The sequence below is a fragment of the Trachypithecus francoisi genome, unplaced genomic scaffold (genome assembly GCF_009764315.1).
Source record: "Trachypithecus francoisi isolate TF-2019V2 unplaced genomic scaffold, Tfra_2.0 Lachesis_group11, whole genome shotgun sequence".
Classification (NCBI taxonomy): Eukaryota; Metazoa; Chordata; class Mammalia; order Primates; family Cercopithecidae; genus Trachypithecus; species Trachypithecus francoisi.
The window spans coordinates 124,412,899-124,484,987 of NW_022681456.1; the positions used below are offsets into that span (position 1 = coordinate 124,412,899).

Here is a 72,089-nt window from a genome sequence, read left to right on the forward strand (position 1 = left end):
ACAGATATTCAGCTCTCTCTCCTTGCCTCCTCCCTACTCCCGCTCTCTCTCTCTCTCTCTCTCTCTCTCTCTCTCTCTCTCTCGCGCTCTCTCTCCCTGCAACTTTCTCCTCTATGAGGCTATTTCCTGTGAATTCTAGCCACCTTAGTCTCCCAGATTCTCAGCTGCTTCTCCCCAACTCTGATACTCCTCTGATCATTCTCTGGGTTTCCTACTCCACGGTAGCTTGGAAACTACCTCAAGGCAGTAAACTCAGCTTAGTTTCTCATCGCTCATGGATCACAATCCTTGAGATCCAGGCAACAACCATTCTTGTTGCCTCATTTTCAGTGTCTTGAAAATCACTGCTACACATGTTTGGTTTGGCTTTTAGTTGTTTCAGGTGGGATGGTAAACACACTTCCTGTTTCTTCATTTTGAATAAAAGCAAAAATGTCCTGTTCACCCAGCTTTTTAATTTTGCACCAATCTATTTCTTCCATTTTTCTACTATATCTTTTCAATTAGGCTCTTATTCTACTAGGTTTTTGCTATAATATTCACTTTCACTGCATTTAGTCTTGCTCTTATTTCCATTTTTACCCTGGCCACCAATCATCCTCAAAGTTGCTAGCAAGATGAGATATGTAAAAGACAAAGCACTTTAATATTCATGTTTCAAACTATTCAATGTCATTACTTGCCTGCAGTGTAAAGTTATAATTCTTTAACTTGGTATATAAAACTCCTCTTCATGTAGTCCTTGTTTACCTCAGCAATAATAACAACATTATCAACAACAACAACAACAAAAAGGTAATATTGAGCCTACCATCTGGCAGGGACTGGTAGATGTCTTTTTGAAAAAAAGGCAGTTCCTATCCTGGTATCTTAAGACTAGCAAGTAAGATAAACAATAAATATAAAAACATAATCGACAGTCCTCATAAGTACAGGGTATCTTGAGTGTTTATTTTCTGGGGTCATTCAGGTTTGGAGTTATTTCTCCTAGTGAAGGGATGTTTAACTGAGAAATAAAGAGTTATCTTAGAGAAAGGTACTGTTAGGGAGGCAGTAAACACAGAAGGAACAATATGTATGACATACTATGAGGCAGGGAGAAATTTGGCATGCCCAAGAAATGGAAGAAAGCAGGATGCCTTTGTTGACTGAGTTCTAGTGAATGTCTCTTTGGAAGGCTGGAGATGCTACTTTAATTCCCCATTTCAGGCCCATCACTAACACCTGACAATATGTATGCCATGATAAACTATTAGTAGTTATTTCGAGCTGATATGTTTTTATATATAAATATTCATTTGTATGTGCTATTTCTTATGCCTTAAACTCCTTTATCATTTGTCCCTTTGGCAATGTATTTCTCATCTTTTAGGACACAATTTAAGCCTTTCCTCAGAGAAAAGAGTTTTCTGACTGTTCATTCCTTTCTCTCAATAGATAGGACTACTTCATCCATTATTTTTACCCCCACACTTTAACTTTATGTTCATTGTTATTATCATATGTTTTTCTCTTACTTGAATCTGAGTTATATAGAGCTAAAACCATGTTTTGCTAATTTTTGTTTCACCATTTGTAATATCAGTAATAGTCATGGCTAATTCTCTTGGTGTACTTCATCCCATTAGAAAAGAAATGACAAATGCTGTGTCTCAACAACTTACACAAAATTACTCATTAGACACATTTGATTATGGAAATAAAATTAAAAGTGGATATAATAAAACATTAATTATTTAATTGTTTTACCTGTTTTGCTTTAGTTTTTTTACATAATTTTTCTACATGACAGTACCTTTTTGTGTCTCATATATTTGTCCAGAATGAAGTTCAAAAATGTAAAATATTTAATTCAGCAACAGCAGCATATGAGTTAGTATTTCCTCTAATTTTTCGAAATCTGTGGGAAGTGTTTCCCAATTTCCTTTGGTTGTTTCATGTCCCATATTGAAGAAAACATGAGTACGAAATTGAACCTCAGCTCTTTCAATGACTTCTCTTTTTGGGTTGACTCCGCCTCCATATGTAGCCTTTTCATTTTCATGAGAGTGAAGTGATTTTTAGAATTCTTAGTCCTTTTCTTTAGAAGAACATTTCTACGGAACAATACAAGAAGATTTAAGAATCATTGAAGTTATAAAACTTTGGAATGAACAAACTCAGAATGGTGCCACTTGAAGACTCTGGATCTGCTGGTAAAAGCTTCTCATTTATTCTACATTTCCCCTTTAATGGGGTATATTATTATGACAGTCAATGGATGTGATTTAAAAGTGATTGGCATGAGAAGAGTAAGGAGTGGAAAAAGGACATAGGCTTATATGGCAGCATCTTTGATCTGCCATAGATTCAAAATTGAAGATGTGATATAGGAATCAGAGTTGGCATTAATTTTGTAAAACTGCTGAGGTGAAATTAAGTCAGGAACTAAAGTTAACTGAAATGTATTGAGTATGAAAAAATAGTTGTTAGAAAAGATGGAATACGCAGAAATGAATATGGATAGAGAGTTAATTACATAAAGAAGATTATCTACTCTGATAAGTGAGTTATCTATTTCGAGAGTTATTTGGACATGTTAAAATCATTTAGCATTTTTAGTTTTAAATTAGTGTTGGGTTAGAGTAATAAGAAGATATGAGAGTAATAACAGCATTAAAGAGTGTATTATATGATAATGATACAGGTAAAGATGACAAGATTTAATATTTGAGCTTTTCAGATATGAATATCATCACTTTATTCCATCAAAGTATTGTTCAGCTAGCTACTATTTGGCAAGCATCAAGCCAGGTACTGGTGAAATTATGGTGAACATGATAGATATAATTCATTTACTCATGGAACTTATCCTCTATCAGTGTGGCTCAGGTAGTCTTGAAGATGGGGGCATCCGTAATTGAATATCGAGGTGGTTAGGGAATAGAGAAATCTCAGGATACCTTCCCTGTGCCTGCTGGGAGAATTGTCTACTATAAATTTCATTGATGTTGTTCTCATTTTCCAGGTTTTAAGGGTTGCCCTTGCAATTCTCATTTCCACCACCAACCTTCTTCTAGTCCCTCACCTCTAGGTTGCCTATAAACATGAACATTTTCAAAGCTATTTCACTGAAACTATATGAGCCTGGGTATGAATGTTTCCTGCCGGCCTTGCAATTTAAAAGGAAGGGTTTTCTGTCTTGGTTTGACCTGCTTTGTTAATTCACCTCTGAAACCGTCTATCTTCTCCAAAGTCTCTTTTTGGGAAGATGCTACTTTTGCCCTCTTCTTTTTCACAGACGCCAGAAGACATTTTGTCAACTTGAGTCCCTTCACTATTGCTGTGATCTTACTTCTCAGTGCCTGTTTTGTCACCGGTTCTCTTGGTGAGTACTCTGTCAAATTTACTTACAGGCTTCGCCCATTCTGACAAGAACAGTTAAAAGGCAAACAATTTTTCCAAAGGCTGAGTAGCATCTAAAAACTAGGTGACATGCTCCGTGTATTCAAAGGATCAGATATTATTAAAAGCACACAATAAAAATCTAACCACGCGACACCAAAATATTAGCATGGTTCCTCACCAAATAAAATAAACTCACAGCAGAAAAATGAATTTTACTTAAAGATTAGAAATAATGTTGAGCTAAAAAATAGGAAAGAATACAAAGGAGGAGAAACTTCAGAATCATTAGAACAAAAGTGAATTTCGGAAACACATTAGTAAATTCAAATGCCAAAATTTATCTAAAAATGTATTGAGAGATGCCTGGTTGTTGGGACCACTGGATTCCTAAATAAAGCTAAAATAATGCCAAGGAGGCAACTGAGATCATCTATCATCTAGGGGTGGGAAGAGAGTACAAAGAGATTTATTTTTTGGTAGAAAATAGCAGGAAAATATATCCATCTTAATTTTTATTTAAGTAGATAAGTTTCAGTCTAGTGTTTTTAAGATTTATGCTATTTTACATATTTGTATGAAATAAGGGTTAAATTTCTTACAACTAGTCTTTTCATCTTCATAAATTCTCTATTAGCCTTCTTTCTATCGACCTTACGATTTTGGAGAAATGTAAAAAGTTCATCCCCATAACATTTTGTAGCATCGTATTTAACTCGAAAACGCTTCATTGGAAATTATATAAATTGCCACTATTAAGACTCTCCAACCATAAAATAAAGCTATTAAACACTATTGTGTTACTTGCCTTTACTGGTTATATAGCACTGCTTAATTTGAAACCAGTGATACTGATACTTATATTTGAATGACTGTGAAGTAACATTCTTCTATTTTACCATGTATAGAACTAGGATGGTTCTCGAATCTGAGTTTGAAGGATCAATAATTTATGTAAAAAATAATTTTTTACCTGCTTTTTGCGACCTTGGCCAATGACTGTCTTAATCCATTGTTGCAGGAGGAACAGACAAGGAGCTGAGGCTAGTGGATGGTGAAAACAAGTGTAGTGGGAGAGTGGAAGTGAAAGTCCAGGAGGAGTGGGGAACGGTGTGTAATAATGGCTGGAGCATGGAAGCGGTCTCTGTGATTTGTAACCAGCTGGGATGTCCAACTGCTATCAAAGCCACTGGATGGGCTAATTCCAGTGCAGGTTCTGGACGCATTTGGATGGATCATGTTTCTTGTCGTGGGAATGAGTCAGCTCTTTGGGACTGCAAACATGATGGATGGGGAAAGCATAGTAACTGTACTCACCAACAAGATGCTGGAGTGACCTGCTCAGGTAAGACTTGCATTAGTCAAAGCCTCAACACAAAATCCTTGGTGGGGAAGAAATATGCAGATGGATTAAAACCTAGAATAAGCCACTTTCCTGTAAGCAATCTAGTTCTTGTATAAAAGTACTCAATCCATTGCTAGAAAACCACAAAACACAAGGTCATTTTTTTTTTAAATAAAAATAATTCTGAACACTGTGATTAATGAGGAAGTGACTGGCTTCAATTTTATACGTGATCTTAGCCAAAAAGCCAAAAAGTGGTGGCTTAAATTTTATATTCAGTAAGCTTAATGTAACCTACTATTCCTATATCATAAAAATATCATGACATCTAAGTTATTTCCTTGTTCTGTTTCCCAGTGACTTGTTTTGATGTATTGACCCACAAATTATTACCCTTTTGTCCATTAACTGATAATCAACTTAGTGAACAAAAATCAACTATTTCTAGCTTTAATACATCATTTCTTGTTGTAGGAAGGATTCTTTGAAACCATACTTGCTTGATCCAGTGTGTAGTGCTATTCATTTCATTTACGTTGTGGTTTTAATTTACAAAACATCTTCATATGTTTTATTGCAATTGGCCCCACAATAACTGAGAAAGCCATGTGTCAAGACTTTCTCCTGGCAAATTCCAAGGGCACATTTCTGACCCAATTCAGATTCCTGGGCTCCCATTTCTCCAGCCTGGAGTGCGATGGTACGATCTTGGCTCACTGCAACCTCCACCTCCCAGGTTCAAGCGATTCTCCTGCCTTAGCCTCCTGAGTAGCTGGGATTATAGGCACCTGCCACCACACCTGGCTAATTTTTATATTTTTAGCAGAGATGGGGTTTCACCATTTTGGCCTGGCTGGTCTTGAACTCCTGACCTCAGGTGATCTGCCTGCCTTGGCTTCCCAAAATGCTGGAATTACAGGCGTGAGCCACCATGATTGGCCTGTTTCATTAATTTTTTATGCAACCCTCTCACCTCCCAGCCTCTCTCTCTCCCAGAAGACTGACTATAGAAAGGATTTATCTCTGTCCAGGCATTGTGACGTGATAAGAGAAACACACAGTAGCATCTAGAAAAATGCTGAAATAAATTTTCCATAGCTAATATCCTATGATTTTGTGCAAGTTGTCAAATCTCTTTAAACTTCAGTCTCTGAGGACTCAATGATATAATACATGTAAAACTACTGGCATACTGTTTGGTACATAACAGGTGCTGAAGATCCTCATGGTTCTCTTGGTGACTCAGTTCTCTTTCTTCTTTCTCCTCTTCCTCTTCCGTCTCCTCCTTCTTTCCTCTTATTTTTAATCACTATGGGAGGTGTGAAATGGAGAATAACAAAAGTAACTTCTACTGCAAAGTTTAAAATTATCATAAATTTTAGCAGGCTCTTATCATAATTATTGCTGTCTATAGAATGAGCTGTTTAGCTAAAACATCAGTGTAGTACTTTTAGCTCTTATTTTCTGTTGTTTTATAACTACCAGTGGAGTTAATCAATTTGCTTTTTGAAATTTATACACCTAAAGCTTTAACTGGAGTCAAATTTAAATACGTTGAGTCGAATTTATCTATTTCTATATAAAAAGAGTATTTACATCTATCCTAGTAATGGAAGGAAACAAAACAAAACAGAAAGTTTAAAAACTTTAATCTGTAAATATTTTCCTTTGCAAGTAGATACAGATAAAAATCCTAATTGCTTCCTAGATTTTAACATACTAAAATTCTCCACTCTGTGGAGCTGGGCAACATCTAAAATCAGGCACCATTTTAAGGACAACATCAAATCCCAAGTGTCCAGAGGAAACTTATTTTCTAAAATCACTTCTAAATGAATGTAACTTCTGAACTCTGGTCTTTTCTCTGCTCCAGATGGATCCAATTTGGAAATGAGGCTGACGAATGGAGGGAATATGTGTTCTGGAAGAATAGAGATCAAATTCCAAGGACAGTGGGGAACAGTGTGTGATGATAACTTCAACATCGATCATGCATCTGTGGTTTGTAAACAACTTGAATGTGGAAGTGCTGTCAGTTTCTCTGGTTCAGCTAATTTTGGAGAAGGCTCTGGACCAATCTGGTTTGATGATCTTATATGCAACGGAAATGAGTCAGCTCTCTGGAACTGCAAACATCAAGGATGGGGAAAGCATAACTGTGATCATGCTGAGGATGCTGGAGTGATTTGCTCAAGTAAGGACTGATCTTGGCTCATTCTATTCTCCAGGAGAGGACAAAAGAAAGGGGTAATAAATCTTAAAAGCCTGAACTCTTAAGAACATAATGAAGTCTGTTTCTTTTGTCACCACATTTTAACCTAACTTCAGGTTTCATTCTGATACCTGTGGACTTTTTACCTTAACTGAAATTAGGAGAAATAGGTTAGGGAAGAAGGGTGTATAGTGAAACTGAGATCCAGGTCATAAGAAAAGAAGACAGTGTTTAGGAAAAGCCCATAAAGAAAGGGAGAGACCGAAAAGAAAAAGAGGGGAAAAAGGAAGGAAGGAAGGGCTTTACTAGGAAATTTTGCACTATGAAGTTTTAAGACGAAACCACTCCAGTTATCATCTAATCCACAAAAGCCTCCTCATTAGCCTTATTAACCCACTCCTTCCCAAATCATTTTTCAAATTCACAGAAGCAAATCACTTTTTAAAAATCAATATTGGTTTCCCATTAAAATTTTATTTATACTAGATATGCATTGTATCTGTCTAGAGACTTTCACGTTGATACTCAGACTGGGGGCAGGTACAATGGTTTGTGTGTGCAGAGAACCACTCTTCGTTTTTCTGTTGAATTCTTAGTATAAAAGGAGATTGAGTGTGTCTTGAACCCCAGAGAACACTTAGAAAATAAGAGTAAAAAATCCCTATCTTCACCAGGTCTCTTTCTCTTTCTCTCTTTCTCTCTCTCTGTGCAAATAAATGAACTTCCATTCAAACTCATTCAAAACGAAGAGAATACTGGCTCACAAAACTGGGAAATTCAGAGGGTATAGTTAGCCTCATGCATGGTTGGATTCAGGTTCTTGAACAATGTCATCTGGGTTCTCTCTCTTTCTGCATGTCTTGAACAGGCTTTTTCTTGTTGAAAAATGTGATCAGCTGTAGCCTGAACCACAATGAATGGAACTCCTACAAGAAAGATAGGTTTTGTTAGCTAAAGAATGTGAAGAATTTGGAGTAGAAAAATCACAGACTATACCTTCCATTCTCTTTTACCCATCAAAATTTCTCTAGGCCCCCAGTTAGCACATGCTGAGGAATCACAATAAATAATATCGTGAGAATGAAAATGGAAACTGCCAGCGGAAAAAACCAGTTTAATTTATTACAGAATATTCTTCAGAATCAACGTCTATTCTTTGAAGAATATTGATTTGGGGAAGGTGAAAATTGTAGTACTGAAGCCTCCTTTCTCTTTGCTCTGCTTTTAAACTAAGGAAGTGGACACAACAGGTTCAGGTATACAACACAGCCTAGGTAGTATCAATGGAGAATGCAGTCAGAGGCAAAAGGGATTGCTAAGTATGGAGGCAAACTGAAGGATGTGGGTGCCAGTTAAACACATGCGAATATATATTAACCAGAAAAAGTAAACAGTTCTAACAAGAACTCTGTGGTGGTCAAATAGTAGGTCCTAGATGAAATTCAGTCACTGGATCTCCTGTTAGAAACACTTCCTGTAGTATATGCTATCTATACTGAGATGTCCATCTTCTTGCCTGATCCACTCCTCCTTCCATCTTGAATGATTTCCAGTGCTAGTATAGTACATCACAGTTTTCTCTGTCTCCACTTACATCTCTCCCGTTTTCCTTAACTCATCTTAGGTACAGCTATTTATAGTCTCATGTTCTTACTTCCTTATCGCAGACCTGTTGTGTATCTCTGTTACAGAGGGAGCAGATCTGAGCCTGAGACTGGTAGATGGAGTCACTGAATGTTCAGGAAGATTAGAAGTGAGATTCCAAGGAGAATGGGGGACAATATGTGATGACGGCTGGGACAGTCATGATGCTGCTGTGGCATGCAAGCAACTGGGATGTCCAACTGCTATCACCGCCATTGGTCGAGTTAACGCCAGTGAGGGATTTGGACACATCTGGCTTGACAGTGTTTCTTGCCAGGGACATGAACCTGCGGTCTGGCAATGTAAACACCATGAATGGGGAAAGCATTATTGCAATCACAATGAAGATGCTGGCGTAACATGTTCTGGTACGTTAAAACCCAAACCAAAACACTAAACAAAAAGAAAAGCAGAAAGAGAAAGTCCTGTGCTCCTTAGGAGTAGGAATAGATGTAAGAAGTAGAAATGCCTAGTTCCTTGCTGGGAATTCCTTTATACTTGTAATCTTTGACATGTTCTTTATTCAACTAGTTTGGAGAGTTGTCTGACGTCATTCTCTGTAATAATTACTCAGACTACTGTTATGGAGCACACTTCAAACTCAGAATCTACCTGGAGCTCAGAGAGACAAAATTTCATAGGAATCTCTGTAAAATTTTAAATTTACTTGTTTTTTTTAACTTTAAGTTCTGGGATACATGTGTTTAATGTGCAAGTTTGTTACATGGGTATACATGTGCCATGGTGGTCTGCTTCACGTATCAACCTGTCATCTAGGTTTTAACCCCCCGTGCATTAGGTACTTGTCCTAATGCTCTCCCTCCCCTTTCCCCCCACCCCCTGACAGGCCCCAGTGTGTGATGTTCCTTTTCCTGTGTCCATGTGTTCTCATTGTTCAATTCCCAGTTATGAGTGAGAACATGAGGTGCTTGGTTTTCTGTTCTTGTGTTAGTTTGCTGAGGATGATGGTTTGTAGCTTCATCCGTGTCCCTTCAAGGGACATAACCTCATTCTTTTTTATGGCTGTGTAGTATTCCATGGTGTATGTGTACCACATGTTCTTTATCCAGTCTATTATTGATGGGCATTTGGGTTGGTTCCAAGTCTTTGCTATTGTGAATAGTGCTGCAATAAACATACATGTGCATGTGTCTTTATAGTAGAAAGATTTATAATCCTTTGGGTGTATACCCAGTAATGGGATCGCTGGGTCAAATGGTATTTCTAGTTCTAGATCCTTAAGGAATCACCACACTGTCTTCCATAATGGTTGAACTAATTTACACTCCCACCAAACAGTGTAAAAGCATTCCTATTTCTCCACATCCTTGCCAACATCTGTTTCCAGACTTTTTAATGATCGCGATTCTAACTGTGATGAGATGGTATCTCATTGTGGTTTTGATTTGCATTTCTCTAATGACCAGTGATGATGAGCTATTTTTCATGTTTGTTGTCCACATAAATGCCTTCTTTTCAGAAGTATCTGTTCATATCCTTCACCCACTTTTTGAGAAATCTCTTTTAAAGCAGAATTGCTTTGCTCGTATCTTTCTGCCACTGACAATTTTTATCAACCCTTGAAACTGCAGTCCCATTTCTAACAAAAATTTGTGGTCTATCTTATTGTTTCTTAAAAGCTATAATTTCCAGTGTATCAGTATCAGAGAAGAAAAAAGACAAAAAAAAATCCTCTGGAAGCTAACCTCCATATGTATCGATGGTTTAAGTTTATGTTTCTTTTGCAGATGGATCAGATCTGGAGCTAAGACTTAGAGGTGGAGGCAGCCGCTGTGCTGGGACAGTTGAGGTGGAGATTCAGAGACTGTTAGGGAAGGTGTGTGACAGAGGCTGGGGACTGAAAGAAGCTGATGTGGTTTGCAGGCAGCTGGGATGTGGATCTGCACTCAAAACATCCTATCAAGTATACTCCAAAATCCAGGCAACAAACACGTGGCTGTTTCTAAGTAGCTGTAACGGAAATGAAACTTCTCTTTGGGACTGCAAGAACTGGCAATGGGGTGGACTTACCTGTGATCACTATGAAGAAGCCAAAATTACCTGCTCAGGTATGACTTTCAATCAACTTGTTAAGAAGAAGGGTGTAAATTTCCAGTACTGCCTTTGACATTGAAAAGAAACATTGGTCCTTATGACTAGATCATTCTCAAGAAACCAGAAAATATCTATACAAATTCCACTGGGAGAGACAGATAAGTTTACAATTCACATTGCACTTTAGATAGAAGTGTTTAGGTTTTGCTCACTTTGGTTTTTGAGTAATTTTTAAATCAATAGAGGTATAAGAGATTAAGGAGGATTAAAATTTAAAAAAGAGAATTCAATATTTCTTTCACAGGATGTCACCAAAAGATTTAAAAATAACCATGTTGGATAAACTGACACAACCTTCAGCTCCCTCTATTGTACTGTGAAAGAATTGTCTTTTTTTTGAAAACCTGTGGATATTTCACTGCAACCTCTTTAAAAAGCTCAAAAATGAGTTGTAAACGGGTTGGGTTTGTGGATAATCTTTAGTATTTTATGCTAATTATATTTATACAAATGCTAACTTTGTTGAAAAGTGATGCTTTTAAAATAATTCTAAAGTAAATGTAACTTTTACTCTGCAATGGAAAGACTTTAGAAAACACAGTGTACAAGAAAACCATTAAACATGTAGAGACCTCACAGAATGGAAACTTGTACGTGTTGCACGTCCTGTAACCAACAGTATGACTCCAGATACCTCCCAACCTAGGCATGCAGCGAGGGACATTTCCCTGATGTAACAAATGGTGCTTACTTCTAGTTAAGTGGAAATTATCCTCCAATTGAAAAAAAGGCAATCATTTAAGATGTAAATTTGAATTGCTATATTACTTTTTAAAAAATGTTCTTGACCTGGCAATATAATCACATGGTTTAAACTTCAAAAGAAAAAAGTGTAAACTCTTCCCCCACTACTATCCAATTCTTTTCCTCACAGACAACTTATGTGGTTGGAATATTTATATATTATTTGAGATATTTCAGGTAAATACAAGAAAATACAAACAAATCTATATATAGCTATCATTTGCTTTCATTATCCAAAGGGTGACATGTTGTATAAATTGTTTTGTACCTTAAGTATTCACTTAGTAAAATGTCTTGATCAAATTTCACATCAGTATTTAAAGAGCTGTCTGAAATTACTTCCATATCTATAACATTTCTTATCATTTATTACTGTGTGTATTCATTTATTCTTTTAATTTCTTTTATCTGACAAGATTAGCCATTTTCTTAGCTAAATTTTTTGGAAAATCATTATTTGGATTTTAAAAAATTAATGTTACCTTTATTTGCTTTTGAATTCATTAAAATTTACTTTTTTTTCTAATAATTCTCTTCAGATTTCCTAAAGTTTGATTTCTTTTTGGCCCCTAACTTCTTGAGTTGAGTCTTAAGTTTTATTTCTTCTGTTTTACTAATATAAATATTTTAGGTTATAGGTTTTTCTTCTAAATTTATAATGGTTTGTATATTTTCTTATTAATTGTATTTTACATTGATTAGCATTAAGTTCTGCTGTATGTAAAAGAGAAACAAATAATAGTGGCTAAAGAAAGACAGTGTTTACTTTTTCTCATTTAAAATTAGTCAAATAGGTAAGCAGTTTAAGGCTGTTTTGGTGTCTCTGTTGTCACCAAGAAACATCCAGAATAGATTTGCTGAAGTGATTATCAAATGCTACTGGACAGGAAGGATGAGCCATCCTGCAGCTCAGAGAGTTCCTTGGAAAGCCAATCTAGTAGATGACATGCTGGCCTCTGAGAAGGTGTCTTCTGTCCACTCTCCTTCATGGGCCCCAGTGTTGCTCTCAGGGTAGTTCTTCCTGGCACATTATTCTTCACAGTTACATCCAAGTTTGGTTTGGAGAGTATCTCTATCTAAGGACAGCACACCTTTCACAGTCCACTTTCTGCTAATATTGGTTTAGGGACCTTTGGATTACTTTAAAGATTGGCTAATTAAGGGCTGATGTCAGCTACTCTCAAATTCAACAAAAAAGTTCTTTACAAGGTTACTAAGCTTCTAGTCTACTTGCTTTATAACCCAATGCCATCTGAAAGTAACTATAGTCCAAGAGCATATAAATACACTTTGATCTATGCTATGACCAGCCTTTCTCTTTAATTATTGACCACTGCCTTAAGGCCATTTGAAACTGTGGGTTTGGGAGGAAGGACAAGACCTAAATTCCGTCTTTGCCAGTGGACTCATTGCCTTTGTATCTGGAGCATCAGTTTTATCTTCTGATAAGGCTATAGTTTACCACCATCTCAATTTGGGGGACAGGATACTTAGAGTTTTATCTTCAATTTTTCAATTCCAAATTATGGGACTCTTGATTAACTATGTACAATACCTGCAGGCAGACCATACCACCTTATAAAATTGATATTCCTCCTCCCATTTCCGCTTGCATTCTAACTACTGTAGTCTGAATTCATCTTTCTTGTAAATGCTAAAAGTGGCAAGAAGAATCCACGTCATGCAAATATTCTGATTTTTTTGTAGTTTTGTTTCTTGTACTTTGCCCAATAAATTCTGCATTTTTTAAGCATCAGTGAGCACACGGTTTTCTTTTCAAAGTGAGGTTTGCCCAAATATTTTACCATGTGTAAGACTCATTAGCTTTTTAGCCTCTCATACCTGAGTCATTAATCCATTCTGCCCATCAACTCCATTCAATCACATCACACCCATATTTTAGGTTGCATTACTAGAATCCCTTACTTATGGTAACATGTTCTAAATTATTCAGGATTCTATTGAGATGTGTATAATAGAAATCATAAATAATATAAATTTGCAACTTAAGATGGGCTCAGTACTTTACAGAGCTGTATTTTTGTTTGCTATTTGCCATGTGCACTTTTTATTTCCTTTTGCAAACTCCTTTGTTATATTTCTGTAGGTTTTGGAAGTTCTTCTACTTATGTTGGGGGCCTTGGTTTTTAGCTTTTTACATGTTTTGATAGTAATATAGTTTATACTTTTGTTTCTTGATTTACTTGATACTTTCAATGATGACATACTGATACTGTCTCTGTCAATGATGACATGCTGTCTCTTTCAATAATGGACATGCTGTCTCTGTGCCTGCCAAATACAAGCTACGAATCTGATAATCTGTTTAAATTCTTTAACTTTTATATAGCACAGGGCTACATAGCTGAAAAGAACCAGAAGAATTCAACTAAGCAGGAGAATTGGAAACAATTTAAGATAAATTGTTGACAGAAAAAGGTCTAGGAAATTTTGGTCATAAAATTACTTTGAATCTCAGACATTTTGTTTGTGATGTCTGTGTATGTACTAGAGAGGACATCTGACCTTAAGAAACAGTTCATTTGAGCTATGCTGTATTTCAACTTAGGATTGAGAAATAATTCTGAGATTATGATGATCTCCATACTTCTTCAGAGTCTGAAAAGCATTAAATGTTGAAAATACATTAATGCTTCTTTAAATCATAATTGTATATTTTATTTATCACTAAACAAAAGGAAGTAATTCTAGTTAATTATATCTCTAATTATGTTAAAGCTCTTTGTAGATCTATTCATCTTTCTAGAGAAAGAAAGGAAAACAGATTCAGTCACCAATGCCAGGGGAACAGTTGTTGAGAATGGCACTAAATCCAGGTGCAAAAATTTACTTAATTGCTTTTATGTAAATACACAGTCAGAGATTTAGCAGAAAAAAATCAATTAAAGGAATAAATTTCCAATATTCTAACCATGTCTAAAGAGTAATGATACAAGCAAAGCAACCCATAGGATAGATTAACATGTTACTAGCAGATTCACGAAATAAAGGCTGAGGATGGAGTCTCCAAGTCACTTTCTGAGTAGGAGAATTTGTCCTCTGCCCTGACTCAAATATGTTAGGACAAAGAAAACAAGAGGATATTTATAGAACAGACTTTTTTTTCAATTGCTTAATGAGTTTTCACAATGGAAAACAAAATACTTGTTTTTTTGTTTGTTTCTTTTTAACTGGTTTTCTTTTGATTTATTTTGTTCAAGATGGATCCAAACAAAAGAGTAAGAAGTTACAACAAACCAGAATTTGACTTGATCTAGGAAATTACTTTTACTTAAAGATTTAGGGCTGTCCAAAAGGGGTTGGGGTCATATGAATACTAGTTAATGATATCTTAGAGAAATTTCATCCTTGAATAAAGATTCAAAAAGAAGAAATGAAAGACCATCCCACTCAAGGGTGGGATGTGTTGTAGAGGTGTTGTTTGCTTTAAACTCTGATCTATGTTTAGAAAATAACATGTTTTTCATCTCAAATTTGGATAGGAATTTGCTTTGTGCAGATTTAATGGATAATTGGTGAAATTTTGACATGCTGAGGTATTCTATATTGCTGTAGTACAGAATATGGTCATATTCAAAACATTTTCTAAGACATTTCAGTATCAGGTGAAAGGTTTATGAGAGATGAAAGTAAATCAGAGTATGTAGATTGGCATGGGCTGACGGTGTATCTATATCATGGTGATAGTAACATCAACAGATTACAAAAATTGTTGATATTCGATAGCAGATATCTATAAAGGACTTAAGACCTTTAGAAGGCCTCATTTTCAACTGAATTTTCTTTATTTTTTTTTTTATACTTTAAGTTCTAGGTACATATGCACAATGTGCAGGTTTGTTACATATGTATACAAGTGCCATGTTGGTGTGCTGCACCCATTAACTCGTCATTTACATTAGGTATATCTCCTAATACTATCCTTCACCCCTCCCCCCACCCCACGACAGGCCCCAGTGTGTGATGTTCCTCTTCCTGTGTCCAAGTGTTCTCATTGTTCAATTCCCACCTATGAGTGAGAACATGCAGTGTTTGGTTTTCTCTTCTTGCGATAGTTTGCTGAGAATGATGGTTTCCAGCTGAATCCATGTCCCTACAAAGGACATGAACTCATCCTTTTTTATGGCTGCATGGTACTCCGTGGTGTATATGTCACATTTTCTTAATCCAGTCTGTCATTGATGGACATTTGGGTTGGTTCCAAGTCTTTGCTGTTGAGAATAGTGCCGCAATAAACATACGTGTGCATGTGTCTTTATAGCAACATGATTTATAATCCTTTGGGTATATACCCAGTAATGGGATGGCTGGGTCAAATGGTATTTCTAGTTCTAGATCCTTGAGGAATCACCACACTGTCTTCCACAATGGTTGAACTGTTTACAGTCCCACTAAGAGTGTAAAAATGTTCCTGTTTCTCCATATCCTCTCCAGCACCTGTTGTTTCCTGACTTTTTAATGATCACCATTCTAACTGGTGTGAGATGGTATCTCATTGTGGTTTTGATTTGCATTTCTTTGATGGCTAGTGATGATGAGCATTTTTTCATGTGTCTGTTGGCTGCATAAATGTCTTCTTTTGAGAAGTGTCTGTTCATATCCTTTGCCCACTTTTTGATAGGCTTATTTCTTGTAAATTTGTTTGAGTTCTTTGTAGGTTCTGGATATTAGCCCTTTGTCAGAGGAGTAGATTGCAAAAATTTTCTCCCATTCTGTAGGTTGACTGTTCACTCTGATGATAGTTTCTTTTGCTGTGCAGAAGCTCTTTAGTTTAATTAGATCCCATTTGTCAATTTTGGCTTTTGTTGCCATTGCTTTTAGTGTTTTAGACATGAAGTCCTTGCCCATGCCTATGTCCTGAATGGTATTGCCTAGGTTTTCTTTTAGAGTTTTTATGGTTTTAGGTCTAACATTTACGTCTCTAATCCATTTAGAATTAATTTTTGTATAAGGTGTAAGGAAGGGATCCATTTCAGCTTTCTACTTATGGCTAGCCAGTTTTCCTAGCACCATTTATTAAATAGGGAATCCTTTCTCCATTTCTTGTTTTTGTCAGGTTTGTCAAAGATCAGATGGTTGTAGATGTGTGGTAGTATTTCGGAGGGCTCTGCACTGTTCCATTGGTCTATATCTCTGTTTCAGTACCAGTACCATGCTGTTTTGGTTACTGTAGCCCTCTAGTATAGTTTGAAGTCAGTAGTGCGCTGCCTCCAGCTTTGTTCTTTTGGCTTAGGATTGTCTTGGCAATGCGGACTCTTTTTTGGTTCCATATGAAGTTTAAAGTAGTTTTTTCCAATTCTGTGAAGGAAAGTCTTTGGTAGCTTAATGGGGATGGCATTGAATCTATAAATTACCTTGGGGAGTATGGCCAATTTCACGATATTGATTCTTCCTATCGATGAGCATGGAATGATCTTCCATTTGTTTGTGTCTTCTTTTATTTCATTGAGCAGTGGTTTGTAGTTCTCCTTGAAGAGGTCGTTCACATTCCTTGTGAGTTGGATTCCTAGGTATTTTATTCTCTTTGAAGCAATTGTGAATGGGAGTTCACTCATGATTTGTCTCTCTGTTTGTCTGTTATTGGTGTATAGGAATGCTTGTGATTTTTGCACATTCATTTTGTATCCTGAGACTTCGCTGAAGTTGCTTATGAGCTTAAGGAGATTTTGGGCTGAGATGATGGGGTTTTCTAAATATACAATCATGTCATCTGCAAACAGGGACAATTTGACTTCCTCTTTTCCTAATTGAATACCCTTTATTTCTTTCTTTTGCTTGATTGCTGTGGCCAGAACTTCCAAAACTATGTTGAATAGGAGTGGTGAGAGAGGGCATCCCTGTCTTGTGCCAGTTTTCAAGGGGAATGCTTCCAGTTCCTTTATTTCTTTTAAAGAATGAGTTAAAATAAATAGTTTGTATTTCTTAAGTACTTTATATTGCGTCTGAGTATTTTCAAAGAAACTCACTTATGTTGATGGTTGTGTTTCTTAACTTGACAAAGAGCATCTTCATAATATAAATTCCATTTATTATTTCTGATGTGTCTTTTCTTTATATTTTAAATTTCAGCTACAGTAAGTTACTTATAATTCTTCAGTGACACCATGCTGTTTAATGAGTATATTCCTTAAAGGTTGTTTCACACACTCTGTATTTGGCAAACTCCTCATCTTTTTTCAAGATCCAGTTTAGATCTATGGTATTCTCTCCTATATAGTCTAAAACAGAGCGGATGACTCCTTTATTTGTTAGTTTTATGTCTAATACATATTTCTGTTTTTGGATTCGTCACTATTAAAATATGTATATCTTGTAGTGAACTGTGTTCGTGGAGGAGAAGGCTGTTAGTGAGAAATTGAATAGCTTTGAAAAGAAGTAGCTTTTTCCTAGGTACGTAAGGTAGGGAAATACATTTTAAGTAGAGAGAAAAGTTTCTACAGAAGCACAGAAGTATGAAAATTATGGCATGCCCAAGCATCTTTAGGCTGGAGCATCAAATTTGGTTGATAAAATAATAGATATTAAAGCTTTTAAGGTAACAGCATACTATTTTAAAGTGTACTAAAGAAATAGTGTTTATCACCTCTCCTTAATTTTAATAGCTGGATGAAATTAGGGAATCTGTGAAAGCTGTTTGTGCTGCAGTTTGCTCAGAAGAAAAATGGGAGTGGTAACAGGGCCTACCTCACAGGAATTACACAGTGAGCTATAAGTACATGTTAGCTAATATGATGATGATTATTATTTTTAGTATTATCTATCTTCACTGACAGACTGAACTCTGTGGCAGCCTTTTTAACCCACCCATCATCAGATGCCTAAAATAGTCCGACAACATTATAGGTTACATTGATACTTTTGGATTAATTACTGCATGCCTGATTATTACAGAAATCATAAGAAAGTATGTAAGGGATCATTGCATAAATTTTAAGGAAACATTAAGTTAGCTAAAGAAAAAACATCACATGAAAATATTTGAAATTTATTAATATATTTATAATCATGGCATAAATTTCTTGGAAAAAAGACTTAGAAGCAAGGAAGCAATTTAGGAAGCTATTGTAGAGGTCTGCATGACAGATGATGACAAATCACTTTACGGCAATAGCAATAAATATGCAGAAGAAGAAATATGCTGGAGGACTAAGAGATATGGTGGTTTTCTACATGTGTAATATTTCATGAGGGTCAGCACTTTAGGCTCTGGAATATACTGCCTGGCTTCAAATTCTGTTCTCTTACTAATTCTGTAGTAATTTGTTGTGTTACCTTAGCAAATTACTACATCTCACCTCTCTATGTTTCAGATTCCTTGTCTGTAAAATCAGAATGATATTAACAATTGTCTCCTAAGGCAATCTTAAGGATTAAATGAAATAATGTTTGTTAAATGCTTATTGGAATGCCATATATAATATAATAGATGCTTACTTAATATTCACTGCTATCATTATTACCATTATTTGTGGTGAGATAAAGTGGTGGTTCAATTTTAGGTGATTCTAATTTGGTCTGCATATCATTAATTAAATAAAGCATATAGTGGGCTTGTCATACAATAATTCATTCAACTTTGAATACTTTAAGTTCCACATGTCTAAGCAGATACGTTTGTGGATCTAAAATTAAAGAAAAAAGTATGGATGAAAATATATTTATTGGCAGTTGAGACATGTCCATTGAGCAGATGAGAAGGTTACGGACAGAACTTTGACTCAAGGAATACATGAAATGTTTTGATAAAGCAGTATCAGAAAGAATGGAGGAGAAAATGGTACAAAGAAGGGTCACGTATACCAAACGTAACAGACGTCAAAAGGAAGAAGTCTGATGTTCATTTTGAAAATAAGAAGTATATTGAAAAGCTTTACATAGAACAATTCAAAAAGGTTGAGCAGACCCCAGATTGCAGTGCATACAGGAATGAGTGCAAGACTAAGAGATAGCGATAGTAGATACACATTGTTTGTGGTCTCTGATGTTATTATGAATAAAGTAAGCAAAATGTTGGAAGAACAGAGTTATCATCGCCTCTGGGGATGGTTGGCTGCACAAGGTCAAGTCCCAGAATTCTCTCAGATGGATGAGTTCAGCTAGGAATAGGGAGGTCTAGAATTATCCATACCCAACTCAAGGCAGAAAAGCCAAGACAAACAAGTGTAGGAAATCACTGAGCACCCTCGTCTCCATTTCCCACTCCACACCACCTTCCTCACCCTCATCATGAATGGAAACCTGGGAATCATATTACCTCTCACTGAAATAATATTTATTTTTCAGCCCACAGGGAACCCAGACTGGTTGGAGGAGACATTCCCTGTTCTGGACGCGTTGAAGTGAAGCATGGTGACACATGGGGCTCCGTCTGTGATTCGGACTTCTCTCTGGAAGCTGCCAGTGTTCTATGCGGGGAATTACAGTGTGGCACAGTCGTCTCTATCCTGGGGGGAGCTCACTTTGGAGAGGGAAATGGACAGATCTGGGCTGAAGAATTCCAGTGTGAGGGACATGAGTCCCATCTTTCACTCTGCCCAGTAGCACCACGCCCAGAAGGAACTTGTAGCCACAGCAGGGATGTTGGAGTAGTCTGCTCAAGTAAGACCCAGAAAACATCCTTAATTGGTTCTCATACTGTGAAAGGGACAGGGTTAGGGAATCATAGCTTTTTCTAAAGCCCTGTCTCCTTCCAGGATACACAGAAATTCGCTTGGTGAATGGCAAGACCCCATGTGAGGGCAGAGTGGAGCTCAAAACGCTTGATGCCTGGGGATCCCTCTGCAACTCTCACTGGGACATAGAAGATGCCCACGTTCTTTGCCAGCAGCTTAAATGTGGAGTTGCCCTTTCTACCCCAGGAGGAGCACATTTTGGAAAAGGAAATGGTCAGGTCTGGAGGCATATGTTTCACTGCACTGGGACTGAGCAGCACATGGGAGATTGTCCTGTAACTGCTCTGGGTGCTTCACTATGTCCTTCAGGGCAAGTGGCCTCTGTAATTTGCTCAGGTAAGAGGATGAGGGGCAGCCAGTGATGAGTCTTAAGAGAAGGTGTACATAGGGTTGAAGAACAAAAGTGAAATGCAATGATCCATTTTGGAGGATCATGAAAAGAATGAATACTAATTCATGCTTCAGAGTATTGACCTCATTTGTCTTTCAGAGGGTGAGCAAACCTGATTTTGATGGACTTCATAGTTACCCAATGCTTACTATGTGCCAAGCCCATCTCAAAGCACCTGATTTATTCCAAACCTGTTGACCATCCACCTTCCCCTCTATCTCTAAGCTATGTTTGTCCTCAACTCATCCATATAACATTTCGTCTGACTCCCCTAACCTTTTGTATCTTGTATGACTGAGTACTTTGGTGTTTGCAGGAAACCAGTCCCAAACACTGTCCTCGTGCAATTCATCATCTCTGGGCCCAACAAGGCCTACCATTCCAGAAGAAAGTGCTGTGGCCTGCATAGGTGAGACTCTGTGACAAATCTATGAAAATATTAATAACAAGCGGAATGCTCGTTATTAATATTTTCATTTCTCTTTGCAGAGAGTGGTCAACTTCGCCTGGTAAATGGAGGAGGTCGCTGTGCTGGGAGAGTAGAGATCTATCATGAGGGCTCCTGGGGCACCATCTGTGATGACAGCTGGGACCTGAGTGATGCCCACGTGGTGTGCAGACAGCTGGGCTGTGGAGAGGCCATTAATGCCACTGGTTCTGCTCATTTTGGAGAAGGAACAGGGCCCATCTGGCTGGATGAGATGAAATGCAATGGAAAAGAATCCCGCATTTGGCAGTGCCATTCACATGGCTGGGGGCAGCAAAACTGCAGGCACAAGGAGGATGCAGGAGTTATCTGCTCAGGTAAATTATGCATATTACCTCTGGTCACAATTACATAGAGAAAGGACTGAGAGAGGGTAGTGAGGGGTATTAATCTTAAAGATTTTCCTGAAAAGTAGATCTAAAAGGAACTATTGTGGGAGTCAGGACAACAGAAGTCTGGGTTTGATGTGCTGGTGGTACTTCATGAGCAAGGTAGTGTAACATTGTAAAGAGAAAAGACCAGAAATGGTCTTGTATATCATGAAAATGACAACAAAGTTCATAATGAAGGTTTTCAATAAATATATTTTGGGCTGGATATTAGATAGTGATCCAATGGCAACTCTTGTAAACAAGTAGATTTAAAGGGATAAGAAGAAATACGTATGTTGCATCATTCTACAGGAAAAAAGATAATTATCATGCCCAAGCAATTTTTCATGGCAGATAAATAAGACTTACTTGTCATAGAAACAAAAATTAGCGTGAGGTTACTGCCCTTGCTTTGTATACACGGTGAGTTTTAGAAAGCATTCTGAAGTTTTAAAATGTACTATGTCATAATATATTGGGGGAAGCAGAACTATGATTCAGTAACAAGGAAATGAAAAACTCTGTATCCCAGAAGTGATTTATTCCTATTTTAATGACATAAATCTGGTAGAAGACATGCATAGCAAAACTGTGAAGTGTCAGCAAATGAACTATGTCATTTTGAGAGATGTACACAAAACATTGATTTTAGTGCCTGAGTGTCTAACAATTTTAACTATCAAAGACAGCTGCAAAAAAAAAAAAAAAGAATATTTTTGAGAAAAAATCCAAACTATGTAATTGAAAAAGGCTGAGCCTTTGAGTTCTGGAAAGTCCATTAGAATCATTGAGGGCAATCTGAAGAGGTCTCTGAGTCCAAAACCTAAGACTAAAAAAACTGTAATGCATTTATAGAATAAATAAAATATTTTAATAATATCTATGAAATCATCCAGAAGCTACTAATGAATTATTAGTAACTGACATATTGTACTATTGTACCTATTTTTAAAGCCATTCTTACATCAAGGTAAAGGGAAGGAGTCTTTGAATCTTCAGAAAAGATGCAAAACTACTAATTCTATGTTTCATTGCAGAGTTCATGTCTCTGAGACTGACCAGTGAAGCCAGCAGAGAGGCCTGTGCAGGGCGTCTAGAAGTTTTTTACAACGGAGCTTGGGGCAGTGTTGGCAGGAGTAGCATGTCTGAAACCACTGTGGGTGTGGTGTGCAGGCAGCTGGGCTGTGCAGACAAAGGAAAAATCAACCCTGCATCTTCCGACAAGGCCATGTCCATTCCCATGTGGGTGGACAATGTTCAGTGTCCAAAAGGACCTGACACGCTGTGGCAGTGCCCATCATCTCCGTGGGAGAAGAGACTGGCCAGGCCCTCGGAGGAGACCTGGATCACATGTGACAGTGAGTATCCATTGACCCATATGAAAATTCCATTCTGCAGTCCCACTATCATCTTTTGATAAGGGACATTGGATTTTATTTTCCTATTCTCACACTGGCTTAAGTTGTTAGATTGAATTAAGCAAGAATGAGTAACTTGTGGGTAATATCTATCCTACCTGGATGATGTAATTGGTTTTATTTAATTTGGCCTGTAGATATTCAGGATCAGCTTTTATTATTCTAAAGGATATCATACTCCCCATGGTTGGCTTGAAAGATTTATTCAGTTGCTTTCTCTGAGGAGGAGAGAATATGTGATTTAATATTTGACTGTTGAATGATTTACCTTACCTTCCCATTTTTCTTTCAAATATTATCTTGTTACACTAATATAAGGAGAAAAGCAGTCGGAAATCAGAAAGATCAATTCTGAGGTATTTCCACATTCTACAGGTTGTTTTTTTTTTTTTTTGAGACTGAGTTTGGCTCTTGTTCCCCAGGCTGGAGTGCAATGGTGCGATCTTGGCTCACTGCAACCTCTGCCTTCCAGGTTCAAGCAATTCTCCTGCCTCAGCCTCCCGAGTAGCTGGCTGGGATTACAGGCATGAGCCTCCATGCCCAGCTAATTTTGTATTTTTAGTTGAGCCGGGTTTCCCCAAGTTGGTCAGGCTGGTCTCGAACTTCTGACCTCAGGTGATCTGCCTGCCTTGGCCTCCCAAAGTGCTGGGATTACAGGCATGAACGACTGTGCCCGGCCTCTACATCTTCTTAAACTGTGAGATTTCTGTCAACCTGCCCATTTCCCAAGATCTTGCCTATTTGAAAGAACTTGACATCACATATTTATAATGTTAACTTTAATCATTTAACATTTGCTGGGTCACATTATGTATATTATGTGCAGGATGAAATATACCTAGTTGGCTGTAATGACAAGTCCTCTTATAAAGGATAAATTTTGTAAAAATGTAAATTTTAAAACGCACATTCAGTAAAATTTTAAATAGTTTTTTTTTTTTAAGTTTCAAATCTCTCTTTTCACCTATGAACTCTTGGAAACTTTTAGAAGTCTTAGAAATACACTACATGTCTCTGATTTTTCAGACAAGATAAGACTACAAGAAGGACCCACTTCCTGTTCTGGACGTGTGGAGATCTGGCATGGAGGTTCCTGGGGGACAGTGTGTGATGACTCCTGGGACTTGAACGATGCTCAGGTGGTATGTCAACAACTTGGCTGTGGTCCAGCTTTGAAAGCATTCAAAGAAGCAGAGTTTGGTCAGGGGACTGGACCCATATGGCTCAATGAAGTGAAGTGCAAAGGGAATGAGTCTTCCTTGTGGGATTGTCCTGCCAGACGCTGGGGCCACAGTGAGTGTGGACACAAGGAAGACGCTGCAGTGAATTGCACAGGTGAGTGCCAGAAGCCTGGATTGAGCTTGGAATCTCTGGCAGCAAAGAGGGGTTGGGCAGTGACATGTGTTGTGTAAAAACCGGACTTATCAACACAGGGATCTGGTGGGGATTGTCGTTAGAGAATCATAATGTCTCTACTGAAAGAATGATGAAAACAGTTGTTGTACGCTGGCCTTCACCAAGGAGACACATACAACCTATATCCCCTGTGCAGAGAAAGAAAGAATAGAGGACTCTAGTTTTAGGTGGGAAAGAGTCATTTACTTGGTTGAGAGGTACTAAGGGATCAGACAAGGAAATCAAAATGTTTGTTCTATATATCACACAAAGAATTAAGCCTCTCTCTCTCTTTTCTCCCACAGATATTTCAGCACACAAAACCCCACAAAAAGCCACAACAGGTATATCATGGAGTTTATGACGATAAGACCAATTATCTGCATACATAGAATTTTTCTTGTTTAGAAATTTTAGGTAGAAGTTCTGAGGATTTGATATTTACCTCAGGGATCCTGTATTTGACCTAAGAGAGAGTCAGTAACTAGGGACCTTGGTCTTTTCGATAAGACATGATCATATCTCTTGATACTTACTTTTACTTAGGTCACGCATCCCGTCAGTCATCCCTTATTGCAGTCGGAATCCTTGGAGTTGTTCTCTTGGCCATTTTCGTCGCGTTATTCTTGACTCAAAAGCAAAGACAGAGACAGCGGCTTGCAGGTTTGAGCCAAATTAGGGTTTATCTAGTATGTCTGCAGAATAAGGGGGTTGTTGGGAAGAAAAAAAAATTAGACTCAAGTCTAATGGCCAGATAGACGGAATCTAAAAGAGATTTAAGCAGTTTCTCAAAATAGAGGGAAGGGCCAGGACGGTGGCTCACACCTGTAATCCCTGCACTTTAGGAGGCTGAGGCAGGAGGATCGCTTGAGTTCAGGAGTTCAAGACCAGCCTGGGCAACAGAGAGAGCTCCAATTTCTACATATTTTTTTCTTTTTTAAAATAGAGGGAATAAGATTTCAGAGGAGAAAAGGGGCTTTAGGTTGCATTGATGATTCCTGTGTTCTATCTACATGCTTAATTGCAGCATTATAGAATTGAAAGTTCGGAATGAGTATGATAGACATTATTTAGGATGACTTTTTTACTTAAACATTTATTTTCTCTTACTATAATCAGTCTCCTTATTACAAATTTTACTGTTCTGTTGAGCAATGTATTAGGCTCTGAAGATACAGACATGGACAATAAATCTTGGTGGAACTTCAAGTCCAGTGGAAGAGATATATATGTAAACAAATATACTACAATGTAGCCATTGTACATTGATAGGAAAAAGGAACAAAAGTGGCATAGAGAAGGGCGTAATTAACTGAAAGGGGAAGGGGATTACTGGAGGCTTCAAAGAGGCTTGGGGGACATATTTCAAACATAGGGGCTCAGAGAATTGGGTGAGAAACATTCTAGAGAAGAGTATATACAAGTGTAGAGAAGCCTAAAGGATGAAGCATTTCATGTTTTTTTCTGAGGGGCAGGGGGAGAAAAAGTTGAGTTCAAGGAGAGAGGCTGCTAAGTCAGAAGAAGAGAAAAGGCACAAATTATGAAGTTCCTATGTTTCACATGAGATTCGTAGTCATTAAAGAGTATTATGTAGGGGAGTGAAATGGTCAAGATATCTTTTAGGAAGATCTTTTGGCAACAGGATCTATGAAGATTAAAGGAGGACCACATGACTGACAGGAATGGCATTTTGTAACACTTGAGGTGAAAAATGAAAAGTACTATAACTATAGTAAGAATGGAGGGGAGAAGAAAGACTTAAAGATACTTAAGAAAAGCTCCAGTGAGTTATGGAAGACTGCTTACCCAAATTATGGTCCTTGGGTAAAAATAGTGGGTTTTTACATTAATACAATGGCAGTGGGGAAGATTTAGCCTCATGCCTATTTCCTTTGAGTGTGGGGCGTTATAAGGGAAGAGCTTGGAAGTAGAATGGGATAGAAACAATAGCATGGATAAGGACGAGGTATGTTTGCAGCGCTGGGAAAAAGCACACATACAGGAAGGGAAGTTTTATTATGATAGCTGATCCCTAACCTAGGATCTCTGTTTTCAGTTTCCTCAAGAGGAGAGAACTTAGTCCACCAAATTCAATACCGGGAGATGAATTCTTGCCTGAATGCAGATGATCTGGACCTAATGAATTCCTCAGGTCTGTGGGGTTCTTGGCGGGTCTATTGCCCAGGGGTTCAAATCAGGGGCTGCAATTGAGGCAGACATTTTACTTTGATAAACAGCTAAAAAATTCTAAAAATGTAATAGGAAGCTTAGATGCATATAATGGACAAGAATGACTGAAAATTATTCCTGGAGAACATCAAAATTGCAATCATAGGGAGGCCTTTAGCTTAAGAGATCTGTGATTATTCCTGATAGAGGTAGGAAAAGAACCATGCAGCGGAATATTATGACTTGGACCTCATTTTATTATAACAGAAATTAATCTTATGAAAGACTGTCATAAGTGTTCACAGTTTAACTTTTTTCTTTAAATAAATTTTGTTGTGTATATTTAAGGCATACAACATGATTTTATGGGATATATATAGATAGTAAAAAGCTTACTAAAGCAAAGCAAATTAACACATCCATCATCTGACATAGTAACCCTTTTTTGTGTTGTTCTTGTGGCAAGAGCAGCTAAAACCTACTCACTTAACATGAATCCTATATACGGTACAATTTTATTACCTGTAATCCTATTGTTGTAAATTAGACCTCTAGACTCGTTCATCCTACATAGCTGCTACTTTGTATCTTCTGACCTACGTATGTCTTTCTCAGTTTCTTCCATTCCATTTCCATTTCCTGTCACTTTTTTTCTCTACCTTGATATTTATCATATTTTTCCCTGAAAGTCGAAAACCTTAAACTTTTCCTATCTTTATTGCATGAGAAGCCATCAAAATCCACAGGACTAGCCTTATTTCTCATCACATCATGCCGTTGTGTCCTTGAACTTCTGTTTAGCACCAGTGCACTAATTGTGCCTCTGGGGCAGGATAACTTTACTGGGTTGGAAGAAATATCCCAAAAACCATTGTCTTTATCCATGAAGGGTCCCTGACCTTCTGAGAGGGGCCTGCCTCACTTCTTCAATCCAAAGAATTACGCATCTGCCACTGTGTCAGGGAATATATTTAAGGTATAAGAAACATGTACTGTGTCAGGAAACATATTTAAGGAATAGAAAAGACTTTCTCTGCCCCGTGAATCACCCATGCTTGCCTTCCTAGTTATGGGTAGTGTTTTCAATTGCTCAGAGAGCCTCACAGTTACGTCAGGAGAGGTCTAGTTTATTTCCCAGTAATTATTTTCTTCCTTTCAGAAAATTCCAATGAGTCAGCTGATTTCAATGCTGCTGAACTAATTTCTGTGTCTAAATTTCTTCCTATTTCTGGAACGGAAAAGCAGGCCATTCTGAGGCACACTGAAAAGGAAAATGGGAATTTATAACCCAGTGAGGTGAGTGATGAGAATTTATTAGTCATTGTTCAAAACAGCTACATTCCTTTTGAGGACTGAGAACTCTTCTGGCATTAGAAAGAAAGAATGTAGGCCGGGCGCGGTGGCTCAAGCCTGTAATCCCAGCACTTTGGGAGGCCGAGACGGGCGGATCACAAGGTCAGGAGATCGAGACCACCCTGGCTAATACGGTGAAACCCCGTCTGTACTAAAAAATACAAAAAACTAGCTGGGCGACGAGGCGGGCGCCTGTAGTCCCAGCTACTCGGGAGGCTGAGGCAGGAGAATGGCATGAACCCGGGAGGCGGAGCTTGCAGTGAGCTGAGATCCGGCCACCGCACTCCAGCCTGGGCGACAGAGCCAGACTCCGTCTCAAAAAAAAAAAAAAAAAAAAAGAAAGAAAGAATGTAATATACATATTTTATATGCTTATGTGGATATGTTTGTGTATATATATATCTATATTGAGAATATGTAAAAGCTTATAAATATGACTGATTCATCTCTTAATTATACACATACATAATAGTAAGAAATAATAACAACACATCCATGGAGCTAAGGAGAAACTGAGTAAACAAATATAAATTAATTTTTTTTTTTTTTTTTTTTTTTTTTTGAGACGGAGTCTCGCTCTGCCGCCCAGGCTAGAGTGCAGTGGCCGGATCTCGGCTCACTGCAAGCTCTACCTCCCGGTTTACGCCATTCTCCTGCCTCAGTCTCCCGAGTAGCTGGGACTACAGGCGCCCGCCACCTCGCCCGGCTAGTTTTTTGTATTTTTTTAGTAGAGACGGGGTTTCACCCTGTTAGCCAGGATGGTCTCGATCTCCTGACCTCGTGATCCGCCCGTCTCGGCCTCCCAAAGTGCTGGGATTACAGGCTTGAGCCACCGCGCCCGGCCAAATTAATCTTTTGAAGACATTACACGTATCATTTCAGGAAAAAGATAAGACATATTATACATCTGCATTGTATAATACATGCTATGGTAAAGACTGTACAAGACACTACAAGAATACAGAAAGTTTGCCTAAGAAACTTTGGGGTTGTTGTAAGGTGATGTGATATTGAAGGTAAACTTTAAAAATGACTGAAAAACAGACAGTTCCAAAGAAAGTTCACAATATGTGCAAACTAGAGGCAGAAAAAAGAACCATGCCTTTACGGAACTATTAGAAGTTTCTTATTCAAAAACATATATTGAACATATTTATGGTAACAAGTAGTACCTCGAGCACTGAAGATACAGAGATAAAAGATACTATTGGCAAAGACATGATTGTTTAATAAAAGATGTCATAGTCTATAGGTGGTAATATGAAGAGGCCATATAGAGAGAAGCGAGGTGGTTAGAATCTAAGCTGAAAAGGCTGCATAGAGCCCTGTAATGAATGGTCTTACCTGCTATACTTAATGTTCATCTTTCATTTGGGGGTCTGTTGAAGAGGTGATGATGAGCTTTGAAAGTTTCAGATGAGAGAAGATGATTAGAATTGCATTTTCACAACTTGCTTTCATGAGAAAAGCATAAAAAAAATTTCAAATGTGAATAAGATGTTACATTACAAGCTACACATCAAGAGAAAAAGTTTGTGAAATGAGTTACTAGATACATTTTCTGTTTCTAAAATAATTTGGGGAAGACTATATCTAGAAATGAAATGTAGAAAAAGTTATTTTATAGAAATATTATATATTATATATACCAAATATAGATTGAGACAAAGGATAAGAGTTGGAATTCTTAAAGCAAACGAAATGTAAATTGTGAATATCTATAAAATGCACAGCTGATTTTACATACTATATATATACACACATAGATACATGGAGTTCTTATAAACTGTACAGAGCGCAAAAGGGTTACTATATGTGAATGTAAATTGTGTGTATGTATGTGTATGTGTAACGTCCAATAGATAATTGGGCAAAGCTATGAAAAGACAATTCAGACAAAATGAATTTCAAATGATGGACTTTTTTTTTTTGAGACGGAGTCTCACTTTGTCGCCCAGGCTGGAGTGCAGTGGCGCCATCTCGGCTCACTGCAAGCTCTGCCTTCCGGGTTCATGCCATTCTCCTGCCTCAGCCTCCCAGTAGCTGGGACTACAGGCGCCCGCCACCACGCCTGGCTAATTTTTTGTATTTTTAGTAGAGACAGGGTTTCACCGTGTTGGCCAGGATGGTCTCGATCTCCTGACCTCATGATCTGCCCACCTCGGCCTCCCAAAGTGCTGGGATTACAGGCGTGAGCCACCGCGCCCGGCCATGACGGACATTTTTAAATGTCTGGAGGACTGAAATTATAATTAACAATGAGGTATCACTTTGTACAAATCAGACTAACAAAAATTTGAAATACCATCAATATTTATTACTGGCTGGAATACAGAGAAAAAGGCCATTTCAAACACTGCTCTTGGAAGTGTGAGATATGGTAGGTAGCCTTTGGAGAAAGCAATCTGGCAACTTCTATTAAAAATTATTTTCAAAGATTCACAGAGCCTTTGACCCAACAATTCTATCCCTGAGAATTTCTTCCATACCAATAAAGTCACTAGTATGTAATGAGAAATACACAAAGATTCCTTTTTGCAATGTCGTTGAAAGTGGCAAAAAACTAGAAACAAAGTGAATGCCAGTTGACGGAGTAGTGGCTGGAAATATTATGGTTTAGACAACTAAAAAAGAAAAAATCATGTATAAAATATAATAATATGATTCCATTTATGTATTGGCTATAATGAAATACAATGTTTACATCTATAAAATTATGCATTTGTATGTGCATAAAGAAGCTAAAAATTCTAGTGTTGTAAACTGAGAACCATGAATAATATTTGATTTATAATCTGAAGCATATGAATGTTTTCTGATGTGATAAATAATAACTGAACTACTTTTCCCTTAAAGGGTAATCACCACTGAATAACTGCTTCAGAATCACATGAGGGTGCTTTTAAAAAAAGGCAATTCTTTTTTTTTTTTTTAATCTTTAAGTTCTGGGATACATGTGTTGAACATGCAGGTTTGTTACACAGGTATACATGTGTCATGGTGGTTTGTTGCACCTATCAACCCGCCATCTAGGTTTTAAGCCCTGCATGCATTAGGGGCTTAAATTTGTCTTAATGCTCTCCCTCCCTTTGCCCCCTACCCCCCGGCAGGCCCTGGTGTGTGATGTTCCCCTCCCTGTGTCCACGTGTTCTCATTGTTCAACTCCAACTTATGAGTGAGAACATGCTGTTTTGGTTTTCTGTTCCTGTGTTAGTTTGCTGAGAATGATGGTTTCCAGCTTCATCCATATCCCTGCAAAAGACATGAACTCATTCTTTTTTTATGGCTGCATAGTATTCCATGGTGTATATGTACCACGTTTTCTTTATCCAGTCTATCATTGATGGGCATTTAAGTTGGTTCCATGTCTTTGCTATTGCAAATAGTGCTGCAATAAACATACGTGTGCTTGTGTCTTTATAGTAGAATGATTTATAATCCTTCGGGTGTATACCCAGTAATGGGATTGCTGGGTCAAATGGTATTTCTGGTTCTAGATCCTTGAGGAATTGCTACATTGTCTTCCACAATAGTTGAACTAATTTACACTGCCACCAACACTGTAAAAGCATTTCTATTTCTCCACATCCTCTCCAGCATCTGTTGTTTCCTGACTTTTTAATGATCACCATTCTAACTGGCATGAAATGGTATCTCATTGTGGTTTTGGTTTGCATTTCTCTAATGACCAGTGATGATGAGCTTTTCGTCATGTTCATTGGCCACATAAATGTCTTCTTTTGAGAAGTGTCTGTTCATATCCTTTGCCTACTTTTTGATGGGGTTGTTTGTGTTTTTCTTGTAGATTTGTTACAGTTCCTTGTAGATTCTGGATATTAGCTCTTTGTCAGATGCATAGATTGCAAAAGTTTTCTCCCATTCTGTAGGTTGCCTGTTCACCCTAAATGATAGTTTCTTTTGCTGTGTAGAAGCTCCTTAGTTTAATTAGATCCCATTTGTCAATTCTTGGCTTTTGTTGCAATTGCTTTTGGTGTTTTAGTTATGAAGTCTTTGCCCATGCCTATGTACTGAATGTTACTGCCTAGGTTTTCTTCTAGGGTTTTTGTGGTTTTAGGTCTTATGTTTAAGTCTTTAATCCATCTTGAGTTAATTTTTGTATAAAGTGTAAGGAAGTGGTCCAATTTCTGTTTTCTGCATATGGTTAGCCAATTTTCTCAGCACCATTTATTAAATAGGGAATCCTTTCCCCATTGCTTGTTTTTGGCAGGTTTATTGAAGATCAGATGGTTGTAGAGGTGTGGTGTTACTTCTGAGGCCTCTGTTCTTTTCCATTGGTTTATATATCCGTTTTGGTACCAGTACTATGCTGTTCTGATTAACTGTAGCCTTGTAGTATAGTTTGAAGTCAGATAGCTTGATGCTTCCAACTTTGTTCTTTTTGCTTAGGATTGTCTTGGCTATACAGGCTCTATTTTGGTTCCATATCAAATTTAAAGTAGTTTTTTCCAATTCTGTAAAGAAAGTCGATGGTAGCTTGATGGGAATAGCATTGAATCTATAAATAACTTTGGGCAGTATGGCCATTTTCACAATATTGATTCTTCCTATCTATGAGCATGGAATGTTTTTCCATTTGTTTGTGTCCTCTTTTCTTTCCTTGAGCTCTGGTTTGTAGTTCTCCTTGAAGAGGTCCTTCACATCCCTTGTAAGTTGTATTCCTAGGTATTTTATTCTCTTTGTAGGAATTGTGAATGGGAGTTCACTAATGATTTGGCTCTCTGCTGGTCTATTATTGGTGTATAGGAATGCTTGTGATTTTTGCACATTGATTTTGTATCCTGAGACTTTGCTGAAGTTGCTTATCTGCTTAAGGAGTTTTTCGGCTGAGATGATGCGGTTTTCTGAATATACACTTGTGTCGTCTGCAACAAGAGATCATTTGAGTTCTTCTTCCTGTTTCAATATGCTTTATTTCTTTCTCTTGCCTGATTGCCCTGGCCAGAACTTCCAATACTCTGTTGAATAGGAGTGGTGAGAGAAGACATCCTTGTCTTGTGCTGGCTTTCAAAAGGAAAGCTTCTAGGTTTTGCCCATTCAGTATGATATTGGCTATGGGTTTGTCATAAATAGCTTATTATTTTGAGATATGTTTCATCAATATCCAGTGTATTGAGAGTTTTTAGCATGAAGCACGTTGAATTTTATTGAAGGCCTTTTCTGTATCTATTGAGATAATCATTTAGTTTTTGTGATTGGTTCTGTTTATATGATGGATTACATTTATTGATTTTTAATGTACTGCTGGATTTGGTTTGCCAGCATTTGATTGAGGATTTTTGCATCAATGTTCATCAGGGATATTGGCCTGGTATTTTCTTTTCTATGTTGTGTCTCTGCCAGGTTTTGGTATTAGGATGATGTTGGCCTCATAAAATGAGTTAGGGAGAAGTCTCTCTTTTTCTATTATTTGGGATAGTTTCAGAAGGAATGGTATTAGTTCTTAGCTCATCTTTGTACCTCTGGTAGAATTCGGCTTTGAATTCATCTGGTCATTTTTTTTTTTTTTTTTTGGTTGGTAAGCTATTAATAACTGCCTCAATTTCATGACTTGTTATTGGTCTATTCAGATTCGACTTCTTCCTCATTTAGTCTTGGGAGGGTGTATGTGTCCAGGAATGTATCCATTTCTTTTAGATTTTCTAGTTTATTTGTTTAGAGGTGTTTGCATTTCTGTGGGATCAGCGGTGATATCTCCTTTATCATTTTTTATTATATTTATTTGATTCTTCTCTCTTTTCTTCTTTATTAGTCTGGCTAGTGATCTGTCTATTCTGTTGATCTTTTCAAAAAACCAGTTCCTGGATTGATTGATTTTTGAGGAGTTTTTCATATCTCTATCCTTCAGTTTTGTTCTGATCTTAGTTATTTCTTGTCTTCTGCTAGCTTTTGAATTTGTTTGCTCTTACTTCTCTAGTTCTTTTAGTTGTGATGTTAGGGTGTTGATTCTAGATATTTCCCACTTTTGGATGTGGGCATTTAGTGCTATACATTTCCCTCTTAACACTGCTTTAGCTGTGTCCCAGAGATTTTTGTATGTTGTGTCTTTATTCTCATTGGTTTCAAAGAACTTCATTATTTCTGCTGTAATTTCATTACTTATTCAGTAGTCATTCAGGAGCAGGTTGTTCAGTTGCCATGTAGTTGTAAGGTTTTGAGTGAGTTTCTTAATCTTGAGTTCTACTTTGATTGTACTGTGGTTTGTGAGACTCTTTGTTATGATTTACATTCTTTTGTACTTGCTGAGGAGTGTTTTATTTCCAATTATGAGGTCAATTTTAGAACAAGTGCTATATGGTGCTGAGAAGAATGTATATTCTGTTGATTTGGAGTGGAGAGTTCTGTCAATGTCTATTAGGTCCATTTGGTCCAGAGCTGTGTTCAAGTTCTGAATATCCTTGTTAATTTTCTGTCTCATTGATCTGTCTAATATTAGACAATGGGGTGTTAAAGTCTCCCACTACTATTGTATGGGAGTCTAGGTCTATTTATAGGTCTCTAAGAACTTGTTTTATGAACCTGGGTGCTCCTGTATTGGGTGCATATATATTTAATATAGTTCGCTCTTCTTGTTGCATTGATTCCTTTACTATTATGTAATGCCCTTCTGTGTCTTTTTTTATCTTTATTGGCTTAAAGTCAGTTTTATCACAGACTAGAATTGCAGCCCTTTTGTCTTTTTTTCTTTTTTGTTGCTTTCCATTTGCTTGTTATGTTTTCCTCCATCCCTTTATTTTGAGCCTATGTGTGTCTTGCACATGAGATGGGTCTCCTGAATACAGCAAACCAATGGATCTTGACTCTTTATCCAATTTGTCAGTCTGTGTGTTTTAATCGGGGGCATTTCACCCACTTACATTTAAGGTTAATATTGTTATGTGTGAATTTGATCCTGTCATCATGATGCTAACTGGTTATTTTGCACATTAATTGATGCGGTTTCTTCATAGTGTCATTGGTCTTTATATTTTGGTGTGTTTTTACAATGGCTGGTACTGGTTTTTCCTTTCCATATTTAGTACTTCCTTCAGGAGCTCTTGTAAGGCAGGCCTAGTGGTGACAAAATCCCTCAGCATTTGCTTTTCTGTAAAGGATCTTATTTATCCTTCACTCATGAAGCTTAGCTTGGCTGAATATGAAATTCTGGGTAAAATTATTTCCTTTATGAATATTAAATATTGGCCCCCACTCTCTTCTGGCTTGTGTGGTGTCTGGAGAAAGATCCACTGTTAGTCTGATGGGCTGCCCTTTGTGGGTAACCTGACCTTTCTCTCTGGTGTCCTTAATATTTTTTCATTCATTTCAACCTTGGCGAAACTGAAGATTATGTGTCTTGGGGTTGCTCCTCTCAAGGAGTATTTTAGTGGTGTTCCCTGTATTTCCTGAATTTGAATGTTGGCCTGTCTTGCTAGGTTGGGGAAGTTCTCCTGGATAATATCCTGAAGAGTGTTTTCCAACTTGGTTCCATTCTCCCCATCACTTTCAGGTGCACCAATCAATCATAGATTTGGTCTTTTCACATAGTCCCATATTTCTTGGAGGCCTTGTTTGTTCCTTTTCATTCTTTTTTCCTCCAATCTTGTCTTCATTCCTTTTTTCAGTAAGTTGATCTTCAATTACTGTTAATTTCTTCCGCTTGATTGATCTGGCTATTGATACTTCTGTATGCTTCATGAAGTTCTCATGCTGTGTTTTTCACCTCCATCAGGTCATTTATGTTCTCTAAACTGGTTATTCTAGTTAGCAGTTCCTGTAACCTTTTTTCAGGGTTCTTAGCTTCCTTGCATTGGGTTAGAACATGCTCCTTTAGCTCAGACAAGTCTGTTAGTATCCACCTTCTGAAGCCTACTTCTGTCAGTTCGTCAAACTCATTATCTGTCCAGTTTTGTGCCCTTGCTGGAGAGGAGTTGTTATCATTTAAAGGAGAAGAGCCATTCTGGTTTTTGGAATTTTCAGCATTTATGCACTGGTTTTTCCTTCTTCATTGATTTATCTACCTTTGATACTTGAGGCTGATGACCTTTGTTGGGGTTTTTGTGTGGGGGTCCTTTTGGTTGATGTTGATGTTACTGATTTCTGTTTGTTAATTTTTCTTATAACAGAGTCAGGCCCCTCTTCTGTAGTTCTACTGCAGTTTGCTGGAAGTCCACTCCAGACCCTGTTTGCCTGAATATTACCAGTGAAGGCTGCAGAATAGCAAAGATTGCTGCTTTCTCCTTCCTTTGGAAGTTTTGTCCCAGAGGGGTACTGGCCTCATGCCAGCCAGAGCTCTCCTGTATGAGGTGTCTGTTGACCCCTGCTCAGAGGTCTCTCCCAGTCAGGAGGCATGGGGGTCAGGGACCCACTTGAGGAGGCAGTCTGTCCCTTAGCAGAGCTCATGTGCTGTGCTGGGAGAATTCTCCTTGTCAGGATTTGCTGCTCTCTTCAGAGCCAGAAGACAGGAATGTTTAAGTCCGCTGAAGCTGCACCCACAGTCGCCCCTTCCCCCAGGTGCTCTGTCCCAGGGAGATGGGAGTTTTATCTATAAGCCCCTGACTGGGACTGCTGCCTTTCTTTTAGAGATGCCCTGCCCAGAGAGGAGGAATCTAGAGAGGCATTCTGGCCACGGCCTCTTTGGCCTCCTTAGCACTGTCAGTGAAAAACTGCCTACTCAAGTCTCAGTAATGGCAGATGTCCCTCCCCTGACCAAGCTTGATTGTCGGAGGTCTACTTCAGACTGCAGTGCTAGCATCGAGAATTTCAAGCCAGTGGTTCATGGCTTGCTGTGCTCTGTGGGAGTGGGACCGGCTGAGTGAGACCACTTGGCTCCCTTGCTTCAGCCCCCTTTCCAGGGGAGCGAACGGTTCTGTCTCCCTGGGGTTCTAGGCGCCACTCAGTTGGAAAGGCAGAAACCACCCGACTTCTGCGTTGTTCTCACTGGGAGCTGCAGACTGGAGCTGTTCCTATTCAACCATCTTGCCAGCTTCTAAAAATGGCATTTCTTCATTTTACTGTATTTCCATGGAATAAAAGTAATTCTTACACACACTGAAGTTCAAAAAAAAATAGCATTTAAAATTTCTGCTCAGGAAAGTAGTATAATTTTTAACACAAGTCAGTTTGTCTCTGTGTTATAATGTAATGAATTCTTATATGCATATGAAGAGGAAAATGACAATTTTCTATTTATGGTTTTGGTTCAGCCTTGAAGATACCTTGATGAAGACCTGGACTATTGAATGGAGCAGAAATTCACCTCCCTCACTGACTATTTCAGTTGCATTTTTATGGAGTTCTTCTTCTCCTAGTATTCCTAAGACTGCTGCTGACTTTATAAAAATTAAGTTTGTGAATGTGACTACTTAATAGTGTATATGAGACTTTCAAGGGAATTAAATAAGTAAATAAATAAGAATATTACTGATTTGAGTTTGCTTTAATTACTTGTCCTTAATTCTATTAATTTCTAAATGAGCTTCCTAATTTTTTGTAGCGTTTCCTAGGCGTATTATAATGTGTTTTATTTGACAGGGTTTCAATTTTCATATAGAGTACTATATATATTTTTTCTTATTTGGTTTGAATAATTTTTCTATTACCAAATAAAAATAAGTTTATTTTTACTTTAGTTTTTCTAAGAAAGGGAAAGTTAACGGTATTGAAGGGTCTGTAAATAATATATGGTTAATTTTATAAGGCATGACTCACAACAGTTCTTTAACTGCTTTTTGTTACTGTAATTCTGTTCACTGGAATGAAATGCATAGCCACACCTGGTAAGGGCACAAAGACTCAGTGGTTTAGTTTCTCATTCCTCAGGACATTATAACTAAAGCTGAAATAAATACATAAGCTATGTCTTTTCTGTATAAATATAATGGTCATAAAGTAAGTTTGTATATTACTAAAAGTTACTTATGATACATATTCACATAAAAGTTGGCATTTAAAGTAGTACAACACTAAACTTAGGGTCCACTAACTTGCTAACTATCGTAGTTTTCTATGCAATTAATTTTTTTAAATTTAAGTGGGTCCACTGTAAGTGTATATATTTATGGGATATATGAGATATTTTGATTAAGGCACACAATGTGTAATTGTCACATCAGGGTAAATGAGGTATTCATCACCTCAAGCATATATCCTTCGTGTTATTTTTTAAGTGACAAAAATTTACATATTTATCATGTTCAATATGATATTTTGAAATATGTATACATTGTGGAATGACTAGATCAAGCTAATTGACATATGCATTACTTAACATACTTATTTTTTTCTGGTGGAGAGCACTTAAAACCTACTCCTCTGAGTGATTTTCGAGAATATAATACCGGGATATGAACTGTAGTCACCAGTTGTGACTACAGTTGTGCAATAGATCTCTTGAACTTTCTCCTCCTACCCAACTGAAATTTTGTACCCTTTGACCAAACATCCTCCCGACACCTTCCCCCAGCTACTGGTAACCACCACTCTACTCTCTATTTCTATAAGTTCAACTTTTTCACATTCCACATACAAATGAAATAATATAGCATTTGTCTTTCTGTGCCTGGCTTATTTCACTTAACATAATGTCCTCTAGGATCGTTTGTGTTGTTGCAAAGCACAGGATTTCCCTCTTTTTAAAGGCTAAATAGTATTCCATTGTGTATATATACCACATTTCTTCATTCATCTATCAGTGGACACTTAGGTTGATTCCATATGTGGGTTATTGTGAATAGTGCTGCAATAAACATGAGCATGCAGATGTCTCTTCAACATACTGATTGCCTTTACTTTGGAAATGTGCACAGAAGTGGAATTGCTGAATCACATGGTAATTCTATTTTTAATTTTTAAGGCTGTCCTAATCTGCATTCTCACCACTAGTTTACAAGGGATCCCTTTTCCCCACAACCTCATCAATCCTCATCTTTCATCTTTTTGATTATAGCTATCTAATAGGTATAAGGTGAGGTGATATCTCATTGTGGTTTTAATTTGCCTTTTCCTGATGATTGGTGATGTTGAGCATTTTTTTTTTCATATACCTGTTGGTCATTTGTATGTCTTCTTTTGAGAAATATCTGTTGTTTTGCCCATTTTTAATCAGGTTGTTTTCTCAATATTGGGTTGAGTTCTCTCTGTATTTTGGATATTAACCCATTATCAGTATGATGTAAACTCATTTGTTTATGTTCATCTTTGTTGTCTGTGTTTTATTTCCAAAAAATCATTGTCATGAAATTTCCCCCATGCCCCGCCCTTTATTATTATTATATTATTATTATTATTATACTTTAAGTTCTGGGACACATGTGCAGAACCTGCAGTTTTGTTACATAGGTATACATGTGCCATGGTGGTTTGCTGCACCTATCAACCTGTCATCCAGGTTTTAAGCCCTGCAGGTTTTAAGGTATTTGTCCTAATGCTCTCCGTCTCCTTGCACCCAACTCCCTGACAGGCCCCTGCGTGTGACATTGCTCTCCTGTGTCCATGTGGTCTCATTGTTCAACTCCCACTTAGGAGTGAGAACACGCAGTGTTTGGTTTTCTGCTCCTGTGTTAGTTTGCTAATAATGTTGTTTTCCAGCTTCATCCATGTCCCTGCAAAGAACATGATCTCATTCTTTTTAATGGCTGCATAATGTTCCATGGTGTATATGTGCCACATTGTCTTTATCCATTCTATCATTGATGGACATTTGAGTTGGTTCCAAGTCTTTGCTATTATGAATAATGCCGCAATAAAGATACGTGTGCATGTGTCTTTATAGTGGAATGATTTATAATCCTTTGGGTATATACCCAGTAATGAGATTGCTGGGTCAAATGGTATTTCTAGTTCTAGATCCTTGAGGAACTGCCACACTGTCTTCCACAATGGTTGAACTAACTTACACTCCTACCAACAGTGTGAAAGTGTTTCTATTTGTCCACATCCTCTCCAGCATCTGTTGTTCCCAGATATTTTAAGGATCATCATTCTAACTGGTGTGAGATGGTATCTTATTGTGGTTCTGATTTGCATTTCTCTAATGACCAACAATGACAAGCTTTTCTTCATATGATTGTTGGCTGCATATATAAATGTCTTCTTTTGAGAAGTGTCTGTTCATATCCTTTGCCCACTTTTTGATGGGGTTGTTTTTTTCTTGTAAATTTGTTTAAGTTCTTTATAGATTCTGGATATTAGCAGTTTGTCAGATGGATAGATTGCAAAAATTTTCTCCCATTCTGTAGGTTGCCTGTTTACTCTGATAGTTTCTTCTGCTGTGCAGAAGCTATTTAGTTTAATTAGATCCCACTTGTCAATTTTGGTTTTTGTTGCCATTGCTTTTGGTGTTTTAGACACAAAGTCTTTGCCCATGCCTATGTTCTGAATAGTATTGCCTAGGTTTTCTTCTAGGATATTTATGGTTTTAGGTCTTATGTTTAAGTTGTTAACCCATCTTGAGTTAATTTTTGCATAAGGTGTAAGGAAGGGGTTCAGTTTCTGTTTTCTGTATATGGCTAGCCAGTTTTCTTAACACCATTTATTAAATAGGGAATCCTTTCCCCATTGCTTGTTTTTGGCAGGTTTGTCAAAGATCAGATGGCTGTAGAGGTGTGGTGTTATTTCTGAGGACTCTGTTGTGTTCCATTGGTTATGTATCTGTTTTGGTACCAGTACCATGCTGTTTTGATAACTGTGGCCTTGTAGCATAGTTTGAAGTCAGATAGCATGATCCCTCCTGCTTTGTTCTTTTTGCTTAGGATTGTCTTGTCTATGCGGCCTTTTTTTGGTTCCATATGAAGTTTAGAGTAGCTTTTTTCCAATTCCGTGAAGAAAGTCAATGGTAGCTTGATGGGGATGGCATTGAATCTATAAATTACTTTGGGCATTATGGCCATTTTCATGATATCGATTCTTCCTGTCCATGAACCTAGAATGTTTTTCCATTTATTTGTGTCCTCTCTTATTTTCTTGAGCACTGGTTTGTAGTTCTTCTTGAAGAAGTCCTTCACATCTATTGTAAGTTGTATTCCTAAGTATTTTACTCTCTTTGTAGCAAATGTGAATGGGAGTTCACTCATGATTTGGCTCTCTGTCTGTTATTGGTGTACAGAAATACTTTTGATTTTTGCACATTGATTTTGTATCCTGAGACTTTGCTGAAGTTGCTTATCAGTTTAAGGAGATTTTGGACTGAGAAAGTGGGGTTTTCTAAATATACAATAATCATGTCATCTACAAACAGAGACAATCTGACTTCCTCATTTCCTATGTGAATACACTTTATTTCTTCCTCTTGCCTTATTGTCCTGGCCAGAACTCCCAATACTCTGTTGAATAAGAGTGGTGAGAGAGGGCATCCTTGTTTTGTGCCAGTTTTCAAAGGGAATGCTTCCAGTTTTTGCCCATTCAGTATGATATTGGCTGTGGGTTTGTCATAAATAGCTCTTAATATTGTGAGATACATTCCATTGATACCTAGCCTATTAAGAGTTTTTAGCATGAAGGGCTGTTGAATTTTGTCAAAGGCCATTTCTGCATCTATTGGGACATGTGGTTTTGTCATTGATTGTGTTTATATGATGGATTACGTTTATTGCTTTGCTTATGTTGAACCAGCCTTGCATCCCAGGCACGGAGCCTACTTGATTGTGGTGGATAAACTTTTTGATGTGCTGTCGGATTCGGTTTGCCAGTATTTTATGGAAAATTTTTGCATCAATGTTCATCGGGGGTATTGGTCTGAAATTTTTTTGTTGTGTTTCTGCCAGATTTGGTATCTGAATGATTCTGGCCTCCTACAATGAGTTAGGGAGGATTCCCTCTTTTTCTATTGATTGGAATAGTTTCAGAAGGAATGGTACCAGCTCCTCTTTGTACCTCTGGTAGAATTCGACTGTGAATCCATCTGGCCCTGGACTTCTTTTGGTTGGTAGGCTATTAATTACTGCCTCAACTTCAGAACTTGTTATTGGTCTAGTCAGGGATAATGACATGATCAAATTCACACATAACTATATTAATCTTAACTGGAAATGGGCTAAATTCCCCAATTAAAAGACACAGACTGGCACATTGACTAAAGAGTCAAGACCCATCAGTGTGCTGTATTCAGAGACCCATCTCATGTGCAAAGATACACATAGGCTGAAAATAAAAAGATGGAGGAATATTTACCAAGCAAGTGGAAAACAAAAAAAAGTGGAAGTTGCAATCCTAGTCTCTGATAAAAGAGACTTTAAACCAATAGAGATCAAAATAGACAAAGAAAGGTGTTACATAATGGTAAAGGGATCAGTGCACCAAGAAGAACTAACTGTGCTAAATTATATGCACCCAATACAGGAGCACCCAGATTCATAAAACAAGTTCTTAGAGACCTACAAATAGACTTAGACTCCCACACAATAATAGTGGGAGATTTTAACACCCCATTGTCAATATTAGACAGATCAACAAGACAGAAAATTAACAAGGATATTCAGGACTTGAATTCAGCTCTGGTCCAAGTGGACCTAATAGTCATCTACAGAACTCTTCACTCCAAATCAACAGGGTATACATTCTTCTCAGCACATCATCATACTTATTCTAAAATTGACCACATAATTGGAAATAAAACACTCCTCAGCAAATCCAAAAGATTGGAAATATAACAGTCTATCAGACCACAGTGTAATCAAATTAGACCTCAGGATTAAGAAACTCACTCAGAACTGCACAACTACATGGAAAGTGAACAACCTGCTCCTGAATGACTACTGGGTCAATAAAGAAATTAGGCAGAAATAAAAATGTTCTTTGAAACCAATGAGAACAAAGACATAATGTACCAGAATCTCTGGGACACATTTAAAGCAGTGTGTAGAGGGAAATTTATAACACTAAATGCCCACAAGAGAAAGCAGGAAAGATATAAAATCAACACCCTAACATCACAATTAAAAGAGCAAGAGATGCAAGGGCAAACAAATTCAAAAGCTAGCAGAAGACAAGAAATAACTAAGATCAGAGCAGAACTGAAGGAGATAGGGACATAAAAAATCCTTAAAAAATCAATGAATCTAGAAGATGGTTTTTTGAAAAGATCAACAAAATAGATAGCCCACTAGTCAGGCTAATAAAATCAAAAAGAGAGAAAAATCAAATAGATGCAACAAAAAATGATAAAGGGGATATCACCACTGATCCCATAGAAATGCAAACTACCATCAGAGAATACTATAAACGCCTCTACACAAAAAAACTAGAAAACCTAGAAGAAATGGATAAATTTCTAGACACATACACTCTCCCAAGTTGTTGTTGTGTTAGTGTTGTTTTTTGTTTTGTTTTTTTGTTTTTTTGTTTTTTGAGACAGGCCCTTGCTCTGTCATCCAGGCTGGAGTGCAGTGGCTTTTTCATAGCTCACTACACCCTCGAACTCCTGGACCCAAGTGATCCTCCTACCTCAACCTCCCATGTTGCTGAGACTTTAGATGTGTGCCATCATGCTTGGCAATTAAAAAAATTTTTTTTTCTAATAGAGACAGGCCCTCACTTTATTGCCTAGGCAGGTCATAAACTCCTGATCTCAAGTAATCCTCCCTTCAGCCTCCCAAAGTGCGATTACAGGTATCCCCTATGTTTTCTTGTAAGACTTAAAATTTTCAGTCTTATATTGAAGTCTTTAATCTTTTGAGTTGATTTTTATATACAGTGTGAGATGAGACTCTAATTTTATTCTGGTACATGTGGATATCCAATTTTCTCAACACTGTCTATTAAAGAGACTGCCCTTTCTCTGGTCTATGTTGTTGGCAACTTTCTTGAAAATCAATTGACCACAAATGAGTGGATTTATTTCCAAGCTGTCTATTCTGTTCCATTGCTCTATACATCTGTTGTTATGCCAGGACCATGTTGTTCTGATCACTATAGCTTTGTAATATATTTTGAAATAAGGTAAACCAATGCCTTTAACTTTCTTTTTGATCAAAATTTCTTTGGCTATTCAGGGTATTTTGTGGTTTTATCCAAATTTTAGGATTACTTTTTGTATTTCTCTGAAAAAAAATGTTATTGAAATTTTGGCAGTGATTGCATTGAATCTGTAGATCTTTTTGGGTAGTATGGATACTTTAACAATATCAATTTTTCTAATCCATGAATATGGGAAATCTTTTCATTTATTTGTGTTTTCAATTTCTTTCATCAATGTTTTATAGGTTTCAGTATACAAGTAGGCCTTTCACCTCATTGGTTAAACTTCTTCCCAAGTGTTTTATACTTTTTGATGTTATTATAAATGGGATTTTAAAATTTCTCCCTTAGAAAGTTCATCATTAGTGTATAGAAACACCACTGATTGTTATGTGTTGACTTTGTATTCTGCAACCTTATTAAATTTGTTAGTTCTAACAGTTATTTGGTGGAGTCTTTATTATATGTGTGTATTTGTGTGTCTGTCTGTCTGTCTGTGTCATCTGTAAAAAGAGACAATTTAACTTCTTTCTCTTTCATTTAGATGTCTTTCATTGCTTTCTCTTGCCTAGTTGCTCTAACTAGACCTTCTTGTGTTGACTAGAAGTGGGGAGAGTGGGCATTCTTATTCTTTCCTTATTTCAGAGGAAAAAACTTCATAATTTTTTTCAAACCTTGAATCTGTTATTAGCTGTAGGCTTGTCATATATGGCATAAAAATTACTTTGTTTAGGTACATACCTGATGTACCTGGTTTGTTGACTTTTAATTATGAAAGGATATTGGATTTGTCAAATGCCTTTTCTGCATCTCTTGAGATGATTATACAGGTTTCTTTTCTATCATTTCTTCTATTAATGTGATATATCACATTTATTGATTTGAATATGTTGAACCATCCTTGCATTCCACTTGATCATGGCGATAGATCCTTTTAATATGCTGTTGAATTTGGTTTGATATTATATTAAGTACCACGTGATGCTTTGATACATGTTTACAATGTGGAATGATTAAATTGGGCCAACTGACAAATTCATCACCTCACACAATTTTTTGTGGTGAAAACATTTCAAATCTATTTTCTTGGCAGTTTTGAAATATACAATGCATTAATATTTATTAGAGTGACTATTCTGTTAATAGAGCAGTAAAGCTTATTCTTTCTGTCTAACTGCAACCTTTTACTTTTTGATCAATATCCCTCTATTTTCCATTTACTACTCTCCTCCAGTGTCTGGTAGCCATCATTCTACTTTTCTATGAGTTCAACTTTTTTAGATTCCACATATAAGTGAGATTACATGTCATTTGTCTTTCTATGACTGGCTTATTTCACTTACCATGGTGTCCTCTAGATTCATCCATGTTGTCACAAATGATAGGATTTCTACTTTTTTTTTTTTTTTTTTTGAGACGGAGTCTTGCTCTGTCGCCCAGGCTGGAGTGCGGTGGCCGGATATCAGCTCACTGCAAGCTCCGCCTCCCGGGTTTACGCCATTCTCCTGCCTCAGCCTCCCGAGTAGCTGGGACTACAGGCGCCCGCCACCACGCCCGGCTAGTTTTTTGTATTTTTTAGTAGAGACGGGGTTTCACTGTGTTAGCCAGGATGGTCTTGATCTCCTGACCTCGTGATCCACCTGTCTCGGCCTCCCAAAGTGCTGGGATTACAGGCTTGAGCCACCGCGCCCGGCCAGGATTTCTACTATTTTTAAGGCTGAATGGTATTCCAGTAGTATGTCAAATTTTCTTTGTCCATTCATCTGATGATAGACATCTAGGTTGCTTCTATATCTTAGCTATTGTGAGTAATACTGCAATAAAAACTGGAGTGCAAATATCTCTTTCACATACTCGTTTCGTTTCCTTTGGATGTATACTCAGAAGTGGTATTGTTAGATTATACGGTAGTTCTATTTTTAATTTTCTGATAAACTTCCATACTTCCTTCCGTAATGGCTGCATTAATTTACGTTCCCACTGACAATGCACAAGGGATCCCCTTTTCTATACCCTCACCAACACTTGTTATCTTTTATCTCTTTGATTGTAGTCATTCTAAGAGCTGTGAATTGATATCTCATTGTGGTTTTAATTTGCCTTACCCTGGTGATCAGTGACAATGAACATTTCTTCATATATCTGTTGGACATTTGTATATTTTCTTTTGAGAAATGTCAATTTAGGACCTTTGCCCATTTCTTGATTGGATTATTTGTTTTAAAAAAAATTTTTTTTTTTTTGCTATTGAGTTTGTTCAGTTCCTTATAAATTTTGGATATTAGCCTCTTAACAGATACATGGTTGCAAATATTTTATCACATTCTGTGGGTTCTCTCTTCATTCTGTTAATTATTTTATTTGCTGTAAAGAAGCTTTTTAGTTTGATGCAATTCCATTTCTTTATATTTGCTTTTTTTTTTTTTTTTGCCAGTTCTTTTGGGGTCATATGGAAGAAATCCTTGCCAAGACCAATGTCATTAAAATTTTCCCATCTTTTCTTCTAGTAGTTTTACACTTTCACTTTTTTTTTTGTACTTTATGTTCTAGGGTACATGTGCACAATGTGCAGGTTTGTTACATATGTATACATGTGCCATGTTGGTGTGCTGCACCCATTAACTCATCATTTACATTAGGTATATCTCCTAATGCTATCTCTCCCCCTCCCCCCACCCCACAACAGGCCCTCATGTGTGATGTTCCCCTTCCTGTGTCCAAGTGTTCTCATTGTTCAATTCCCAACTATGAGTGAGAACATGCGGTGTTTGGTTTACTGTTCTTGTGATAGTTTGCTGAGAATGATGGTTTTCAGCTGCATCCATGTCCCTACAAAGGACATGAACTCATCCTTTTTTATGGCTGCATAGTATTCCATGGTGTATATGTGCCACATTTTCTTACTCTAGTCTATCATTGATTGACATTTGGGTTGGTTCCAAGTCTTTGCCACTGTGAATAGTGCCACAACAAACATATGTGTGTATATGTCTTTATAGCAGCATGATTTATAATCTATTGGGTATACACCCAGTAATGGGATGGCTGGGTCAAATGGTATTTCTAGTTCTAGATCCTTGAGGAATTGCCACACTGTATTCCACAATGGTTGAACTAGTTTACAGTCCCACCAACAGTGTAAAAGTGTTCCTATTTCTCCACATCCTCTCCAGCACCTGTTGTTTCCTGACTTTTTAATGATCACCATTCTAACTGGTGTGAGATGGTATCTCATTGTGGTTTTGATTTGCATTTCTCTGATGGCTAGTGATGATGAGCATTTCTTCATGTGTCTGTTGGCTGCATAAATGTCTTCTTTTGAGAAGTCTGTTCATATCATTTGCCCACTTTTTGATGAGGTTGTTTTGTTCTTGTAAATTTGTTTGAGTTCTTTGTAGGTTCCAGATATTAGCCTTTTGTCAGATGAGTAGATTGCAAAAATTTTCTCCCATTCTGTAGGTTGACCGTTCACTCTGATGGTAGTTTCTTTTGCTGTGCAGAAGCTGTTTAGTTTAATTAGATCCTATTTGTCAATTTTGCCTTTTGTTGCCATTGCTTTTGGTGTTTTAGACATGGAGTCCTTGGCAATGCCTGTGTCCTGAATGCTATTGCCTATGTTTTCTTTTAGGGTTTTTATGGTTTTAGGTCTAACATTTAAGTCTCTAATCCATCTTGAATTAATTTTTGTATAAGGTATAAGGAAGGGATCCAGTTTCAGCGTTCTACTTATGGTTAGCCAGTTTTCCCAGCACCATTTATTAAATAGGGAATCCTTTCCCCATTTCTTGTTTTTGTCAGGTTTGTCAAAGATCAGATTTTTGTAGATGTGTGGTATTATTTCTGAGGCCTCTGTTCAGTTCCATTGGTCTATATCTCTGTTTCAGTACCAGTACCATGCTGTTTTGGTTATGGTAGCCTTGTAGTAAAGTTTGAAGTCAGGTAGCGTGATGCCTCCAACTTTGTTCTTTTCGCTTAGGATTGTCTTGGCAATGCAGGCTCTTTTTTGATTTCATATGAACTTTAAAGTAGTTTTTTCCAATTCTGTGAAGAAAGTCATTGGTAGCTTAATGGGGATGGCATTGAATCTATAAATTACCTTGGGCAGTATGGCCATTTTCACGATACTGATTCTTCCTATCCATGAGCATGATATGTTCTTCCATTTGTTTGTGTCTTCTTTTATTTCATTGAGCAGTGGTTTGTAGTTCTCCTTGAAGAGGTCATTCACGTCCCTTGTAAGTTGGATTCCTAGGTATTTTATTATCTTTGAAGCAATTGTGAATGGAAATTGACTCATGATTTGGCTCTCTGTTTGTCTGTTGTTGGTGTATAAGAATGCTTGTGATTTTTGCACATTGATTTTGTATCCAGAGACTTTGCTGAAGTTCCTTACCAGCTTAAGGAGATTTGGCGCTGAGATGATGGGGTTTTCTAAATATACAATCATGTCATCTGCAAACAGGGACAATTTGACTTCCTCTTTTCCTAATTGAATACCCTTTATTTCTTTCTTCTATCTGATTGCCCTGGCCAGAACTTCCAACACTATGTTGAATAGGAGTGGTGAGAGAGGGCATCCCTGTCTTGTGCCAGTTTTCAAAAGCAATGCTTCCAGTTTTTGCCCATTCAGTATGATATTGACTGTGGGTTTGTCACAAATAGCTCTTATTATTTTGAGATACGTTCCATCAATACCAAATTTATTGAGAATTTTTAGCATGAAGGGCTGTTGAATTTTGTCAAAGGCTTTTTCTGCATCTATTGAGATAATCATGTGGTTTTTGTCTTTGGTTCTGTTTTTATGCTGGATTACATTTATTGATTTGTGTATATTGAACCAGCCTTGCATCCCAGGGATGAAGCCCACTTGATCATGGTGGGTAAGCTTTCCGATGTGCTGCTGGATTCAGTTTGCAAGTATTTTATTGAGGATTTTTGTGTCGATGTTCATCAGGGATATTAGTCTAAAATTCTTTTTTGTGTGTGTGTGTGTCTCTGACAGGCTTTGGTATCAGGATGATGTTGGCCTCATAAAATGAGTTAGGGAGGATTCACTCATTTTCCATTGATTGGAATCATTTCAGAAGGAATGGTACCAGCTTCTCCTTGTACATATGGTAGAATTTGACTGTGAATTCGTCTGGTCCTGGACTTTTCTTGGTTGGAAGGCTATTATATATTGCCTCAATTTCAGAGTCTGTTATTGGTCTATTCAGGGATTCAACTTCTTCCTGATTTAGTCTTGGGAGAGAGTATGTGTCTAGGAAATTATCCATTTCTTCTAAGTTTTCTAGTTTATTTGCATAAAGGTGTTGCATTTAGTATTCTCTGATGGTAGTTTGTATTTCGGTGGGGTCAGTGGTGATATCCCCTTTATCATTTTTTATTGCATCTATTTAATTCTTCTCTCTTTTCTTTTTTATTAGTCTTGCTAGCAGTCTATCAATTTTGTTGATCTTTTCAAAAAACCAGCTCCTGGATTCATTGATTTTTTGAAGGGATATTTGTGTCTCTATCTCCTTCAGTTCTGCTCTGATCTTAGTTATTTCTTGCCTTCTCCTAACTTTTTAATGTGTTTGCTCTTGCTTCTCTAGTTCTTTTAATTGTGATGTTAGGGTGTCAATTTTAGATCTTTCCTGCTTTCTCTTGTGGGCATTTAGTGCTATAAATTTCCCTCTACACACTGCTTTAAATGTGTCCCAGAGATTCTGGTATGTTGTATCTTTGTTCTCATTGGTTTCAAAGAACATCTTTATTTCTGCCTTCATTTTGTTTTGTACCCAGTAGTCATTCAGGAGCAGGTTGTTCAGTTTCCATGTAGTTGAGTGGTTTTAATTGAGTTTCTTAGTCCTGACTTCTAGTTTGATTGCACTGTGGTCTTAGGGACAGTTTGTTATAATTTCTGTTCTTTTACATTTGCTGAGGAGTGCTTTACTTCCAATTATGTGGTCAATTTTGGAATAAGTGTGATGTGGTGCTGAGAAGAATGTATACTCTGTTGATTTGGGGTGGAGAGTTCTGTAGATGTCTAATAGGTCTGCTTGGTGCAGAGCTGAGTTCAATTCCTGGATATCCTTGTTAACTTTCTGTCTTGTTGATCTGTCTAATGTTGACAGTAGGGTGTTAAAGTCTCCCATTATTATTGTGTGGGAGTCTTAAGTCTCTTTGTAAGTCTCCAAGGACTTGCTTTATGAGTCTGGGTGCTCCTGTATTGGGTACATATATATTTAGGATAGTTAGTTCTTCTTATTGAATTGAACCCTTTACCATTATGTAATGGCCTTCTTCGTCTCTTTGGTCTTTGTTGGTTTAAAGTCTGTTTTATCAGAGACTAGGATTGAAACTCATGCCTTTTTTTGTTTTCCATTTGCTTGGTAGATCTTCCTCCATCCCTTTATTTTGAGACTATGTATGTCTCTGCACGTGAGATGGGTCTCCCGAATACTGCAAACTGATGGGTCTTGACTCTTTATCCAATTTGCCAGTCCGTGTCTTTTAACTGGAGCATTTAACCCATTTACATTTAAGGTTAATATTGTTATGTGTGAACTTGATCCTGTCATTACGATGTTAGCTTGTTGTTTTGCTCGTTAGTTGATACTGTTTCTTCCTAGCATCGATGTCTTTACATTTTGGCATGTTTTTGCAGTGGCTGGTACCAGTTGTTCCTTTGCATGTTTAGTGCTTCCTTCAGGAGCTCTTGTAGGGCAGGCCTGGTGGTGACAAAGTCTCTAAGCATTTGCTTGTCTGTAAAGGATTTTATTTCTCCTTCACTTATAAAACTTAATTTGGCTGGATATGAAATTCTGGGTTGAAAATTCTTTTATTTAAGAATGTTGAATATTGGCCCCCACTCTTTTCTGGCTTGTAGAGTTTCTGCTGGTGATCTGCTGTTAGTCTGATGGGCTTCCCTTTGTGGGTAACCCGACCTTTCTCTCTGGCTGCCCTTAACATTTTTTCCTTCTTTTCAACTTTGGTCAGTCTGAGAATTATGTGTCTTGGAGTTGCTCTTCTCGAGGAGTATCTTTGTGGCGTTCTCTGTGTTTCCTGAATTTGAATGTTGGCCTGCCTTACTAGGTTGGGGAAGTTCTCCTGAATGATATCCTGCAGAGTGTTTTTCCAGCTTGGTTCCATTCTCCCCGTCACTTTCAGGTACACCAATCAGACATAGATTTGGTCTTTTCACATAGTCCCATATTTCTTGGAGGCTTTCTTCATTTCTTTTTACCTTTTTTCTCTAAAATTCTCTTCTTACCTCATTTCATTCATTTGATCTTCAGTTACTGATACCCTTTCTTCCAGTTGATCGAATCAGTTACTGAAGCTTGTGCACTTGTCACATAGTTCTTGTGCCATGGTTTTCAGCTCTAGCAGGTCATTTAAGGATTTCTCTACATTGGTTATTCTACTTAGCCATTTGTCAAATCTTTTTTCAAGGTTTTTAGCTTCTTTGCAATGGGTTCGAACTTCCTCCTTTAGCTCTAAGAAGTTTGATCGTCTGAGGCCTTCTTCTCTCTTCAAAGTCATTCTCCATCCAGCTTTGTTCCATTGCTGGTGAGGAGCTGTGTTCCTTTGGAGGGGGAGAGGCGCTCTGATTGTTAGAATTGTCAGCTTTTCTGCTCTGTTTTTTCCCCATCTTTGTGGTTTTATCTACCTTTGGTCTTTGATGATGGTGACATACAGATGGGGTTTTGGTGTGGATGTCCTTTCTGTTTATTAGTTTTCCTTCTAACAGTCAGGACCCTCAGCTGCAGGTCTGTTGGAGTTTGCTGGAGGTGCACTCCAGGCCCTGTTTGCCTGGGTATCAGCAGCGGAGGCTGCAGGAGAGTGAATATTGTTGAACAGCAAATGTTGCTGCCTGATCGTTCCTCTGGAAGCTTCATCTCAGAGCGGTTAACTGGCCATGTGAGGTGTGAGGTATCAGTCTGCCCCTAGTTGGGGGTGTCTCCCAGTTAGTCTACTCAGGGGTCAGCGGCCCGCTTGAGCAGACAGTGTGTCTGTTCTCAGATCTCATAGTCTGTGCTGGGAGAACCACTACTCTCTTTAAAGCTGTTAGTAGGGACAGTTAAATCTGCAGAGGTTTCTGCTGCCTTTTGTTTGGCTATGCCCTGTCCCCAGAAGTGGAGTCTACAGAGGCAGGCAGGCCTCCTTGAGCTGCAGTGGGCTCCACCCAGTTTGAACTTCCCGGCCGCTTTGTTTACCTACTCAAGCCTCAGCAGTGGTGGGCACCCCTCCCCAGCCTCACTGCTGCCTTGCAGTTAGATCTCAGACTGCTGTGCTAACAATGAGGGAGGCTCCGTGGGCATGGGACCCTCTAAGCCAGGTGTGAGATATAATCATCGGGTGTGCTGTTTGCTAAGACCCTTGGTAAAGCACAGTATTAAGGTGGGAGTGACCTGATTTTCCAGGTGCTATGTGTCACAGTTTCCCTTGGCCAGGAAAGGGAATTCCTTTCCCCCTTGTGCTTCCCAGGTGAGGCGATGCCTCACCCTGCTTTGGCTCTCACTCAGTGGGCTACACCCACTATGTGACATGCCCCAGTGAGATGAACCCTGTACCTCAGTTGGAAATGAAGAAATCACCTGTCTTCTGTGTCGCTCATGCTGGGAGCTGGAGGCTGGAGTTGTTCCTATTCGGCCATCTTGGATCCGCCCCCTACACTTTCACTTCTTATACTAAAGTCTTTTTTTTTGGATATATAATAGTTGTACTTATTTATGGGATACACGTGATATTTGGATACATGCATACAACATATAATAATCATATCAAGGTAATTGGGATATGTATCACCTTGAATATTATTTCTTAATATTTGATTAAAATTATATTATATATAATTATACTATATTCTTAAAAATATATAAATGTATATAGTCTTTAAAATGTAATTGATTAAAATCAATTATATAATTTGTTATTTTGAAATATGCAATGTTATTGTTAACCACAGGAACACTATTGTGTTACTAAAGACTATATCTTATCTTTTCTATCTAAAAGTAGTTTTGTACCCATTAACCAATCTCTCTTTATCCCCCTTCCCCCCTCCCCTTCCACCCTCTCTGTCTCCATGAGATCCATTTGCTTATATCTCATATATGAGTGAGAATATACCATTTTTTCTTTCTGTGCCTGGCCTATTTTACTTAACATAATATCCTCCAGTTCCATCCATGTTGCTGCAAATGACAGGATTTTATTCTTTTTATGGCTGGATAATATTTCATTGGATGGCATTTTCTTTGTTCATTAATCCACTGATGGACAGCTAGATTAACTCTGTATCTTGGCTGTTGTGAACACTGCTGCAATAAACATGGAAATACAGATCTCTCTTCAATATACTGCTTTCCTTTCTTTTGGTTATATACCCAGGAATGGGATTGCTGGATCATATGGTAGTTCTATTTTTAGCTTGTTGAGTAACCTCCATACTGTTTTCCATAGTGGCTGTACTAATTTACATTCCCATCTGCAGTTTATGAACATTCCGGTTGGTTACTTTCAGTACTATGTTAAATAACAGTGGTAACAGTGGGCATCCTTGTGTGTTCCAGATTTTAGAGAAAAGGCTTTCAGTTTTTCCCCATTCACTATGATACTAGCTGTGGGTCTGTCATATATGGCTTTTATTATGTTGAGATATATTCTTTCTATACCCAGGTTTTTGAAAGTTTTTATCATGAAGTTTTAAAATTTCATCATGAAGGGATATTGAATTTTATCAAATGCTTTTTCGGCATCAATTGAAATGATCATATAGTTTTAATACTTCATTTTGTTGATATGAGGTATCACATTGATTGGTTTGCATATGTTGAACCATCCTTGTATTCCAGGGATAAATCCCACTTGATCATGATGAATAATTTTTTTAATGTATTGTTAAATTCGAGTTGCTAGCATTTTATTGAAGATTTTTGCATCAATATTCATTAGTGATACTAGCCTGTAGTTTTCTCTTTTTTTGATGTGTCCTTGTCTGGTTTTGATATTGCTGAATTTGGTTTGCTAGTATTTTGTTGAGGATTTTTGCATTAATATTCATCAGTGGTATTGGCCTGTAGTTTATATATATATGTGTGTGTGTGTGTGTGTGTGTGTGTGTGTGTGTCTTTGTCTGGTTTTGGTTTCAGGGCAATACTGGCCTTATACAATGAGTTTTGAAGTATTCATTCCTCCTCTATTTTTGGGGATAGTTTGAGTAAGATTGGTATTAGTTCTTTTCTTTAAATGCTTGGTAGAATCATCATTAAACCATTGGATCCCAGACTTTTTTTTTTTTTAATTGGAGATTTTTTACTATGGCTTCAATCTTATTATTGTTATTGATCTGTTCAGGTTTTGGATTTCTTAATTGTTCAATCTTCATAGGTTGTATGTGTCTAGGAGTTTGTCCATGTCTTCTAGATTTTCCAATTAATTAGCTTATAGTCATAGTTGCCACTAATGATCCTTCGAATTTATGCAGTATCAATTTTCATATCTTTCTTTTCATCTCTGACTTTATTTGGATTCCCCCTCTTTTTCAGTCTAGCTTACTAAACTAAAGGCTTGTTAATTTTGTTTAATTTTCATAAAACCAACTGTTTGATTCATTGATCTTTTGTATTGTTTTCTTTATTTCAATTTTATTTATTTCTGCTCTGATTTTTATTATTTTGTTTCATCTTCTAATTTTGGCTTTGATTTGCTCTTGTTTTTGCTCTAGTTCTTTAAGATGCATGATTAGGTTGCTTATTTGAAGTCTTTCTACCTTTTTGATGGACATGTTTATTGATCCTGAATGGCTTTTGGGTAAATAATTAAATTAAGGCAGAAATCAAGAAGTTCTTTGAAACTAATGAGAACAAAGATACAATATACCAGAATCTCTGGGACAGAGCTAAAGCAGTATTAAGAAGGAAATTCATAGCACTAAATTCCCATGTCAAAAACTTAGACAGATCTCAAGTTAACAACCTAGTATCACAACTAAAAGAACTAGAGAACCAAAAGCAAATAAACTCCAAAGACAGCAGAATACAAGAAATTACCAGTCAGAGCTGAACTGAAAAAAAATAGATATGAAAAAACATCCAAAACAAATCAAGAAATTCAGGGGTTGGCGTTTTGAAAAAATTAATAAAATAGACCACTAGTTAGACAAATAAAGAAGAAAAGAGAGAGGATTCAAACACACACAATCAGAAATGACAAGGGGGATATTACCACTAACTCCACAGAAATACAAACAATGATCAGAGAATATTCTGAACACCCCTATGCACATAAACTAGAAAATCTGGAAGAAATGGATAAATTCCTGAACACACACACCATCCCAAGACAACCAGGAAACAATTGATTCCCTAAACAGACCAATAATGAGCTCTGAAATTAAGGTAGTAATAAATAGCCTACCAACCAACAACAACAACAACAACAACAAAAGCCCAGCACCAGAGGGATTCACCGCTGAATTATACCAGATGTGCAAAGAAAAGCTGGTACTATTTACGCTGAAACTATTACCAAAAAAATTGAGAAGAAGGAACTCCTTCCTAACTCATTCTATGAAGTTAGCATCATCCTGATACCAAAAACTGACAGAGATACAACAAAAAGAGAAAACTTCAGGCCAATATCCTTTATGAACATTGATGCAAAAATCCTCAACAAGATACTGGCAAACTGAATCCAGCAGCACATCAAAAAGCTTATCCACCACGGTCAAGTAGGCCTCATCCTTGTGATGCAAGATCACTTCAACATATGCAATCAATAAATGTGATTCATCACATACACAGAATTAAAGACAAGAAACACATGATTATATCAATAGGTGCAGAAAAGACTTTCAATAAAATTCAACATCAATTCATGTTAAAAACTGTCATTAAACTAGTTATTGAAGGAACATACCTCAAAATAATAAGAGCCATCTATGACAAACTCACAGCCAACATCATACTGACTATGCAAAAGCTGGAAGCATTCTCCTTGAAAGCCAGCACAAGACAAGGATGCCCTCTCTCACACTCCTATTCAACATAGTATTGGAAGTTCTGGCCAGGCCAGTCAGGCAAGAGAAAGAAAGAAAGGGCATCCAAACAGGAAGAGAGGAAGTCAAACTATCCCTCTTTGCAGATGACATAATCCTATATCTGGAAAACCCCATAGTCTCAGCCCAAAAGCTTCTTATGCTCGTAAATATCTTCAGCAAAGTCTCAGGATACAAAATGTGCAAACATCACTAACATTCTTATACACCAGCAACAGTCAAGCAGAGAGCAAAATCAGGAACACAGTTGCCATTCAGAATTGCCACAAAAAGAATATAATACCTAGGAATACAGCTAACCAGGGAGGTGAAAGATCTCTACAAGGAGAACTACAAACCGCTGCTTAAAGAAATCAGAGATGAAAGAAACAAATTGAAAAACATTCCATGCTCATGCATAGAATCAATATCATTAAAATGGCCATAGTGCCTGATATGGTTTGGCTCTGTGTCCCCACCCAAATCTCACCTTGGCTTGTAATAAGGTGATATTTGATATATCACCTATCAATAAGGTGATATGTGGGACCAATTATCTCCACCTGGTCCCACGTGTCAAGGGTGGGACCAGGTGGAGATAACTGAATCATGGGGGCAGTTTCAACCATGCCGTTCTGATAATGAGTGAATCTCTTGAGATCTGATGGTTTTATAAGAAGCTTCCCCCTTTGCTCTGCTCTCATTTTCTCCTGCCACCCTGTGAAGAAGGACGTATTTGCTTCCCCTTCCACCATGGTTGTAAGTTTCCTGAGGCCTCCCCAGCCATGCAGAACTGTGAGTCAATTAAACCTCTTTTCTTTATAACTTACCCACTCTCGGGCAGTTCCTTATAGCAGTGTCAGAATGAACTAAAACAATGCCCAAAGCAATTTATAGATTAAATGCTATTTCTGTTGAACTACCATTGACATTCTTCACAGAACTAGAAAAAGACTATTTTGAAATTCATATGGAACCAAAAAGGAGTCTGAATAGCCAAAGCAATCCTAAGTAAAAAGAATGAAGCTGCAGGTATCACGCTATCTGGCTTTAAACTATACTACAGGGATACAGTAACCAAAACAGTGTAGTACTGGTACAAGAACAGACACATAGAATGACGAAACAGAATAGAGAACCCAAAAATAAGACCACACACCTACAACTATCTGATCTTTGACAAACCTGATAAAAACAGGCAATGGAGAAAAGATTCCCTATTCAATAAAAGGTGCTGTGGCCATGTGTGGTGGCTCAGGCCTCTAATTCCAGCATTTTGGGAGACCGAGGTGGGTGGATCCCTTGAGGTCAAGAATTCAAGACCAGCCTGGCCAATATGGTGAAACCTTGTCTCTACAAAAGATACAAAAATTAGCCAGGTATGGTGGTGGGTGCCTGTAATCCCAGCTACTTGGGAGGCTGAGGCAAGAGAATCGCTTGAACCCAGGAGGCGGATGTTGCAGTGAGCCAAGATCGCACTACTGCACCCCAACCTCGGCAAGAGAGTGAATCTCTGTCTCAAAAAAAAAAAGATGGTGTTGGGATAACTGGCTAATCATATGCAGAAGATTGAAACTAGACTCCTTCCTTACACCATTTACAAAAATTAACACAAGGTGGATTAAAGACTTAAATGCAAAACCCAAAACTATAAAAACCCTGGAAGACAACCTAGGCAATACAATTCAGGACAAGGGCAAAGATTTCATGATGAAGATGCCAGAAGCAATTACAACAAAAACAAAAACAGACAAATTGAATCTAATTAAAGAGCTTCTGCACAGCAAAATAAACTATCAAGAGAGTAAACAGACAACCCACAGAATGGGAGAAAAATTTTGCAAACTATGCATCCAACAAAGGTCTAATATCCAGCGTCTATAAGGAACTTAAATTTACAAGAAGAAAACAACCCCATGCAAAAGCGGACAAAGGACATGAACAGAGACTTCTTAATAGAAGACATACATGCAGCCAAAAGGCATATGAAAAAAACTTGATATCTCTGATCATTAGAGAAATGCAAATTAAAACCACAATGAGATACCATCTCACACCAGTCAGAATGGCTATTATTAAAAAGTCAAAAAATAACGGATGCTGACAATGTTGTGGAGAGAAAAGAATGCTGTTGGTGGGAGTGTAAATTAGTTTAGCCATTATGGGGAAGACAATGTGGCGATTCCTCAAAGACCTTAAAGACAGAAATACCATTTGACTCAGCAATGCCATTACTGCGTATATACCCAAGGAATACAAGTCATTCTGTTATAAAGAGACATTCACGTGTATGTTCATTGCAACACTATTCACAATGGCAAAGACACAGAATCAACCTAAATGTTCATCAATGGAAGACTGGATAAAGAAAATGTGATACATATACACCAAGGAATTCTATGCAGTGAGACTGTCCTTTGCAGGGACATTATCCTTAGCAAACTAAGTCAAGAAGAGAAAACCAAATGACACATGTTCTCACTTATAAGTAGGAGCTAAATGATGAGAACACATGAACACTTACAGGGGAACAACACACACTGGGTTTTTTGGAAGGTGAAAGGTGGGAGGAGGGAGAGGATCGGAAAAATAACTAACAGGTACTAGGCTTAATACCTGGGTGATGAACTAATCTGTACAACAAGCCCCCATGACACAGGTTTATCTGCGTAACAAACCTGCACATGAACCCCTGAACTTAAAATAAAAGTTAAACAAAAAAAAGAGAGAATTCAAATGGGATTGTTACCTAAGCCTGTGGTCATGGCAGCCTCTGAGCACTAGAGGGCACCCTAAGCCTCAGGATGCTACACTTTTTGCAGACTCAGGTACACAGCCTTGGTGGACTTGGGAAAGATAAAAGAGAATTCCCTCGGTTCCCAGATGGATTCTGGGCTGCCTAGAGTTGTGAAAGGTATGATTGAGGCACTCTCATGGCCACCACAGCTGGCACCAGACTGAGTCACACCTGAGGCCAATGGCCTCCCAGACCAACACAGTACTTGGGCTCACCCAAAGTCTGAGGACACTACTACCTGGCTACCACTGATGTTTGTTTAAAATCCACCGCTAACTGTAGTCAGGATGTGGGGAATTCTGCTAGGGTTGGGTCTGTCCCACCAGAACAGTGGATTCCCTTTTGTCCTGGGGTGGGCCTAGAAATGCCATTCAGAAGGAAAGACTTGGAACTGAGGTCTTCAAGAATCTGTCTGGTGCTTTATTTTACTGTGGCTCAACAGGTACCCGAGTTGCCAAAGTCCTCCATATTCCTCCATCTTCTTTCCCGAAGTGGAAGGAGTCTCTCCACATACTGCACTGTCTAGAGTTGAGGGAGAGGTGATGCAGGCACTCCCATGGCCACCACAGCTTGTGTCACACTGGGTCATATTCCAAGCCCACTGCCTCCAAGACCGGTACAGCACCAAGGTTTGCCCAAAGACTGCAGTCACTGTGGCCTGACTGCCACTTGAGTTTATTGGGGTTCCCAGGCCATTGTAGTCAGCCAGTGGTGAACCTAGCTGGGACTCAGTTTTCTTCCATTGGGATTGAGGATTCCCCTCTGGCCCAGTGCTGGTGTAAGTGGGCACTGGTAGAATGCTGCCTGGTGTTGAGGTCCACTGTGAGAGGGTGGCACTGAGCTCCAATGCAAAGTCTCATACTCACTTCATTCTTCTTCCCCTAAGCACACAGACCCTCTCTCCATGCTGTGTTGCCTGCGGCTTGGGGTGGGTAATGTAGACAATGCAAGACTGTCCTTCCTACCTTCTTCAGTGTCTCTTTCCTTGTTATTATGTTAAAACCAGGTACCATGATCTCTCACCTGTTTGTTCTATTTTGTTTGTGCTTATGGTTGTGCTTTCTTGCTTGGATATTTGTTCAATTTATTGTTAGTCTCTTGTGGTCCTTAGTATTTATGGGACATCAGTTGTAATGTCTCCTTTTTCATACCTGATTTTATTTATTTGAGTGCTCTCTCTTTTCTTCTTAGTCTAGGTCAATGTTTGTCAAATTTGTTTATCTTTTTAAAAACCAGCTCTTAGTTTTTTCAATCTTTTGTTTGCTTTTCTAGTCTGTTTGGTTTACTTCTGCTCTGTCATTTATTCTTTCCTTTTTGTACTTAGCTTTAGGGTTAGTTTGTTTTTCTTTTTCTAGTTCCTTGAGTTATAGCATTAGGTTGCTTATTGGAGATTTTTTTTATGTAGATGTTTAATGCTGTAACCTTCCCTTGTAGAACTACATTTGTTGCATCCTATAAGCTTTGATATGTTATTTCCATTTTCATTTGTCTCTAAATACTTTTTTATTTACCTTTTAATTTCTTCTTTGACCCATTTGTTGTTCAGAAGCGTTCGATTAATTTCCATATATTTGTGAATTTTTTCAATGTTTTTGTTACTGATTTCTATTTAATAGTATTAAGTTTGGAAAAGAGACTTGATGTAATTCTAGTCTTCCTAAATTTGTTTAGATTTGTTTTGTGACCTAACATATGATCAATACTGGAGAATGTTCCATGTGTTCTTAATAAAAATATTTATTCTGCTGCTGATAGAATGCTTTGTATGTGTCTATTAAGTGTAGTTTAATCTGATGTTCCCTTATTGATTTTCTGTTTGAATAATTTGACAATTGCTGAAAGTTGAGTATGTAAGTCCCTTATTGTTTACTGCATTAAATTCTATCTCTCCCTTTGGATCTATTAATATTTACTTTATATGTTTAGGTTCTCCTATGTTGGATGTGTGTAGATTTACAATTGTTATGTCCTCTTGATTAATTGACCCCTTTAGCATTATATAATGACCTTCTTTTTTCTTTTCTCTTTTAAAGTTTCTTTTTTCTTTTTCTTTTCTTTTCTTTTTTTGTTTTTTTGAGACAGAGTCTGGCTCTGTCGCCCAGGCTGGGGTGCAGTGGCAGGATCTCCACTCACCGCAACTTCTGCCTGCTGGGTTCAAGCTATTCTCCTGCCTCAGCCTCCTGAGTAGCTGGGATTACAAATGCCCACCTCTGTATCCAGCTAATTTTTGTATTTTTAGTAGAGATGGACTTTCGCCATGTCGGCCAGGCTGGTCTCAAACTCCTGACCTCAGGTGATCCACCCACCTCGGCCTCCCAAAGTGCTAGGATTACAGGCGTAAGCCACCGTGCCTGGACCTTTTAGAGTTTTTAATTTAAAGTTTATTTTGTCTGATATAAGTATAGCTACCTTTGCTCTGTGTTAGTTTCCATTTGCATGGATTAACTTTTCCCAGCATTTCATTCTTATTCTGTGTGTGTCCTTAATATTAAAGTGAGTCGCTTGTGGTCAGTGTATTGCTGAGTCCTGTTTTTTAATCTATTCAGCCTGTCTGTCTTTTGATTAGATAATTTAATCCATTTACATTCAAAGTAATTATTTATAAGTAAGTTCTTACTACTGCCATTTTGTTAATGATTTGCTGGTTGTTTTGTAGATGTTTTGTTACTTTCTTGCTTGCTGTCTTCGTTTGTCATTAGATGATTGTCTCTAGTGGTATGCTTTGATTTCTTACTCTTTTTAAAAATAGAGATGGGGGTCTCTGTTGCCCAGGCTGGAGTGCAGTAGCATTCACAGGTGTGATTATAGTACACTATAGCCTCAAGCTCCTAGACTCAAGTGACCCTCCTGCCTTGGCCTTCCAAATAACTGAAACTATAGTCATGTACCACTGCATTGGTTCTGATTTGTTACTTTTTATTTTTGGGGTATCTACTATGGGTTTTTGCTTTGTAATTACCATGAGGCTTATATAAAATACCTAATAGTTATAATAGGCTATTTTTAAGCTGACAACAATGTAACTTTGATTGCATAAAAAATAAGACTTTCACTCTGCTGCTCAATACATTTTATGTTTTTGATGTCATAGTTTACATCTTTTTATATTGTGTACCTCTTAACAAATTATTGGAGCTATTATTACTCTATTCATTTTGTCTTCCAACTATCATACTAAAGATATAAAAAATTTACGTACTAAAGATATAAAAGATATAAAAATTTCATCATTGTTACAGTAGTAGAGTATTCTGAATTTGACTACCTACTTACTTTTATTAGTAAGTCTTACACTTTCATGTCTTGATGTTGCTAATCAGCTACCTTTTTTTTTCAGCTTGAAGAACTTCTGTTAGTATTTTTTTAAGACAAGCATAGTGTTGATGAACTCCCTTAGCTTTTCATTTTCTGGAAAAGTCTGCCTCTTTTTCATTTTTAAAAGACAGATTTTCTGGGTAAAATATTCTTGTTTGTTTTTTTCCTTTGGCACTTTGAATATATCATCTCACACAGTTCTGGCTTGTACATTTTCTTCTGAGAAGTCCACTGCTCTTCTTTTTGGATCTCCCTTGCATTTGATATGTGTCTTTTCTCTTGCTGCATTTAGGATTCTCTCTTTGTCTTTGACTTTTGACAGTGTGATTATAATTATATGTCTTAGAGTCTTGTTTGCATTAAATCTGATTGGAGACCTTTGTCTTCCCTATACCTCGATATTTATTTTCTAAAATATGTTTTCTGGCCTTTTGTCTCTTTCTTCTCCTTTTTTAAATCATATAATTTGAATATTTACTCATTTGATGCTGTTTCATAAATTTTTGTCCTTTCTTTTTATTTCTTTTTCTCCTCTGACTGGTTTTGAGTTCACATATATTATACTTTCTTCTGCTTGATCAGTTCTGTGGTAGAGGCTCTCTATTGCATTTTTATTTCTTCATTGTATTTATTAGGTCCAGAATTTTTATTAAATTTTTTTCTTTTTTAGAATTTTAACCTTTCTGTTAATTTTTTTATTTATTTAGGTAATTGTTTTCTGAATTATATTGAATTGCTTCTCTGTATTATCTTGTTCACCAAGCTTCTTTAAAACAATTATTTAGAATTCATGGTTAGACAGTTCATATGTTCATTTCTTTAGAGTTGGTGTCTTAGTCTGTTTTGTGTTGCTATAAAGACATACCTGAGACTGAATAATTTATAAAAAGAAACATTTGTTTGGCTCACAATTCTCATGTCTGGAGAATCCAAGAGTGAGCATCGTATAAGAGCCTCAGGTTGCTTTTACTCATGGCAGAAAGAGAAGGGGTGCCAATGTGTGCCAAGAAAGCTTAGCAAGAGGGAAAGCAAGAGATAGGGTTGAGGCGTCAGTTTCTTTTTAACAACTAGCTCTCACAGGAACTTATAGAGTAAGAACTTACTTAACCTTTACCCCAGGTAGCGCATTCATCTATTCAAGAGGGATCTGCTGCCGTGACCCAAACACTTCCTATTAGGTTGCACCCCTAACACTGGGGATCAAATGCCAACATGAGACTTGGTGGAGACAGACAACCATATCCAAACTGTATCAATTTTTTACTGGTGCTTTATGTTGTTTCTTGGTGATGCCATGTTTGCCTGATCCTCATGGCTGTGTTCTTGATCCTCGTGGCTGTGTTGGTGTCTGTGCATTTAAAGAGGTAGGGACTTATTGCAGTCTTTGGAGACTTGCTTTGTATGGGAAAGCCCTCTATCACTCAGCCCATCCAGAAGTTATGGACAGGTCATTTGGCATGGTTCGCAGAAAAGCATGCTACTGAAGTCCTCATGCAGGTAGGCCTGGGGCCTTGGCCAGAAGGTGGGTGAGCCTGGTGTCAAGATCCATGGGGTTGGGCCTGGAGCCTGGATCTACTTGAGTTTACCTTCTGATTGGGTCCGTGGGAGTAAGCATAGATCCTGGAGCCACAGGCATTGGCTTGATGCTAGATGGGCCTCAATCCTGTAACTGCAGGTGTCAGTCTGGAGACTTGGTTCATGGATGCTAGCTTGATGTCTAGGGCTGCAGGAAAAGGCTGGGAGTCTGAGTCTTTGGGGAATGGCCTGGCCCTGGGGTGTATCTGAAGCCCAGGACTGCTGGGGCCAGCCTGGTACTATGGCAGTCTGCAGCCTGAGGCCATTGGAGTAGGTCTGGTGGTATGGCAGGACCCAAGAAACTGAGTCCAACAAGCATGGTTGGAGCCTAGGGCTGTAGGATCTGGCCTGACACCAGCGTGGGCCTGGAACCCAGTCTATGGCTGCGACCCTGGAGTCTGGGGCCTTGGGCCTGCCCAGTGTTGGGTTTTGCTAGGGCAGGCTTAGTGTTGAAGTTCTAGGCAAAGTCTGATGCTTACTTCCCTTTCCAGGGAGGGTATCTGTCTCCGCATCATGCTTTCTGGATTTGGGGCAGAGGTGATGTTGATCATGTAAAACTGTCCTTCCTCTCCAGTGCATCTTTTCTTATTGCTGTGCTACACATATGTTCTATAGTCTGTCACCCGGTTTTCTTAGCTTTTGTGAGGGTATTTTTGTGCATGAATAGTGTTCAAATGTTTCTGTAGGGAGTGAGTGTTGGAAAACTCTATTGTGCCATCTTGCCGAGATCCAGGTGAAAGGTGAAAATTGATTTTTAATCCTTTCTTAGTATCCAGGTATTACAAACACCCCTTTCTGACATTTAAGTCTCCAAAGCAACCCTCTTGTGGAAACATGCCATTTGGCACACTTTCTGTATTTTTGCACTTCTTGTCAATTTCAAATATATATTTGACATAAATTAACTAAATTATTTAGTCATTTATTCAACAAAACTCTTTGAGCACCTACTATGTGTCAGGTATTATGTATTAAATACCCAATTATATTCCATATACTATGCATCCAATCATATGCCAGGTACTATATATATATGTGTGTGTGTAAATATGAACATATGTATATCTCTTTTTAGAGTATATATACTGATGAACTCTGTGTATATGCTAATTAACATAAATCTTTATGTACATGTTTCAAAGTAATATTTAATATAGAGTCTTTACTTATATTTTAGATTTATTTTTATCAAAATTATGTATCAGACATTAATTGTTAAAATATTTCCTGTTAATACATTCCTGGATGGTTAAAAAACATTGTTGTGGTGCTTTCAGACTTTCCATCATTGTTTGACAGAATATTAGTAGTAATGTTCTCTCCCCTTCTTTTATTGCTCAGTATTTCCTCTTCATGGTGAAATCTCCACTCCATATAATAAGAGTTAACATTTACATGGTGCTCACTATGTGCTAGGGACTGTCTCAATGCTTTATATGAATTAAAAACTTAATACTCGCAATAACTTTATGAGGTACATACTTTTTTATACCCATTTTAGATTTGGGAAAGCTAAAATACAGAGAGGTTAAATGACTTGCTTAAAAGCAGACAGCTAGTAATGACAGAGCTGAAATTTGAACCCAGGTGCTCTGGATCAAGTGGCCACATTCCCCACCATCATGTTATATTGCTTTTCAAAACAAAATACAGTTTATATGGAGTCAAAACATTTCCAATTTTCATAGTCTTATACCCACTTAAGCGTAAATTTGTGAAACTGTTACTCTTTGTAGGTAACCTGTTTACTTTGATGAAACAAAGGCAAACCTAGAATAAGGGCCACCTCCATACAGATAAAAACAAATTTATATTAGCAAAATTGTCCTCTCAAGGTTTGCTTTTGTCTCTGTTTAGTCTTAATTTTTTCTTATCTTTAATGTCTATATCACTTGGCCACTTCAATCACCTAGTTAAACAAATCATGTTCTTTGGAAAATGATGTACTTTAGAAATAAAAATGTTTATCTTTGCCACCTTAATAATTATTAGATTACTTTTTTTAATGACTCCTTTACAGAACTATCTCCTTCTGTTGTCCACCCAATGCAATTCATTCATTATTAATAATCTCTCTCTCTCTCTATTGTATGTTATAATATAACAGTCCTAACACTTCTTGTTTAATTGGCTCCTAAGTAAGTTTGTGCATTTGTTGTCATTATAAATGTGTCTTTTTTCTTCCAATTTTTGACTGGATTATTGCTAATATAATACAGATTCCTGTTTCTCTTGAAAATCAGGAGGTCTGAAAACATTGGGCCATCATTTCAACATGACAATGGTGACTTGGAGGTGAGTAACCTCTTCTTCCTTCCAACAGGACATGCACCTGCCATTGTACCACATTCCGATCTCAACTCACTTCATGCATTTACATTAGTTGCCTTGTCACTATGGGCAAATGCATTTATTTAGGATTGGGTGAGTCATAGATACAGATGTTGGCATTACTTTGGTGAAACAGTATCATGTCTTCTGCTTGGTGCTGCTGTTGACTCTGTGATCTCACCAGCTCAATCTGTAAACATAAGCCCTCCTTCTTGGCCTGTGGGGATTTCTGGGTTCTTCTAGAACTACAGTCTATTTTCTGTAACCTGCCACACTGTCCTTTCAGACCAAAAACAAATGTTGTGTCCTCCTACCTAGTCATATCCTCCAATGTCTTGCCCTTCCTGCCTAGCATGATCTCATGGTTATCTGACAAATAGGTAGCCCTAGAGTGGTTGTAAATAATTTTTTTGTCATCTAAAACCTTGTTTGCATATGTGTTCTAGTTTTCTCTAAAGGTTTTCTAGTTAGAAAGAAAATTTTAAAGCCAAAATTTTAAAAAATATTTCTGGCCCTAGAATTCCTCACTTCTTCCTTACCATATTGTTGCTTACCCCGAATTTCTGCTATAGTATCTATAAGGAGACCACATAATCTGTAGGGAAAGAAAAAGGAATTTGTCCCTCACCATTGCAATTTATTATTTTTGGAATCACAGTGGACTATAAAAACTCCTAATAAATATATCTAAAGAAAGACTATATTATAATTTAAGAAACTTATATTATATACATATATGTATAAATCTATAGCTGTGATTTATAATAACATCATAAATTATACAAATAGGTTATGTTTGCATTTGAAAATGTAGGGTAGCTTGCTCATTTTCCTTCTTTCAGCATATTTCCTCAAATGTTTTATAAACATACTTTTATTTATTTATTTATTTATTTATTTATTTATTTATTTTTTTTGAGACGGAGTCTCGCTTTGTCGCCCGGGCTAGAGTGCAGTGGCCGGATCTCAGCTCACTGCAAGCTCCGCCTCCCGGGTTCACGCCATTCTCCTGCCTCAGCCTCCGGAGTAGCTGGGACTACAGGCGCCCGCCACCTCGCCCGGCTAGCTTTTTTGTATTTTTTTAGTAGAGACGGGGTTTCACCGTGTTAGCCAGGATGGTCTCGATCTCTTGACCTCGTGATCCGCCCGCCTCGGCCTCCCAAAGTACTGGGATTACAGGCTTGAGCCACCGCGCCCGGCCTATAAACATACTTTTAAAAGATACACTTCTCACTTCTCTTTTAACTAAACTGTTTATATCAGAATAATTTAGATTTACAGAAAAGTTGCAAAGATAATAAAGAGAGTTTCCATTTACTGCTCATGCATTTTCAATTTCCCCTAATCTAATAATTATCATCTAATATCATCATGGAACATTTGTCAAAACTTTGAAACCAGCACTGCTACATTACTGTCGTGGACTGAATTGTGTCCTCACAGAAGATATGTTCAGGTCCTAATCCCTTGTATCTATGAATGTGGCCTCAATTGGAAATAGGGTCTTTGCAAATGTAATCAGTTAAAATGAGGCTATACTGGATTAGAGTAAGCCCTAATCCGATGATGTGTCCTTCCAAGAGGAGGAAAATGTGGACTTACAAACCCACAGGAAGGATGCTGTGTGGTGGTGGAGGCAGAGGCTGGAGTGATGAATCTTCAAACCAAGGAATGCTTATGATTGCCAGCAACAAGCAAAAGCCAGGAAGAGGCAAGGAAGGCTCCTTCCTTAGAGCTTTTGTAGGGACATGGCCTGCTAACACCCTGATTTCATTCTTGTCATTTCCAGAACTGTAAAAAATATATATTACTATTGTTTTAAGCCACCCAGTTAGTGGTACTGTGCTATGGTAGCCCTGGAAAACAAATCCAATTACAATTTTTTTTTTTTTTTTTTTTTTGAGACGGAGTCTGGCTGTGTCGCCCAGGCTGGAGTGCAGTGGCGCGATCTGGGCTCACTGCAAGCTCCGCCCCCCGGTTTCATGCCATTCTTCCGCCTCAGCCTCTGAGTAGCTGGGACTACAGGCGCCCGCCACCACGCCCGGCTAATTTTTTGTATTTTTAGTAGAGATGGGGTTTCACCGTGTTAGCCAAGATGGTCTCGATCTCCTGACCTCGTGATCCGCCCACCTCGGCCTCCCAAAGTGCTGGGATTACAGGCTTGAGCCACCGCACCCGGCCTCCAATTACTATTAAATAAACTCCAGATTTTTAAAATGTCAGCAGGATTTTTAAAAATTAATGCCTCTTTTCTGTTTCAGGATCCAATTCAGGATATTACATTGCTTTTAGCTGTCCTGTCTTTGTAGTGTCCACTGGTCTATGCCATGTTCTCAGTCTTTTCTTATTTCTTATGACCTTGACAGTTTTGAAGAGTACTGGTCAGGTATTTTTTAGCATGTCCCTCACTTGGGGTTTGTCTCATGTTTTACTTGTGAATAGATTGGAGTAATGGGGTTTGGGAAAGAACACCACAGAGGTGAAGTGCCCTACTCATCACAAAATATCAGGGCATACATGATATATACATGTTATCACTGGGGATGTGATCACTGATCATTTGTTTGAAGTGGTATTTGCTAGATTTCTCCACTGTAAATTTATTTACCATCTTCTATACTCCATGCTTTGGAAGTAAATCACTAAGCCTAATATAGGTCTGCTGGTAATGACGTCTCTCAAGCTTTGTTTAAGGGTTTTTAAATTTCTCCTTTGGTTTTTAAATATACATTCACTATGCAGAGTATTCTTGATTGACAGGTTCTTTTCTTTCTTTTAGCACTTAGTAGATATCGTCTTCATTGTCCTCATGCATGCACAATTTTGACAAGAGGTCATCTGTAATTTTTTTTCTCTCTATATATACATAATGTGCTTTTTTTCCTCTGGCTGCATCTCTCTCTCTCTTTCTGTATCTCTCTCTCTCTCTCTCTCATGCCTGTGCAGATTTAAATATGTTATACCTAGGTAGAGTGTGTATGTTATTTTTTTATTACTTGGTGTCCTTTCAGTACATTGTACTGTGGTTTGCTGTCTGTCATTATTCTTAACCATTATTTCTTTGAGTCTTTCTTCTGCCCCATTCTGTCATCATTTTTCTCCTGGCATTCCAATTATAAGTCTGCTGCATATTGTCCTATAGCTTTTGGTTTCTCTGGTCTATTTTTTGTTCACTTTTTGTTGTAGATTTCTTCCAAAATTGTTCCAAATTATGGCTGCCTTCACATATTCGTGTTCAGTGTAATCTGCTCCCCTTGTGTGTGGGCCGGATCTAGTAGCTTGCTTCTAATGAATAGAATATGGCAAAAGTGCTGAGATCTCAATTTCAAGATTAGGTTAGAAAGTACTGTGACTCCATATTTCTCTCTCTTTCTCTCTCTCTCGCTGCAAGATTTTACACTCTTTCTGTTCTATGGGGATGTCCTCCTGGTAAGAAACTCAGGGCAGCCTCAGTCCAATTTGGCAAGAAACTGAGCCCCTCAGTACCACATTCTGCCAGCAACCATATTAGGGACTGTATTAGTCTCCTCTGGCTGTCATAACAAAATACTACAGACTGGGTGACTTAAGCTACAGAAATTTATTCTCTCACAGTTCTGGAGGCTAGAAGTCCATGTTCAAGGTGCCAGCAAATTTGGTTTCTGGTGAGGGCTCTCTTCCTGGCTTGCAGACAGCCACCTTCTCTCTGTGTCCTCACTGGCCTTTCCTCTTTGCATGTGTGAAGAGAGCTCTCTGGTGTGTCTTGTTTTGTTCTTATAAGGATAGTAATCCTGGGTTAGGACTTTACTCTTATAACTTTATGTAACACTAATTACTTCCCTAAAGGTCCTATCTTCAAATATAGTCACATTAGGGCTTCAACCTGTGGATTTTGCGGGGGACAAAATTCATTCCATAACATTCCACCCTCCACTCCCAAATTCATGTTATTCTCACATGATAAATATGTTCATCCCATTCCAACAACACATAAAGTCTTAAGCCTTTCCAGCATCAGTTCTAAAGTCTAAAGTGCAAAGTCTCATTTAAATCAGGTATGGGTGAGACTCGAGTTATGATTCATCCTGAGACAAAATTCCTTTCCAGTTATGAACCTGTGAAGCCAGACAAGTTATGTGCATCCAAAAAACAGTAGTGGGACAGGCATAAAACAGACATTCTCATTCCAAAAAAGGAGAAGTGGCAAATTCCATTAGATCTTAAGGTTCAACAATTATTATCTTTGGCTGAGTCCTCTGCCCTTCAGGCCCACTGGGGTGGCATTGTCACCACTACAGCTGTAAGTAGCAGTCTGTTAAAACTTTTTGTGGATGCTCCACTCCTCAGGTACTGGATAGAGGCAGCTGGTCTATTGAAACTGAGGAGATGGTCTCATCCTCTGAAACTGAAGACAAAACAGCCTTTCCCCTGGGCCTACAGTGGGAGTGATAGCACTGATGACCTCTGAATCACCTTCAAGGTTGTTTATCCCTTTCCTTGAAGGATAAAGCATATTCACAGCTGAATAGCTCCGTTATTTCATCCTACAGAATCTCAGAAGTCAGAAAGCCTTCTGTGATTTATTTCAACCCATCTCTATTCTCTTTGGTCCAAACTGGCAGGGTCTCTGCTGCTATAATCCCATATCTATTCATGGCTCCTGCTAAGGTGATGAAAAAAGTCATGGTTAATTTTTCTATGGAGTGATTGAGGAGCCACACCATTGATGTTCTCTCCAGAACACACGTTATCATTTTTTTGCTATATAAATAGGCCGATAATTTTCCAAATCTTCAATTTCTGGGTTGCTTTTGTTTTTGTTTCTTTGCCTAACGATGCTGTCAATGTATCTTTCCCCTCTAGCCTTTTACCAAGAGCAATTAGGAAAACCGAGGCTGTGCTTTCAACACTTTGCTCACAAATCTTCCCTTTTAAAAATCCAGAGTTGTAATTCACAAGTTCTACACTTTACAAAACACTAAGCCACAATTCAGACAAGTTATTTGCCACTTTAAAACAAAAATCATCTTTTCTGCAGTTTCTGATAACATGTTCCTCACTTCCATGGAAGACTTCATCAGAATTGCTTTTAGCATTCATATTTTTATTGACAGCCCCTTCAAGGCAATTTAGGCTTTTTCAGGCATGCACCTGAAAACTTTTCTAGCCTCTATTCACTGCCCAGTTCCAAAGGCACTTCCACATTTTTAGATTATCTGTTATAGAAGCATCCCACTTCTCAATACCAAAATCTGCATTTGTCTGCTTGGATCAACATAACAGAGTACTGTAGACTGAGTCACGTAAAAATGACAGAAATTTATTTTTTCACAGTTCTGGAGGCTAGAAGTTTATTATCAAGGTACTGGGAAATTTTGTTTCTAGTGAGGGCTCTCTTACTGGCTTTTAGACATCCACTTTTTGTCTGTGTCCTCATATGGCCTTTCTTCTGCACATATATGGAAAGAAAGAGAACAAGCTCTGGTGTCCCCTTCTTATAAGGACATCAATCCTATTGGATTAGGGCCTCACCCTTATAATCTCATGTAATCTCATTACCTCATTAAAGGCCCTATCTTGAAAGATAGTCACACTGGGGGGTTAGGGCTTTAATCTATAAATTTTGGGGTGACACAATTCAATATGTGGAATAACAGTGGCCATGGGAGCAGATCCTTCCTCAGTCAAGCTTCCAGGTGAGACCACAGCCCCAATTTACAATGTGATTATAGCCTTGCGTGAGATCTTGAAGCAGAATATCCAGATATTTCCCCAAAGAGATAGTTATCACATCCCTTATGCCTTTTTATCATAAAGGCAAGAAAGGGACTCATTTAGATTAGAATCTGCTACCAAATATTTGGAGTGAGAGAACTTGGGAGTCTAGAAATGGGAGAAGCGCAAAACAGTAGCAAAGATATTGTGGAGGCATATGTTCTATCAAAGAATAGCAATAATCAGGTTTTCATTGTTTTCTGTTTTCAGTTCCCACTTCTGTGAGATCATTTTACCAGCAGTTAGTTTGCTGTGGATTCTGTTAGCATGAAAGAGTTTCCGGTCATACTTTATTTTAAAAATTTCAGGCAATTTTTCTCAGCATGGTTGAGAAATAATATAGTAGAACAAGTTTCAGCATCCTCTTTTTGTGTCTTCCATTCTTCCATCATGTGACCTATCCTAGTTAGTAAATTACATTTTCCCAAAGACATTTCATCTCAAGCTTTCCCAGAAAATATTCTCCCTGTTTTCTTTCTGATTTCTTCTGACTTTGGGCATCTACCTCAGTTCTGAGAAGTAAGAAAGTAACTACATTTTGAGAAAGGCACTTTATCATTTCAGAGGCACATCTTGCTAATATCTAGCAAGCTCCGATGTTTAATTGACTTCAAAATACACGG

General features: G+C 37.8%; 2 protein-coding genes across 8 annotated transcripts in view; both read left to right on the forward strand.

The window, feature by feature from the left end:
* Window positions 1-1,936: 1,936 nt before the first annotated feature.
* Window positions 1,937-37,502, forward strand: CD163 (CD163 molecule). Of its 7 annotated transcripts, none has more exons than XR_004440067.1 (17): window positions 1,937-2,195; window positions 3,281-3,367; window positions 4,406-4,729; window positions 6,603-6,923; window positions 8,633-8,953; window positions 10,334-10,654; window positions 19,749-20,063; window positions 20,159-20,473; window positions 20,845-20,937; window positions 21,018-21,332; window positions 22,424-22,744; window positions 23,831-24,139; window positions 24,505-24,543; window positions 24,746-24,888; window positions 26,256-26,351; window positions 27,611-27,664; window positions 36,922-37,502. XR_004440067.1 is itself a non-coding variant. In XM_033222942.1 (17 exons), exons 1-16 carry the CDS (start codon window positions 2,150-2,152, stop codon window positions 27,653-27,655), a joined length of 3,468 nt encoding a protein of 1,155 aa, XP_033078833.1. In that variant the 5' UTR covers window positions 1,937-2,149; the 3' UTR covers window positions 27,656-27,664; window positions 36,922-37,502. The 7 variants fall into 7 exon arrangements, 5 of the variants coding, with proteins under 5 accessions (XP_033078833.1, XP_033078834.1, XP_033078835.1 ...); XM_033222942.1 differs by having other exon boundaries at window positions 24,746-24,862; window positions 27,528-27,664; XM_033222943.1 differs by having other exon boundaries at window positions 24,746-24,862.
* Window positions 37,503-65,600: 28,098 nt separating this feature from the next.
* CD163L1 (CD163 molecule like 1) overlaps window positions 65,601-72,089 on the forward strand; it is a 95,233-nt gene continuing 88,744 nt past the window's right edge. Inside the window, exon 1 of the mRNA XM_033222948.1 lies at window positions 65,601-65,676. The gene's annotated coding sequence lies outside the window, so the exon portion shown is untranslated. The remainder of the gene's footprint in view (window positions 65,677-72,089) is intronic.

Bases quoted from the DNA above. Each gene is read 5' to 3' on its own strand.
- CD163 (XM_033222942.1), top strand. From the start codon at position 2,150: ATGAACAAACTCAGAATGGTGCCACTTGAAGACTCTGGATCTGCTG. The intron at 4,730-6,602 runs GTAAGACTTGCA...TCTCTGCTCCAG, and splicing joins TGCTGGAGTGACCTGCTCAG to ATGGATCCAATTTGGAAATG. The intron at 6,924-8,632 runs GTAAGGACTGAT...TCTCTGTTACAG, and splicing joins TGCTGGAGTGATTTGCTCAA to AGGGAGCAGATCTGAGCCTG.